This window comes from Castanea sativa, chromosome 5 (assembly GCF_040712315.1).
Source record: "Castanea sativa cultivar Marrone di Chiusa Pesio chromosome 5, ASM4071231v1".
NCBI classification, from domain to species: Eukaryota; Viridiplantae; Streptophyta; class Magnoliopsida; order Fagales; family Fagaceae; genus Castanea; species Castanea sativa.
This window is the reverse complement of record NC_134017.1, coordinates 46,857,996-46,930,084: the sequence shown is the minus strand read 5'-3', so window position 1 is coordinate 46,930,084 and position 72,089 is coordinate 46,857,996. Positions and strand designations below refer to the sequence as shown.

The window sequence follows — 72,089 nt, the reverse complement described above, 5'->3', positions numbered from 1 at the left end:
ACTTCCCAGAACTCACACCAAAAGAACACTTCGAAGCGTTCAGACGTAACCTGTACTTTCTAAGTACCTGAAAAGTGTCGTCTAAATCCTTCACGTGTGCAGATATCGTCTTACTCTTCACTACCATGTCATCCACGTATATCTCAATGGTCTTTCCAAGCTACAATTCAAACATTCTGGTCATCATCCTTTGGTAAGTAGCCCCAGCATTCTTCAATCCGAACGGCATCACTTTATAGTGATAATTCCCTGTTGGAGTAATAAAGGCAGTTTTCTCCTAATCTTCCGCTGCCAGTGGAATTTGGTGATAACCCTAGAAGGCATCCAAAAAGCTCATCCGAGGATGTCCCACGATGGCATCCACTAGCTGGTCGATGCGCGGCATCGGGAATGAGTCCTTTGGGCAGGCTTTGTTTAAATCTGTGAAGGCCACACACACTCGCCATTTCCCACTTTTCTTTTTGACCACAACCGTGTGCGCCAGCCACTTCGGATAGAAAACTTCCTTAATAGCCCCAGCCCTCTTGAGCTTGAGCACCTCTTCCCTAACGGCTTCAGAGTGCTCCCTAGAGGAACGCCGAGGGGGCTGCCTTCTAGGAGGAATAGCAGGATTGACGTTCAAATGATGACAAACGAAGCTTGGGTCAACCCCTGGAGCCTCATAGGGGTCCCAGGCAAAAACATTGACGTTGCTCTTTAGAAACTCCACCAATTAAATCTTCTCCTGGTGTGGTAAACATACCCCAACCTGGAAGAACCTTTCGAGATCATCCGATATCAAAAACTTCTCAAGGTCCTCGCATATGGCCTCCTCTGCTGTCACCACGTCGGGCGCATCTAGAGTCGTTAATTGCTATAAGTTTTTCATAGCCGAGGTCGAGGACTGTGGTTCGTTCTGATGCAGCACTGCGGCCGATATGCATTACCTGGCCATCAATTGGCTGCCGAGGATCTCTTCAATGCACTTCCCCGAAGGGAACTTAACCTTAACGTGCAACGTGGAGGAAACGGCTCCCAAAGCGTGCAACTAGGGCCGGGCAAGGATGGCAGTGTATGGGGAATATGCATCGACCACGATAAAATCCACCTCGACCGTCTCGGAGCCAAATTACACGGGCAACCGAATCTGTCCCTTTGGTATAACGGTTCTCCCTTCAAAACTTATTAACGGTGAGTCGTAAGGGGTGAGGACTTCTAATTTCAATTTTAGCCCCTTAAATAAGTCAGGATACATGATATCTGCGTCGCTGCCTTGATCAATCATTACCCTTCTCACATCATAGTTCCCTATCCTCAAAGTAACCACTAGGGCGTCGTCATGGGGTTGGATGGTCCCAACTTTATCTTCCTTTGAAAATCCCAAGACGGGTACACTTAGCTTCAATCTCTTCGGCTTGGAGCCCCCCTCCTCGACTTAGGAGTCTGAAACGGGCATCACCCTAGTAGGACATGAGCCAATCCTGCCCGACGCAACAAAGATAACGTTGATCATTCCCAAAGGAGGCTGAAACGAGTTATTCGTCTGATTATTCGAGCCAGACTGACTACCCTGACTGCTAGGTTGGTACAAGTGCTGCTTTAACTTTCCTTCGCTAACAAGCTGCTCCAAGTGATTCCAAAGAGTCCGACAGCTCTCGGTAGTATGACCCACGTCTTGATGGTACTGACAAAAGAGATTTTGATTCCTCTTGGCAGGATCCCCCACCATCTTACTGGGCCACTTGAAGTAGGGTTCCTTACGGACCTTCTCGAGTAGCTGGTGCACCGGCTCTCGGAATACAGTATTAACTGTCTGAGGTGCCGCCGAGCCAGACTGACTGGAGTAATCTCTTCTCGGCTTGTTGTTGTGATACCTGTCTGACCTGAAATCCCTTCTCTCCTGTGGGATAACCTTTGCCTTACCCTTCCCCTACTGTTGGTCTTCCTCGACCCTTTTATATTCGTCAATACGGTCCATGAGGCGACGTACACTCCGTACGGGTTTTTTGGTCAAGGACTTCCTCAAGTCATGATCAGTTGGAAGTCCCACCTTAAAAGTATTGATCGCCACCTCATCAAAATCACCATCTATCTCATTAAACATCTCCCAATACCTGTCGGAGTATGCTTTCAACGTCTCGCCCTCCTTCATAGCCATAGACAACAGTGAGTCCAACAGTCGAGGAACTCTACTGCATGTAATAAACCTTGACGCAAACGCTCTGGTCAGTTCCCCGAATGAACTTATAGACCATGATTTGAGACCGTTGAACCACCTCATAGCAACAGGTCCCAAGCTAGAAGGGAAGACTTTGCACATCATGGTCTCATTGTGAGAATGCACAGCCATTCTCTGGTTAAAATGGCTCACATGTTCCACCGGGTCAGTCTGGCCGTTATAAATGGTGAAAATAGGCTGGGTGAACCTTTTGGGGAGCCTCCCATTCTCAATCCTGCGCGAGAATGGCAATTTGGAGAGCTGGTGCAACGCCCGGCTCATGGCATCCTTCCCTAAGCCCCTGGAGGGGAGCTTCCTGCTCCTACGACCCGATAGGCTATCCTCTTCACAAGAGGATGTTCTGCTGGGGGGCGATCATGACCTCGAACTGTAACTACTTCCCTGGGATTTCCCGAAAGAGGTACTGGATGAGGGTGAGGCACGCCTCCGCCTAACGCGACGCAGCTTCTTCTTAAGGTGATTAATCTCCTTCTGCATGGCTTTAGCACCTTCTTCGTGGGCGGTACTGGCCCCTCCACTGTGAGTATGACTTGCTCTAGGATACTCCATATGAACACTACCCTTTCGATCCCTCCAGCGCTCAAGGTGCTCGAAAAGATTCTCAGGTTGCGATCCCTGCGATTCTGCATGGTGTGAGCCTAAGCTTGCCATGGTGTTTGAGTTCTCCCGCCCTAGATTCCCACAGACGGCGCCAATTGTAAGTGCACAATTGCGCCTAGACCCAAAAACACACGTGGGCTCAGGCCCAATGAGCCTTAAACAATGAAATTTGTAGAGTGTGGGCTCGCAATCTAGTTTAGTGATATTCGAAACTTGATGAACGGGCTAAATTATTATAGTGTTTGCAAATAAAAGACAAACAGGAAAAATAAACTTCCTCGGACGTGAACCGAGGAGAAATTATATTATTTGTCTTTTTCTTTTCTCAAAGGCCATAGTTCTTTATATTTTTTCCGTCCCCTTTCTTTGCCCTCTTTCCTCCTTAAATACTTCTTCTTCTTCCCTCTTTGTCCACGTGCCACACAAATCACCCTAACAGCCACCTGTCCCGTCCACCACCCTCTAGAAGTCTTTGAATTATAGCAAGAAGGCTGACTTCTACTATTCAAGGGTCACTCCTCCATTAATGCGGCCAGGGAGGTAGGTGCAAGGTCTTTAATGTGGAGGCAGCAGCCTTTTCCTGAGATATTTCTCTTACACCAAAATGTCTAGAGGGTATTTGGACTCCCTCTGTAACCTACAGTCTTTCCAGAACTCTGCCCTGATCTTTCTAGTGAACCTCCAAGTAGTTACTGGTATGTCCGAGGAGTGACTCTTCCTCGGATGAATCCTTGGGCCCTCGGCTCGTGAGCCAACTCATTGATAAAGAACGAACTAGCGCCCGTTGATAAAGCCCAAGGCCCAAATACCCACTTAGGTTCTTTCACTCCCCACAATATTAGTATTATAAAATTCTTTTATAAAATAGTTTTGTATCTAGGATTATTCGAAAAAGTTTATGCTACTAGACTTTTTTTAAAAAATATTTTTAGGCCACTAGACTTACTTTTATTTGAGAGGAAGAATTTAATGTTTTAGTCCTTTCAAGTTCCAACAATTCCCAATCTCCAACCTAATCTTTCTTGCTCTACTCCTGATTGGCTCACCTAGACTACTGTTTTCTCTCTCAAAGACCACTTTTTGTTTGAGTCTTCTTAGGTGCATGTGAATGCGAATTTGAATGTCTTATGATGACAGCTATGTCGTCATTCCTGACCTAAAGTTCACTGGTTTCTAATTTCCATGATCGGTTGAGAAAGTCATGAAGAATTAGGATGATTTGTTTAGATACCGCTTCTTTTGTTAAAAATTAAAAATTTAATGCTAAAAATACTGTAGGAAAATATTTTTTATTGTTGCAAATTACTATTCACACATTTTTTTATCACTTGGCTGTTCTATAAACAGTGCCATAAGACTAACAAAAAAAAATCACAATGCAGCCACTATGCAAACGCACCTTTTATATATATATATATATATGTGTGTGTGTGTGTGTGTGTGTGTGTATATGCCTTCGACATACATTAACTATTCCTTATAGTAATTTTTTTAAGAAAAATAAAAACTATTAACGAATCAATTAATTATTTTTTCATTTTTCGATTTAACCTTCTACCTAAGCAAATCTTTGAGAGGGAAATGAGTACTGTAATATTTGTTTAATATTCCACCTAAGCAATTGTTGTAATCTATCCGTTCATTTATCCTTTCGCCTAAGCAAATAAATATTATCTAATATCTATATTCAACCGTAAACATTTTTATTTCTTTAATATTTCAATTTTAATAAAAATCTTAGCAACTACTATCACGAGCCATAGAAAGTTTGCCAAATGTGTAAATACCAAATATGTAACTAATGTGTCAGCTGATAAATCTTTAAAATACACGGTGTCCAGTATATGTTATCTCAAGTTTGCAACTAATAATTTTGTTCCATCCAAATCAAAATAGTTTAAAATTTTGTTACGTGTCACATTCCTTGAAAGAAAATAAAATACTTTTCATTTGACTTTGTAAGGTTGAATTTATTCAACTATTTGTTAGCTTTATTCCATGCCAATTTTTCTTGTGATTTAGTAATTAGATACCTTGTATATAGGTAGAAATCATGTAAGAGTTGTGTGTGAGAAAGTGTAAAGAATTCAAGCATGTGTGCATTCAAGAAGCATTCTTGTGACTAGATCTCATGAGTGGCTTGCGACTGGTGACTCGCCAGAATGTCACACGTGTGAAGCATAAAGGAAGTTGAAAGGTCATGACAACTGGAGCACTATAGGACAAAAAGTACAGTCTAGCCAGACAGTTATTTCGCAACTAAAACTCACGACTAGTCCCAGTCGCGAGTCAATTGCTAGAACCCCTTGTTATGCAAAAAATGACTTTTCACATTCCTTCTCATACCCTACTATAAATAACTTTATACCCACGAAATGTAGAAAGCTTCCAGAGAGAATTTTGAGAGAGAAACCCTAGAGAAAAACAAGATTGACTCATCCACAATCTTACACCTTTGAATCTTAAATTCTTCTACTCTCACCCTCTCCATTGACATCCCCTTGAGAGGTTCATTAGCCAAATCCTTATCTCACCAAACCCATATCTGTGAGGAGGTTATTTGCTGTTTGGGAAGCAGTTTAGAGAGGACCAATTCATTTGGTTGATGCATTGGGCTTATTGCGGGATCTGGAAAGCTAAAGAAGACAAGGTTAGGCTTCACCTTGTTGGAGCAAGAAGCCTGGAGGACTTAGGTGCATTGGGTAGATTAGACTTGGAGGGTCTATTGCTATTCGTGTATCCTAACTTTATTCTTTAGTGGATCATTTCACCGCTTGGAGGGCGGCAGAGAGGTTTTTCGCCAAGTTCTTCGGTTTCCTCTTCGATAACACGTGCCGGTGTTATCTTTGTGTTCGCATCTCTCTAAACCTTACTCTTGTCTTTTAATTGCTGTTGTGTTGTGTTTAATTATAGTTTAGAGTTGTTTATTTTATGTGGGTATTGCTTGTACTTATCATTCCACATATCTATTGTTTGAGTATAAGCTTGTGTTGGTTAATTTGATATTAGGGTTCTAAACATTCATTAGTGTTTTGCGCAACAAGTGAACTTTTAGACTCTAATATAATACTACCTAATGATTATCATATATGAATTATAAAGATCATTTTTGTAAGGTCACAATTTGCACCCAAACCAAACAGTAAGAAGGAGATATGCCCAAAAAGCCCAATACAATGAAAATGTTAAACAACAAAAATGATGGGTTAGATCGCAACATCATACACGTTGGATTGTTTATATAACCAAAATTATCCTCAAACTCGAGCCGAGGATGATTTCTATTATCTTTCACTCTTTCAAAGACAGATTACAATTATGGGTGCTAATGTGTACAGTGTTTTCTCCCTTTTGTCTCCGATCCCCTTTTTTGAATGTATTCCTTTGCCTTTTATATCATCCTCCTTCTTCTCCCCATCTTCCACGTATGGATCAAATTGCTGATTTAGATACTTGTCCTATCAACCTATCCCTGAAGTCTTTGGAGGCAGCTGTAAGGTTGAACTTTAATACTCAGGCATCACTTCCCCATTAATGCAGCCAAAGAGGTAGTTGCAGAGCATTCAATGAGGTGGTAACAGCTTTATTTTAGATATTTCACAGCCCTTCTTCTTATCTTGTACATCCACCATGCCTACCCTTACTTATAGGATCTTCTAGAATATTGCATTTGGATGTCAGACAACCCTTTCCTACCGAGGCTTTAAATAGCTGAGGACATACTCTTCCTCGGATCACCTTCTTGGATAACCTTGATCAGATATCACTTCTTTATCTATCAGTATTGCCTCGTGGGTTGATATTCCCACATTCTCTAGCCATTCAGTGTCCTCGGATTGGGCCTTTAGCCCAACACATATTCTTGGGCCCATTGACCCTACAATAGCCCCTCGAGATTCTCATTTCTACCGCCTCAGGAGGAAAAAAGGGTCTCAACACTTGCCACCGTTAACTTGTATTCGCCACACGATTTCCCTGACAGTGATGATGTCCCTTGAACTGCCCATTGCACGTTCCTGACGTTTCGGCATGCGGAGCGTCCCCTAATTAAATGTTGACAGCTTTTTGTCCCCCACGTTTGACGACGCGATGCACATCCAACGGTTGAGGATTGCATAGGAACATAGGCGGGAATTTTCCCGCTTCATAACTCTCGTTGATATAAATATCAACAATTTAAACTATCTTTCTCACTTCAACACTTATACAACTTACCTACCAACTCTTTCGATCTACATGTGCCCTCACAATTACCAAGAATTAGGCCGAGGTGGTTTTGTTCGCCCTAAAGTAGGTCTTCCCGAACTTCCTCACTCATTATCTTTTTACATACTCTTCTCTTTTTTGTGTTTCTTTCTCCTCGGCTCACCTATCCTTTTCTATATTCGTCAATACCTCTAACCCTCTCTTACAAATGGGTAGATTTGCCTCTTTAGTAGATTCTGATGAAAAAATAAAACAATTTAAGGCGCGGTATAGAATTCCACTGGGGGTATCTGTTACATATCGTAAGGAAGGGGAGTGGCATGAGAAAAGTCAAACGGCAGAGGTAGTAATTCCGATGATCGCTTTCATAAAGGGAGGGATGAAAATCTCAATGGGGACGGTTACTAGGGACTACCTTAGGGCCTTTACATTAACTCCTACCCAGTGCGCCTCAAATATGTTTAGAATTTTGGGTTCTGTAGATGCACTAAATGAAAAGATGGGTCTAGGGCTCACCCATCACGACGTGAACTGGATTTACAATCTCCACCACCTAAAAGGGCAAGGGTATTACTTAAAATCTAGGTACCCCGAGGTTAGATTAATCTAATGTCTCCCCGAATCTAACAAAGGGATGAAAAAAGATTTCTTGATCATATCAGGAGATTGGCACAATGGTGTCCCCTGTCCGACAAGGGAAGGGGAACTAGGTGAGACTCTAAGTTTAGATGAATTATTCACAACCACCCTTTCTTTTCTTTTCTTTTTTATTTGGATTTATATAAAAATATTTGCTCAATTTAATCATGTTTTTCTTGACGATTTTGCAGACCCACACGCAGCTATTCGCCACTTCGACCTTGTCAATCATAACAAATTGGACGAAATATTGAAGGCCAAAGTGTTCGTGCACACAGATAACCAACTCCAAGCAGCACATCTGATCCTCGGTTACAATCCTATCTCTAAAGCCTTCCAGGTGCCAAAGTACATGATTAGAGCAAAGGACTCACGCTTACACCGGATAAGTGTTGTTGCCAAGGGCTTTCTTTTACCTACGGGCGCTCCTATTCCTCAAGGAACCATCGTCACACAACCCATACCAGACGGTATTCCCCTGATTCCTCTTCCAACCCAACACACATTCGGTGAAGCAACCTCTCCTCAACCCAGCGTAAAGGAAGAAGAAGAAATTGTTGAAGTTTCAGATTCCTAGGATGAATTTGAAGTCTTCAACCAACCCCCCTCTCCTAAGGATCGAATTGGTGACCTCGGCACATCATCTTCAAGTCATCCACAAGGAGAAACTCACAGCCCTGACACAATTGGAATTCAGTGCAAGCCCAGGCAGAACCTTAGAGACATAATGGAAGCCCAGGTGGGGAATTAAGAGCTCCAGAAGGCAGCTCAGACCAAGCTTCCTTAGACAAAAGATAAAGGCCCAGAGAAATCTTCTTAGCCCAAACTCCCTCCTTCCCCACCTACCCAATCCCAACGTGTTGACCAAGTTGATCATAAGAGAAAAAGGGATCAGTATAAGGGGAAGGACATGATTGAGGGAGGGAAATACCTATTTCCCAAGGATGTGAAGCCCAAAAAGGGAGTTAAATAGGCTTGCACAACACTGACGAGGTCAAAAAAAAAGGACGGTGATCCATGCGCCTGTGCCTGCCCCAATTTGGGCTCCATCAATGACAATGGATAATCATGTGGTTACCACCGACGCTTCCATCAGGGGTTCTGACGCAGGAACAGTTGCCTATATAGCAGATGCGCTAGAACAAGCTCTTTTACTGCCTGAAGACATGCACAAGCTAAGGCAGATGAGGGATCAAAATGTCTTTATGACACTAAAAAAGGAGCTCGCTATGGTAAGAATCCTATTTAATTGTTATTCATTTCATTTCCCTTTTGTACTTAGATTTTTTGCTTTGACGATATCTCTTTGTTCCACCTTGTTATTGTAAATAGGCTGTCCAATCTGCTCATAGGGCTGAAGAGATTGTTATCAGCATTTACAAAGCCCTTAAGGATGAGGAAACAAGGCGCAACCATGCTTAGAAGACCCTTGAGATAAAGGACAAGAAGCTATAAGAGGTCACTGCCCAATTAAGCAAGGAAGAAAATGAGTGGAAGAGTGCTGATGCAACCTTAAATACAACCGACAAACAGGTTGAGACCTAGCGCCTGCAACTTCGCCAGGCCGACGAGGACAATGCTGTAGTGAAGAAACAAATAAAGGTTCTTAAGAAAAGCCTGAAGGATTCTGAGAAAGCTAGGGAGGAAGCCAACAAGGCTAAGGATGAAGCTGAAAAAGCCAAAGTGGAGGCTGAAAAAGCAAAGGACCAAGCTGAGCAAGAAGGGTACGAGGTCGAAGTGGCAGAGACCACAGAAAATCTCAGATCACAGGTCTCGGAGGTATGTAGGCATTACTGCCTCCAAGTGTGGAACTAGGCACTTATGCGAGCTGGGATTGATGCCTTTTCTGCCATTTGGAGGACTGAAAATGTTTACTACCCACCAGCCATCCGGGCCTCTGCTCCATCTACCACCAAGGCTGATGCTACCACCCAGGGAGCAAACACCGAAAAGGATAGCTCTTTTGAAGCCTTCCCCTCCTCTGGACATCAGTCCGAGGAGGTTAAGCAATCTAAAGCCCCCATACAACCTATTGAAGGAACAACAGAAGGGGTGACCCATGATGCTACTCAGCCTCTTAATGTCCCTGAGGAATCTACCAAAGAGAAGGGAGCTACTGAGACACAGGAACTTGTCCTGGCGACCCTTCCCACACCATCAAGGAGGATCCAAAAGGTAAAGGGACTACTTCTGACTCCACTGCTCCTATTCAGCCTCCAAAGGATCCTAAGGGCAATCTGATGATAAAACTAAAGCCATGATTGATCCTTGTCCACTATTCCTTTAAGCTTTATCTTCCTTTTATTTGATGTAATTTTGGCAGTCTGTAAGCAAATTATCTTCTCGAAAGACCTTAAATTAATGAAAATATCAATTGGTTTCTCTTATGTGTTTGACATTTACGTTTTTTCTTTGTATCATCTCTACTTTACTTTATGCCTAATTAATAAGACAATGGCACATGCCTAGATTTATCATCCACATAAATGATAACTCTTTTCTAATGATTCCAGAGCTAATTAATCAACCAAATCTGGCAAAACACTCTTGTAACTGCAAAATAAATGCTTTAAGTGATGCTCATGAACTCCTACAAATTCATCACTTCTTTGGGGGTCCACAAGATACGCGATCAGGATGGTAAAATAGTGCTAAAATCAAATTTAGATATTAGTTGACCCAAGAATAGATCATCCGAGGATCAGACATAATTAAGATTCTAACCAATACTTAATAAAACATCAACATATATAAGGTATGTAGTCCGAGGAGCCAGGCATGACCAAGCTTCAATTTGATACTTAGAACAATGAACAAAAGTGTTAATTTCCCCAAAGTAGATGATCCGAGGACCAGATATAACTAAGGTTCTGTTCAACACTTAATAAAATATCAATTTATACAAAGTATGTGGTTTGAGGAGCCAGACATAACCAAGTTCAGTTTGATACTTAGAAAAATGAACTGAATAGAAAAATGAACTGAAGTATTAATTTCCCTAAAGTAGATGATCCAAAGACCAGACATAACTAAGGTTCTGTTCAACACTTAATAAAATATCAATTTATACAAGGTATGTGGTTCAAGGAGCCAGACATAACCAAATTTCAGTTTGATACTTAGAAAAATAGTAATCAATGTAACACAGTGTCAACAGAAATAAGATGGCAGAAGTGCCTTTCATTAATAATAACACCTTCGTAGGTTATTTACATTCCAGGGACGTAGTACAACATTTTCATCTAGATCTTCAAGATAATATGCCCCTATGCCAGCTACTGAAGTGATACGATAAGGTCCTTCCTAGTTAGGTCCTAATTTTCCCCATGTTGGGTTCTTTGCAGTACCCAAAACCTTCCTCAATACTAAATCTCCAGGTGCAAGTGGCCATACCTTCACATGAGAATCATACCCCTTCTTGAGTTTGTGCTGATAATAAGATAGCTGAACCATGGCATTTTCTCCCCGTTCTTCAACTAGGTCTGATTTTTTTTTTTCTAATAAATTTTCATTACTGCTTGGGATGAAAGAGCTCGTCCTCAATGTCAAAAAACCAGTTTCCAGAGGGATCACAGCCTCGGCTCCATAAGTCATAAAGAATGGTGTTTCTCCAGTGGATCTCCGAGGTGTAGTTCGATATGTCCACAAAACATGTGGCAATTCTTCCACCCATCTTCCCTTAGCATCATCCAGTCTTTTCTTGAGCCCATTAACTATAATTTTATTGACAGCCTCGGCTTGCCCATTCCCTTGTGGATAAGCTGGAGTGGAATATCTATTCGTGATGCCTACATCACAACAATATCTTCTGAAGCCTTACTATCAAATTGTAGGCCGTTATTTGAAATAAGAGTATCAGGGATTCCAAACCTAGTAATAATGTTTTTCAAGACAAATTTTTTCGCATCCATATCCCTAATGTTTAACAATGGCTTAGCTTCAACCCATTTAGTGAAATAATCTGTTCCAACAAGCAACCACCTCTTATTTCCTACTACTTTTGGGAAAGGCCCTACAATGTCCAAGCCCCATTGAGTAAAAGGCCAAGGACTAGATAGGGGGTTAAGGACACCTCCTAGTTGATGGATGTTAGGAGCAAACCTTTGACACTGGTCACACTTTCTTGCATAATCTTGTGTCTCTCTCTCTCTACATATTTGGCCACCAATACCCCTGTGTAAGAGCTCTATAAGACAAAAACCTTCCTCCTGTGTGACTTCCACAAATTCCTTCATGTAACTCTTCCAAAAGTAACTCCGTTGCTTCAAGGTGTATACACAGCAAATGTGGTCCTGAAAAAGAGCGTTTGTACAACTTCTGGTCCTTGAACAGCCAAAACCGAGATGCTTTTCTACGTACTTTATCTGCTTTGGACTTCTCTTCGAGCAAGATATCATTCTTAAGGAATGACACTATAGGATCCATCCAACTAGGTTCGACACTAATTTGATGAATCCAGATGGTGTCACTATTCATCCTAGTGGGTTTACACAGATCTTCAATAAGGATGACTCGGGGTAGGCCTTATGCCGAGGATGTCGCAAGGGTGGCTAGGGAGTCAGCATGGGAATTCCTGCTCCTAGAGATATGTAACAAGGTAAAAGATTCAAATTTTGATTGTAAATACCTAACCTGGGTTAGATACTCTTGCATTTTCGGATCTCTAGCCTCTAACTCTCCTTCTACCTGGCCTACCACCAACCGAGAGTCTGAGAACATTTGCACTGTTTTTCCACCCATCTTTTAAACCATAATCATTCCTACCAATAAAGCTTCATTCTCAGCCTCATTGTTGGTGACCGAGAATCCCAATCTTAAGGACTTCTCAAAAGTAATTCCCTCAGGAGATACCAAAACTAGCCCCACTCCAAAACCTCTTTAATTTGCCGCCCCGTCAACATACACTTTCCATATCAAAGGTTCCTTGCATGAAATCATGCCAACTGATTTTTCATCCATGTCCAACTTCTTAGCATTCTCTTCTAATGAGGGCTCAGCAAATTCCGCCACCAAATCAGCAAGGACTTGGCCCTTCATAAAGGTGCGAGGCATATACTTGATATCAAAAGCCCCCAAAATGGTACCCCATTTGGCAATCCTTCCCGTATAATCAGCACTTCGAAGTATAGACCTAAAAGAAAGTTGAGTTAAAACAACAATTGTATGAGATTGGAAGTAATGGGGAAGCTTACGCGTAGCATGCACCACTGCTAGGATCGCTTTGTCCAACAGTAAATAATGCACCTCGGCCTCATGTAGGGATTTGCTCACGTAATAAACTGGCCTTTGTACACCATTATCAACCCGTATCAGAACCAAACTAATGGCATGATTAGCCACAGCAAGTTATGTGAACAGAACTTCATCTATTTCTGGTCGGGACATAATGGTGGTCACGAAAGATATTCCTTAAGTTGCTGAAAAGCTAAAGCACACTCCTTGGTCTATTCAAATCCTTTCCACTTATTCAACAACTAGAAGAAAGGCCTGCATCTATCTGCGGACCGAGAAATAAACCGGTTAAGAGCAACAGTCATCCCTGTCAACTTCTGAACCTCTTTAAGACTCCGAGGTGGCTGTAAGCTGCTAATTTCCTTGACCTGCACAGGATTAATGTCAATTCCCCAATCAGTTACCATGTAACCCAGAGTTTTACCTGATCCAACACCAAAAGAACACTTAGAAGCATTAAGGCATAACTTGTACTTTCTTAGCGTCTGAAAGGTGTCATTTAGGTCTTCCACATGCATGGAAACCGTTTTACTTTTCACCACCATGTCATCCACATACACTTCAATAGTCTTTCCCAGCTATGGCTCAAACATCCTAGTCATCATCCTTTGATAGGTAGCTCCTGCGTTCTTCAAACCAAAAAGCATTACTTTATAGTGACAATTCCCTGTAGGAGTGACAAAGGTTGTCTTCTCTTGATTATCCAAAGCCAAAGGTATTTGGTGATAACCTTGAAAGGCATCTTAAAAACTCATCCGAGGATGCCCAACAGTGGCATCCACCAGCTGATCTATACGTGGCATTATGAAAGAATCTTTAGGACAAGCCTTGTTCAAATCTGTGAAGTCTACGCATACTCTTTACTTCCCATTCTTCTTTTTTACTACCACCAAATGAGCCAACCATTCAAGATAAAACACCTCCTTGATAGCGCCAGCCTTTTTGAGCTTGACTACCTCTTCTTTGATGACCTCGAAATGCTCTTTAGATGAGCGCCGAGGTGGTTGCTTCCTTGGCACCACGGCCAGATTAACATTTATATGATGACAAATGAAACTCGAATCTACTCCGGGGGCTTCATAAGCATTCCATGTAAATACATCAATGTTATTTTTCAAAAACATAACCAGCTCATCCTTCTCCTGAGGTGGCAACTAAACTCCCACCGGAAAGAATTTTTTAGGGTCATCACCTATAATAACCTCCTCTAACTCCTCTCACGTGGGTTCTTCTACCGTTTCCACCCTAGGCGTGGCTATAGACATTGATTGCTATGAGCCCCCTTCAGCAGAGGCTAAGGACTCCAACCCAGGCTGATGCAAAATTGTAGCCGCTATGTACTGTCTAGCCACAGATTGACTCCCAACTAGTTCCTCGATCTAATCCCTAAATGGAAACTTCACTTTGACATGTAGAGTTGAGGAAACAGCACCTAGATCATAAAGCCAAGGTCTTGCCACAATGGTCGTTTTGGGAGAATAGGCATCCACCACAATGAAGTCCACTTTTACTACCTCTGAGCATGATTGCACAGGTAATCTAATTTGCCCCTTTGGTATGACAGCCTTCCCCTCAAAACTTATCAACGATGAATCATAAGCTTTCAGATCCTCAAGCTTCAAGTTTAGCCCCTTGTATAAGTCAGGGTACATAATATCTGCACCACTACCCTGATCGACCATCACCCTTTTCACGCCGTAGTCCCCTATCCTCAACGTAACCACCAAAGCATCATCATGTGGCTAGATAGTCCCAATCTTGTCTTCTTCTGAGAAACCCAATGTTGGTTGGATACTCGCCCTGGCCCTTTTCGGCTTAGAACTAGAATCCTCGACAAGGGTTCATGCTACGGACATCACCTTGGAAGGACGAGAACTAGTCCTCCCAAGAGTAGTAAAGATAACGTTGATGGTACCCAAAGGAGGTTTTGAAGAAGTGTTGCCCTGATTTACCAAACTTGAATGGTCTCCCTGCCCATTGGGCTGATACAAAAACTGCTTTAACCTTCCCTCCTTAACTAACTGCTCCAAATGATTCCACATGGTCCTACAATCCTCAATGGTATGGCCCCTTTCTCTATGATACTGGCAATGAAGGTTCTGATTACGCCTCTCATGGGGTCCCCTGCCATCTTGTTGGGCCATTTGAAATATGATTCATTCTGGATTTTCTCCAACAGCTGATGCACCGGTTGCCGAAATACAGTATTAACCACTTGAGGAGTGGTAGGACTAGATTGCCCCAGCAAAATCTCTTTGGGGCCTATTGTTGTTGTATCTGTCCAACCTGAAATCCCTCTTCTCCTGAGGGATAACCTTCGCCTTTCCCTTACCTTGTTGCTGTTCCTCCTCGACCCGTTTATATTCGTTAATACGATCCATGAGCTAGCATACACTTCTCACAGGTTTTTTGTTCAAAGACTTTCTTAATTCATGCTCGGCAGGTAGGCCAACCTTGAAAGTCATTATCATTACATCATCAAAATCTCCATCGATCTCATTGAACATCTCTCAGTATTTGTCAAAATATGGTTTCAGGGTTTCCCCTTCTTGCATAGCCATGGAAAATAATGAATCCAAGGGCCGAGGAACCCTACTACATGTAATGAAGCAAGACCCAAACGCCCGGGTGAGTTCCATGAAGGAATCAATAGAACCTGCCCTCAAGCCATTAAACCGCCTCATCGCCACAAGTCCTAAGCTAGAGGGAAAGACTTTGCACATTAAAGTTTCATTCTTAGAATGCACCACCATCCTCCGATTGAAATGACTCACATGCTCCACGGGGTCCGTTCGGCCATTATAAATGGTGAATGTTGGTTGGGTGAATTGCCGAAAGAGCTTCCCTTTCTCCACCCTACGTGTGAAGGGTGACTTGGAAATTTAGTGCAACGCCCTACTCATAGCATCATTTCCCAAGCCTTTGGAGGAAGGCTTCTTGCCCTCACGACCATGAAGGTTATCCTCCTCGTAGGAAAAAGACTCACTAGGAGGAGTTCTTGACCTGGGCCTATAACTACTACCCTAAGTGTCCTCAAAAGAAGGGTCAGAAAAGGAAGGAGTTCGCCTTCGCCTTTCGCGGCGTAACTTCTTCTTTAGGTGGTCAATCTTCAGCTGCATGGCCTTAGCATTTTCCTCATGAGGAATTTTGCTTCCACCTCGTGAATGACTCCTACTAGTGTGCACTATATGCACACTGCCCTCCCGATCTCTTTCTTGCTCAAGATGCAAGAAGTGATCCTCACGCTGGGACCCCATAGACTCTGCATGGTATGGACCTAAGCCTACCATAATGTTAAACTTCCTAAAACACAAGATTCCCACAGACGGCACCAATTGTAAGGTCACAATTTGCACCCAAATCCGATAGTAAGAAGGGAATAGGCCCAAAAAGCCCAATACAATGACATTTGTAAAGAGTGGGCTTGAAATCTAGGTTTTAGTGATGTTAAACAACAAAAATGATGGGCTAGATCACAACATCATACACGTTGGATTGTTTATATAACCGAAATTGTCCTTAGACTTAAGCCGAGGATGATTTATTTTATCTTTAACTCTTTCAAAGATAGATTACAATTATGGGTGCTAATGTGTACAGTGTTTTCTCCCTTTTGTCTCCGATCCCCTTTTCTGAACATATTCCTTTGCCTTTTATATCATCCTCCTTCTTCTCCCCATCTTCCACGTATGGATCAGATTACTGATTTAGATACTTGTCCCATCAACCTATCCCTGAAGTCTTTGGAGGCAGCTGTAAAGTTGAACTCTGATGCTCAGGCATCACTTCCCCATTAATGCGGCCATAGAGGTAGTTGCAGAGCATTCAATGTGGTGGTAATAGCTTTATCTTAAATATTTCACAGCCATTCTTCTTATCTTGTACATCCACCATGCTTACCCTTACTTATAGGATATTCTAGAATATTGCATTTGGACGTCAAACAGCCCTTTCCTACTTCAGCTTTAAATAGCAGAGAACATACTCTTCCTCAGATCACCTTCTTGGATAACCTTGATCAGATTTCACTTCTTTATCTATCAGTATTGTCTTATGGGTTGATATTCCCACATCCTCGGACCATTCAGTGTCCACGAATTGGGCCTTTAGCCCAACACATATTCCTGGACCCATTGACCCTACAATTTTTTTACAAAATCATTTTATATGAATTTATAATGTATTTGCACATTGCAAAGCACATCCACTAATTTTTCTCAAATGAACACCCAATCAACAAAAAAAAAAAAAAAAGAAGAAGAAGAAGAAAGAAGAAATAAGATTCCACCTCACTTTCAATGATGCCTGATGGGGCACTATCTATTAAATTATACATATGGATATACAGTAAATCCAAAGTTGATGTATGTTTTTATTTTTATTTTTTAATGCTTTATCTAGATGTTTAGCTTGTGATGTTGATAAGTGATGAGCATTGATAATAGATTAATTTTGCATATTTATATCATTGTTAAAAAGCATTATCATACTTATTTTGAGGTAATTCATGCATTTTATATTTGATTTTGGAATAATGGTGAATAATCAATTTTGTGCTTAATTGAATCTTATTGCGTGAATTTATCTTTTGTAGGAGAATGAAATTAAATAAGTGGATTTGTGCAAAGAAGAATGCTAATAGACTTTAAATTTACAAGGGTCATGATGAAATTAAAGAAGGTCAACCCAATTAAATTTAAGTCCAATTGGAGCAGGGAATCAAAGGAAATTTGCATCAAATCCAAGTCCAATTCGGATTGAGATTCCAGCCTACACATCAATTAGTATTGTTGGCATAACTTTCGGCTCAGATGTCCAATAGAGATGATTCAAGTTGAACTGGAAAGTTAACTTAAAGGGCTACAAGTTGGTTTGGGTGTTTCATGTATATGGTTCATAATACTCTAATCAAAATTGCCATTTTAATTAGTAAATTGTGCAAAAGATTTTAAAAAGAAAAGGTTGAGTAGATAGGATAGCATTGCTGAAAGTAAATTAGGCATCAATCCATTTGATCTTTGTAAAACTCATTATTTAATTGCAAGTTAGCAACACAGTAATTGGTTCTTGACTTTATAATTGCTATATTCTAGAAGTCGTGTACTTCTTTTAAGATTGACTTAGGATTTAACACCTAACGACCCCATTCACTACTCAATACTCAATAGTCAATACTCATCATCTTCAAATTAATTTTTTTTTTTTTTTTCGGATCAATTCTTCAAATTAATTAGTAATAAAAGAAAGAAAGAAAAAAAAAAAAAAAAAAAAAAAACCCTACAAAGCAGTATTATTAATATTATATTAATTGTCTGTGGAAGATGGCAAACTACGTACGTGTCTCACGGTTGAGCAAAGGCAAAGTTAGGTCATTTCCATTATACTTATACTTATGTAGTACCTATTTGCGTCAAACCCTTGCTTTCAATGCCAACGGGTGTGTGTGTGTGTCTATATATATATATATATATATATATATATATTCTAATAATCATGTAACTCGAACACTTTTCATTTCAAGCACTTTGTGTATGAAAATAATATATCAATTAATTTATAAGACTATTAACAAGAAAAAAAACACTTGAATTATAAGAGTTTATTGCTAGAGTTTATTTATAGTAACACATTACTAGTTTACAAATAAGTCAGATATTGAAGGTAATGATTATGATACATTCGTTATTGTACTACACGTTATCATTTTAAATACAAAAATTTCACATGAACTTGTGGACATTGTATGTATTGAGTGTCCAATCATAAATGTGTGGAAGTCCATTGTTATCTTAAAGTTGGCTAGAAAATGAAAGAAAGTCTAGAGAGACACATAATAATCAGATATTTTGTAAACAACTAGTAAGTTGCCCGTGCGATGCACAGATAATTTTATGATATTTTATGTAAAACACTTTTGAATAATGTTGTACATAAATTATAAAGAAAAAGTAAAATAAATTAGAGTAAAAAAACATATACATTTTGAGACATTAAAAATTGGTGTAGTAGCTTCATTGCATATTTGTAGCCTTCTTAAGGTAAGATTATTTTTTTTTTAAAATCATGAAACCAAAAGAAAAAATGCAAAAGAGTAATGGGACCATGAAATAAACTAATTTGTGTTGTATTTACATATTTCATACTATGAAATAAAAGTATACCCAACTCTCTGACTATCTTTCACTCATCGATAGTGCGACATTAAGACATGGTGTAAGCAAGTGTGTATGCATGTGTCTTATAGATGATTTAAAATCAAATCATGGTAGAATATGACTTTACATTGCGCACCTAATATTCTCTTTACTTATATACCCAAAACAAAGACTAACTAACCAAATTACCTAACCTAAATCATATTTAAGCCCCTAATTTAAAAAGAAAAAAAGATTACTCGCAGGGGTTTCGGTGTCTTGATGGTGGTGGGAGGTCAGTATAACGGAGGTAGTGACCCCTCAAATTTCTCTTTCTCTCTCTTTCAAATGTTTTGTTAGTCTCAAGTCTTTTAATTTGGTAATATATAGTGAAATAGTGCATTTTATTTAACAATTCACAACATTTTTGTGTCTCTTTGTCTCTCTTTAGAGTCTTATTTCGTTAGCTATTATTATTAGCCCGCCCTTATTTATTTATTTATTGTTTTTGAAACACTAAAACAGTGGGTATGCTAAAAGACATGAAGAATAGTGAAAGGTGTGGTATAAGCTTAGGCAATTAATGAGATATTAATGAGATAACAATAAAATTAGATAATGTGAACTTTTGGGTAACAATAAAAAAAAATTAATGAAATAGGTAAAAAAAAGGCTAAATGCAAAATTAGAGTGCCAATTGGCAGGACCCCAGGCATTCTTGCATGAGGTCTCTAAGAGAAAGACATTTTGTAACAACATTTATTCTACAATATTCCTCCAAATTTTTTTTTTTTACTCATTCCTTGAATCGAATATTTATAATGGTTATGTGTGCGCAATTTATAACTGTTATTTCACTACATATTTATAGCCTTCTCAAGGTGAGATTAATTTTTCACCCTAAAAAAAAAAAGGTAAGATTAAGTTTTTTTAAAATCATGAAACAAAAAATAAATGCAAAAGACTAACAGGAGCGTGAAAATCAAATAATTTGTGTTGTGTTCAAATATTTAATACTATGAAATAAAAGTATGTCCAACTCTCTCACTGTCTTCCACTCATTGATAGTGAAACATTAAAACATGGTGTGGGCAAGTGTGTATGCACGTGTCTTATAAATGATTTTAAACCATGGTAGAATATGGCCTTACATTGCGTACCAAATATTCTCTCTACTTATATACCCAAAACAAAAACTATCCAACCAAATTACCTAAACCTAAATCATATTTAATCTCCTAATTTAAAAAGAAAAAAAAAATACCTGTTCAAGTTTAAGGTCTCGATGGTGGTGGGAGACCAATATGATGGAGGCGACGTCCCCTCAGATTTGTCTTTCTCTCTCTTTCAAATGTTTTGTCAGTCTCAGGTCTTTTATAGTGAAACAATGCGTTTTGATTTTATAGAGAAACAATGCATTTTATTTAACAATCTACAACATTTTTATGTCTCTCTATCTCTCTCTAAGGCCTTATCTGGTTAGTTATTACTATTAGTCCTTAATTATTATTATTTTTACTTTTTTTAAAATATTAAAATGGTGGGGATCCTAAAAGACATGAGAAATAGAGAAATATGTGATGTAAACTTAGGCAATTAATGAGAGACTAATGAGATAATAGTAAAATGAATTAATGTAAACTTTTGGGTAATAGTAAAAAAGAAAAACTTAATGAAAGAGGTAAAAAAAATGCTAAATGCAAAATTAGAGGGTTACTTGGTAAGACCTCACGCACTCCCACATGAGATCTCTTTTATATATATATATATATATATATATATATATATATATATATATATATATATATATTCATGATTATTCCTTTATAATTTCTAATCACTAATCAACATGAGTCTCAAAAAATTTTGTGATATGACTTTATCATACGTACAAAATAAGAATAGTTTTTTTTATCTTTATTTTTAAAAGAAAGGATATTGCTACTATGTTCATCCTTATAAGAATTTAAGCATAGATAGAATTTTCATTATTTTTGACAACTTTTCTTTGATTTCTTTATAATTTATATATTGTGTTAGTTTTAATGAATTTTTTCTCAAGCTTTCAGAGGATGGACTTTAGATAAGATGTTCAACTTTTATATGCCAAGCATTGATTATAAGTCTTGTACATGGAACAAATAGAGATAAGAAATTAAGAATATGATCCATTTTGGTTGGCCTTAGCTTGATTTGTCTAGACATCAATTTTCCTTGATTATTACTTCTATACAAAATTCCAGAAACATTAAATTGGAATAGGTCCCTTACTAACCTAACAAATTGGAATTGGATGAAATTTCTTCCCATTCACGCTAAACGTTGTGTACACTCCAAATTTTTTCTGCATCTCATAATGATACGTTGTTGATAGGTATCATCCAAGTCCAACATGATTGAGAGTTGTAATTGAGACTAAGACCCAGAAACTTTACTATTCAATACTTTGCGAGAAAAATTAAACACTCATTTGATGTAACAAGAAACTATGAAATTTGACATTGTATACACTGGGATTTGTTATTGATGTTATGAAATTACTGTAGGTACTAAAAACTCTAGTTTGATTAGTTGGCAATTCATGTTCTTTAATCGTGAAAAGTCTACAATGGAAAACTTTTGTGTTCCTACAACAAATGTTTTGGAGAGAAAATTGTTAGCCCCCTCATCCCATTGGGACCCTTCTATTTATACAAAGGAAAAATGGTCCAATATTCCTAAGTGTGACTTAGTTACATGGAATTTTTGTGCAAATGTGCCTAAATTTCTTTTAAAAATTTAGTTATAATTTTAAACTCTAATTTGGTAATTTTTATATGATTTCATGTGTTTTTAAATAATCTAGATGCTATTTCAGTTTGTGCAAATTATAGAACATAGAATTGGTAATTTAGCAACATAGGCATAGGAGAAGGCATGTAGTTGTTTAGGAAGAGTAGGCATTTAGTTATAAGGGAAGAGAAGTAGGCATAAACATAAGAAAATCTTAGGATGGAGGAATAAGGAAAACAAAGAGTTTTTGATGATTAACACCCCTCTATTTTATCCATTAGTCTTATTTATTACTAATTAAAATCTGTTGAGTTATTAAATAACTGATGTGACATCTAATAAGTGTAATAAATTAAAAATGATGTATTTTATTTCAAAAAAAAATTAATTTTCTTTTCAAATAGAGTGTCACTTGGCAAAACTTCGTGCTCTCCTACATGAGGTCTCTGCTTATATATATATTTACTCATTCCTTGAATTGAATAATTATAATGGTTATGTGTGTGCAATTTATAAATGTTGTTTCACTGCATATTTATAGCCTTCTCAATGTAAGATTAATTTTTCACCCTAAAAAAAGGTAAGATTAAGTTTTTTTAAAATCATGAAACAAAAAATAAATGCAAAAGAGTAACAGGAGCGTGAAAATCAAATAATTTGTGTTGTGTTCACATATTTAATACTATGAAATAAAAGTATGTCCAACTCTCTCACTATCTTCCACTCATTGATAGTGAAACATTAAAACATGGTGTGGGCAAGTGTGTATGCACGTGTCTTATAGATAATTTCAAACCATGGTAGAATATGGTTTCACATTGCGTATCAAATATTCTCTCTACTTATATACTCAAAACAAAAACTATCCAACCAAATTATCCAAACCTAAATCATATTTAATCTCCTAATTTAAAAAAAAAAAAATACCCGTACAGGTTTAAGGTCTTGATGGTGGTGGAAGGCCAATATGACAGAAGCGACGTCCCCTCAAATTTGTCTTTCTCTCTCTTTCAAATATTTTGTCAGTCTCAGGTCTTTTGTAGTGAAACAATGTGTTTTGATTTTATAGTGAAACAATGCATTTTATTTAACAATCCACAACATTTTTATGTCTCTCTATCTCTCTCCAAGGCCTTATCTGGTAAGTTATTACCATTAGTCCTTAACTATTATTTTTTTACTTATTTTAAAAAATATTAAAACGGTAGGGATGCTAAAAGACATGAGAAAGAGAGAAATGTATGATGTAAGCTTAGGAAATTAATAAGGGACTAATGAGATAACAGTAAAATAAGTTAATGTAAACTTTTGGGTAATAGTAAAAAACACTTAATGAAAGAGGTTAAAAAAAATGCTAAATGCAAAATAAGAGCGTTATTTGGCAAGTCCTCACGCACTCCCACATGAGATCTCTACTTATATATATATATATTCATGATTATTCCTTTATAATTTCTAATCACTAATCAACATGAGTCTCAAAAAACTTTGTGATAGGACTTTATCATACGTACAAAATAAGTATAGATTTTTTTTTATCTTTATTTTTTTTAAAAAGGATATTGCTATTGTGTTCATCCTTATAAAAATTTAAGCATAGATTAAATTTTCATTATTTTTGACAATTTTTCTTTGAGTCCTTTATAATTTATATATTGTGTTAGTTTAAATGAATTTTTTCTCAAGTTTTCAGATGATGGACTTTAGATAAGATGTTCAACTTTTATACGCCAAGCATTGACTATAAGTCTTGTATATGGAACAAATAGAGATAATAAATTAAGAATATGGTCCATTTTGGTCGGCCTTAGCTTGATTTGTCTAGACATCAATTTTCTCTCTTGCTAAAAGTCCGACTTATTTTAGGTGGAAGTTTCCTTGATTATTACTTATATACAAAATTCCAGAAACATTAAATTGGAATAAGTCCCTTACTAACCTAACCAATTGGAATTGGATGAAATTTCTTCCCATTCACACTAAATGTTGTGTACACTCCAAATTTTTTCTTCATCTCATAATGATACGTTGTTGATAGGTATCATCCAAGTCCAACATGATTGAGAGTTGTAATTGAGACTAAGACCCAGAAGCTTTACTATTCAATACTTTGCAAGAAAAATTAAACACTCATTTGATGTAACAAGAGACTATGAAATTTGACATTGTATACACTGGGATTTGTTCTTGATATTGTGAAATTATTGTAGGTACTAAAAACTCTAGTTTGATTAGTTGGCAATTCATGTTCTTTAATCATGAAAAGTCTACAATGGAAAACTTTTGTGTTCCTACAACAAATATTTTGGAGAGAAAATTGTTAGCTCCCTCATCCCATTGGGACCCTTCTATTTATACATAGGAAAAATGGTCCAATATTCCTAAGTGTGACTTAGTTACATGGAATTTTTGTGCAAATGTGCCTAAATTTCTTTTAAAAATTTAGTTATAATTTTAAACTCTAATTTGGTGATTTTTATATGATTTCATGTGTTTTTAAATAATCTAAATGCTATTTCAGTTTGTGCAAATTATAGAACATAGAATTGGTAATTTAGCAACATAGGCTTAGGAGAAGGCATGTAGTGGTTTAGGAAGAGTAGGCATTTAGTTATAAGAGAAGAGAAGTAGGCATAAACATAAGAAAACCTTAGGATGGAGGAATAAGGAAAACAAAGAGTTTTTGATGATTAACACCCCTCTATCTTATCCATTAGTCTTATTTATTACTAATTAAAATCTGTTGAGTTATTAAATAACTGATGTGGCATCTAATAAGTGTAATAAATTAAAAATGATGTATTTTATTTCAAAAAAAAATTTAATTATCTTTTCAAATAGAGTGCCACTTGGCAAAACTTCGTGCTTTTCCACATGAGGTCTCTGCTTTTATATGTATAATATTGATTAGTCAGAGCCCCAAATCGGACTGGTAGCTAGAAGGTTATCCTATCATGTGGACCTTAATGGCTTGATTCGTAATCTTTGTTTGTTTGCAATTATTTGAGCCAGTGCCGTCATGGTTTTAACACACTTTTGGACTTTGTGTCTGGTTTTTTTGCTGAATTGTGGACTGTCTGTTTTGAATACGCGTTTACAAGGATAATTTTCTTTAGAAGGTCGGAAACCATATTCCAACATCACGACAACTATAACTCACATCATGGAGCTGGTATTTTGTGCGCCGAACAAATGGAATGCGCTTCTCATAGGCGTTTGAACCCGTGGATGTAAGGAGTGCAGCTTTCACAAATATGTGGCCTACATTCTTGTGAGAGCTGCGCTTCATATGCTTGACGCATATGATCATTTTCCCACGTCATGAGTCATTAGGTACTTAAACTTATGCAGATCAGTGCCAGGTGTGGTTAGAGCTCGATTTCTAAGAATTGTATAATATGCATATCAAGTTATCCACAAAGTTTTTTTTTAACAAATATATAACAAGATAATTAACGAATGTCATTATCTAAGTTTATTCATGATAATGGAGAAAATATTATATGTGGCTTACTCAAACTAAATTGTTGAGGATATATAGTCAACTCCAAAATTTTGAGATTAAAGCATTCTTGTTGTTGTAAATCCCTTATTAATTTGTTAAACGTGTGACTTTCTGTGCCTGCGAGCAAGGGTAGAACCATGAATTTTTGTTTGGGAGGCTGAGATTAAAATTTCATATTAGTTTCTAATTCAAGAAAAACTCAAAGTACCATATTCTTGCATGCATACATTCAAATATATGTAGGCATGTATTTCTCAGTGCATTAGTTTTTTTAGTAATAAATTTTTAATTCCAATATAAGTCATAACTTGTATATATATAGAAGTTACATGTCTAATGAATTATTTCATATGAAAACTTTATCTAAACTCTATTAAGTATACAAAATTTTTCTAATTTGCTATAGACGTGTAACAAATATTCAAGAATTTTTTTTCCAAGTATCAAATTCAAAGACAAACTTGAGTAGAAGCCAATATGGAATTCAAAATAGTGAATAAAACCTATCAATTGGTTAAAATAAATTAAAGGAAAGGAAAAAAAAAAACGTAAACCATAAGATGAGTAAATAGAAATTAAAAATGAGAGAGAGTTTTGTGCCTCTCAAAAGAATATTATGGTGACCGACCTGTTAATCATGTTAGAGAACACTATGCTACTAATATCATCTTTATTCTAGTCTCTTTTAAAGGGCATTGGTAGCCAAAGGTAGATATCAAAGAGAGCTTAAGCTAATGTGAGAAGAGTAGAGCACCACGTGATGATGATTTGAGATTTTTTTTAGTGGCTAGAAAGGAAAATGAAGCTGTAAAAAGTTGTAGAAAGGTGATGAAGTTTCTAAAGAAAGCTATTGCTAAAAAACCAAAACATACCAAAGCTATTACTGACCTGTTGGAACTTGGGGATGGAGAAAGTTTTAAAAACGTGAGTCTAATTGGGAAGGAGACATGGGCAAGTCACGGGTGAGGGAGTCCAATTTTTTGGTTGGAGCCCAGGTCTTCAAAACTAAGTTTGTGTCTCACATTTTGCCTATTAAAAATCTTGTTTTAAAAATATTTTAGAGGGATCATGCCCTCCCCCCCCCCCCCCCCTACTATCTACTTAGTTCTGTCCCTGCCTGCGAGATACTTTCTCCATATATGTCCTAGACATAAATTAGCAACAAACCAGAATGAAACTCAGAAAGAAATACATTGTGAACTGTCATTAATTTTGTTTTATTTTGACAACAAACACAAGATACTGAACTAATATGATGGAAAGTTGAAGTCTTCTTTTTGGTGGAAATGGGAGGAAATTGGTTAAGAATTAGTATCAACCTCCTTTTGAATCATGCATTAATTATTGCGACAGCGCCGACAAGCTACAACAGATTGCTGTTAACTTTCCTTTTCTATTCCCTATTTCATAAAGATATGTTCCTCCTATAAACTGAAAATCCTGTACTATTGTGAATGTTCTATTTTATGTTTTACAATTACAACTTAATACATGATTTATTGTAATTAATGGAGTATAAAGTAGAACACTGACAACACAGTTTATTTTTCTATTCTAGGCGTTTTACTTTCCTTCTTCTTCTTCCATTTTTTTTGGGGGGCCTATTCTTTATTCCCTCATATTTAATGATTCAAACTAGAGGCTTTTCTTTTTCAGACTGCATTTTTCCCATGTCAACTTCATGAACACTGGTGTCGCTTCCTTTGTACTTGTACCACTTTGCACATATTATAAAGTAACCCAAATTTGCGACCTCTATTGCAGCAATCAAGTAATAGAAGTAATCCAATCTCCCCTTGTTAAGATCTTCAGGCAACCATTGCCCAGTTGCAGCTCCAGAAGTAGTCCTGTGAATCACTGTCACCAAGAAACTAGTGAAGTAACTGGACAAAGCTAAACCAACAAATAAGAAAGACCCGCCAATGCTTCTCATGTTTTCTGGGAATTGCTTGTAGTAGAATTCAACTTCACCAACGACAGTAAATGCTTCAGAAAGTCCTAATAGTGATAGCTGCGGTATCAACCACATGCCAGAAAGGGAAGAGATTGCACCTCTTCTTGGGTCTATACCTACTGGTTTAGTTATAGCCAAAGTTCTCCTCCTTTCTTCAACAAGTGCTGACACAAGCATGGTGATAATAGCAAGAGCTATGCCAACACCCATCTTTTGCAGGACTGTGATGCCACCTTCTTTGCCTGTGAACCTTCTTAGTGTTGGGCATATGATACGGTCATAAACAGGTATCCAGATAGTGAGGGCAAGCATGGTGAAGATAATGTAGGAGGCAGCAGGGATGGTGAAATTGGTATTGCCAAGGCGTCTATCAAATTGGAGGGCTTGGAATACTCCGTATGTTTTTTGTTGGACTATGACAACATCGTATATACTGGCTGCAACCCATATGGGAATCACTCTCATCAAGCATTTTACTTGTTCCACTTGCTGCATACTGCAAAGTCTCCATGGATTGGCTGCTGATCCGTCAGATTTCACTTGGTCCTCGGGGGTTATGATTGCAGCTTTGTCTAGAAACCTGAGAAAATCATTTCTTAATTTGGTCAGTTATAGGCTAATGGCATATCTCTTGCATAGTTTTTCAGAACCGGACCGTTCATTAAACTATAAAAAGAAGAGGTTCAAAATTTTTGAGGTCGAACCGAGCTTGGACTGAAGTCGAACCGTGATAATATCATAATTATTTTAATAATTATTTTAAATATAAATAAAAACATTAAATTAATAAAAATAAAAAAATTAACTAAAATAGTCTAATTTAATATAGAGATCTATCTATCAAATATTTTTTATATCATAACTTTTACAAGACAAATAAGAAATGTCAGGTCCTAAGCAAATATAAATAGAGTATATCTTTATTTATTTACATATTAATTAGTAAAACTTGTGATAATAGTAATAATAATGATAATAATAATAATATAATTATTATTATTATATAAGAATGAGAAGGACACTTACCTCAAATAAAATAAAATATTTAAATTATCTAACAATTTAAAAAATAAAAAAATAATTTAAAAATTTATAATTATAAGTATATCTATTTCCAAAAAAAAAACTTTAAATATTATAGCAATAATATTTCACGTAACTTTTGCTACAACTCGTTATAGATAAGTTATGAGTAGTGAAAAAACCTGTAGATGTATATGAGTTTATATTTTTATCACTCACAACTAATGACAAAAATAGTTAAAAATGTTGTAATATTAGCATTATTCTAAATATAAATTTGTTGCAATACCATGGCAATCTGCCAATACACGTACATTATGTCACATCATGTTGGGCTCAAAAGCCAAAGCTAAAAAGAAGTAATGGAGAGCTTTCACGTGGAGAGCTCATCTTTTATTCAAAAATTAAAAGCTTTCAATATTTTCGATGCTGGTGTCAGTGTAGTCACGTGAAGAGCTTAAGAAACTTCAAAAACAAATACAAAACAAAGAAAGAGAAAGTGAGAAACTAGACCACATACATAAGAAAGTTTAGCAAAAAAGAAAAAAAAGAAAAAGAGAGAGAGACGGACAGAGAAGAAGAAGAAAAGAAAGAAAGAAGAAGAAGTAGAAGCAGCAATTGCTTCATGGCGCCACCCCTGCTTTGTCGTTGTCGTCTTCTTCCTTTTCTCATTCTTCTCTGTTTTCTTTCCGTACAAATGAGTTTCAGATCTGAAAAAATGAAACCGTGCGAACCGCAAAAACCGGCCACAATTCATAGAACCATACGGTCCAGCCATGATTCGAGCAGTTTTATGCTTTTTTTGCATTGAGAAGTTCTTAGTTCTAATAGAACCACAATAGTGAAAGGTTCACGGTTAACCAGGTCAGACTGTACGGTCCGGTCCAGGTCTAAGAACCATGATCTCATGGGCCGTGTCAACTAAATAAAAAAGAAATTTTACTAAAGTGTGTCTTAAGAGCACGCAATAGTATACTATTTTTTTTAAAAGTTTTATTGAAAATTGAAAAAGTTTTGACAATTTTTTTCAATTATTGATAAAAGTTTTCTAAAAACGGACCTAATAAAAAAGAGTTCATGTGTAATAGGACTTTGTTGGGTGTGTCCCTAAGGTAGAATAGTCTTAACACACAAAACACGAGTACCACATGCCTCTATCTCTCTCTTTCTCTTTCCTTTTTGAAATACGGTCTCTCTCCTCTCTTCTTTTTTTTTTTTTTTTCTTATAAAGTAATCAAAATTTAAAATGGAAATAAAGAAATCAGCATCTGCCCTTGATAGAATATGAAGTGGAACACTCAGAGTGGGAATGATGATTTTTGATACACGTGATATATAATCAATTTTTAAGGTGAGACTAATAAAAAATGGCAAGAGGCATAGAGTTTTAAGGAATAAAATTTACTTTAGTAGATGAGCAGTTTCTGTTACCTGAATTGATTAGTGGAAGGAAGCTTGGAGTTGATGGTACTTGTGGGAATATGGTTAAAGAGGGAGAGCCATGGTTGCTCTGGTAACTTCAATTGCCTCTTCTTGACTGCGGCCACTACAACCTGCACTATGCTTGCCAAAGGACTACCCTCGGGTTTTAGAATCACATAAATTCGTGTACCAAGAAAGAAGAGTACACATGATAAGAGCATCAGGAAAGTAGGAATCGCCAACCCCCAGGCCCAGCTTACATTGGATTGCACGTATACAATGAATGTTAAAGATACCATCATGGCAAAAGTGTAGGTGAAGTAGTACCAATTGAAGAAGCTGCTGATTCCCCTCTTTCCAGATTCAGTGTTGGGATTGAATTGGTCAGCACCAAAGGCTAAGTTACACGGTCTAATGCCACCAGCCCCAACAACAAGTAGTCCCAGGCTGCTTAATAGAAAAGCCATTTGCCATGGTGTTGGTCCAGGGCAATTCCCTATCTCTTTTGTTCCACAGTGGGGAGGATGCAGTTTGGCAATCGCTGCTGTTAGACACAGTAGAAGCATCCCCTTTAAAGAAGAAGGAAAAAAAAAAAATTAGAGATGCAAGGTATCAAACGGACACGGTCATAAATGAAAAGTTTACATTGGATATTTCTCTATTTGAATTGCTTCGATTTCAAGGTTCATATTAGATATTACAATTATAAAAGTGTATTTACTACCACGTCAAAATTTTAAATAACGTGTAAGTTTGTACATTATTAAATCCTGGAAACATGGTTTAGTGAAGTGAAGCTATTATGACTTGGATCCAGTTGGAGGTCCAATATGTATTGAATGGTTTATCAAATGGGAAAATTGAATTCAGTACTCTGATGCTCAACTTAGTTTGGCATCGGTTTTGTTATGGTTGTTTTCAATTCCTTAAAGGAGCATCAGAGTACTGAAAGATTGTGAATATATAATAGTGCTATAGCAGTACCAAAAAAGAGGCGACTGAGGCAAAACCCAATGTGTTGTAACGACCAAAGTAAGTATCACAGAGGTAAGCTCCAAGTAAGGTAGCAAAGTTGGTGGTACCACTGAAGATGTTGATAAGAAGTGTAGCAGTGATACTGGTCATGTTGAACACGGTAGTGAGATAGACCAATAGGTTTGTTGAGGTGCCAATGGTCCCTAGCTTCTCAAAAGTCTCATTGCCTGCATTTTTGGTCATCAAACATAAGAAAAAAAAAAAAAGTACTTATGTTTTAGAATTATGCTCTGTCCCTCTCTCTCTCTCTCTCTCCTTTTCTTACCTATAACAAATGGCATCGCTTTAATTCCTCTGTAGTTTAACTGGGGCTCTTCTGTTGTAGCGGCCTTGTCATTCTTCTCCATATCTCCCTGCTCCATCCTTTTGCTGGTTTTATTATATGTTTGTTTGTTGCATAGAAAATGCTTACTATAATGAGGATATTTGTAGCTGAGAGGATAGACATTGAATTTTCACAATGCTTTTCAATTGTTTAAGTTCCTCCTCAATGGAGAGTCATTTCTTTCACTTTCGGTATTACTTGTCAGAAATTGAGAGTCTTGGAATTATTGCTGTATTTCAGAGTTGTCAATCTTGACCACAATAATATTAGTGCAGATGCATACTGACGATGCACTCCTAGCCACTTTGTCAGCTTTTGCATTTTGATCCTGTGGGATTTGAACAAATTTTACCTGATTAAACCTGCCAATCACATACAAAATATTTCCAATGTGTTCTCGGCCAAATTTCTTTTATAAAAACGAGTTTAAAAAAAATAAAATGAAAGTAAGGTAATAGCAATAACAGAAAATTAAGGCCACTCTAAGTACCCAACAACCTTAATGAAATCACAAATAATTTTTTGAGTTCATGCGTAGAGCGTAAAGCAGCTAAAATTTATGCTGTTTGATGTAGAATTTCAACTTTTAATGTTGGCCACTCTTATTAAAAACCATTTCATATGTTGATGTAAATTCCAATTAACAATCATAAATTTTATCAATAGGGAAAAAAAATATTGCCCCCCTTATACTTTATTGAAGTCATTTTAAATTAAGAATTTTAAATTCAAAATCTTTCTTTTTAATGCCTTGTTGAGATAGACGAAGCCTTTATACTTATTTGTTATCAGTGTAGTAAACAATAATGAGTTTATACAAAATAGAAATAGAGAGCGAAAAATTAAAGAAACAATCACACAATAAAAAGATAAAGATTTCCGTGGTTCAATCTTAGGCCAAAGTTCATGGGCCATGTTTAAGACAAAGTTTTGCTAAGAAAATAGGGTGATTATAAAAGTGGCATAAAAGCACTCTCACAACACCAAAACTCTAAGTATACTTAGCACAACACAAGAAGTCCTACTTGTCTAAAGCTTGTGTGTAGTTTACTATAGGTAAACTCTAGATAAAAATATGACTCAGGGTCCGTTTGGATATCACTTATTTTATTGAAAACTGATAACACTGTAACAAAATAATTTTTAAATGTGTAAATAGTATCGTGAGACCCATTTTTAATATTTTTTTCTTAAATAAAGAGATTGTGGGTCTCATGAACAGTACATAAATAATGCATAATGTCCCCTAAACAATGTAATCCACATGCATACACTGGCTTTTCATCCATATCCAAAAGCTGCTTCAATGTCTTTTTTTTTTTCTTTTTCTTTTTTTTCAATGAGTTGGCCTCCTCAAGGAAATTGATTGCCCCCCCCACGGCATGGCCCCACCTGTCCATGTCCCTTTCCAACTTCAAAGTGCTTTCCCAAACACATAGCCATTAGCAAATTAATACTTTTTGTTTTTTGTTTTTATATATATTTTTTTACTAGCTTCTTTTTCATTTTCTAGTAAATTTCCCTTTCCCAGTACTTTACTTCAGCCATGAACCACTCAATTCTAAAAGACTCTCAATTTGGTGTAATTTTTAGTCTCACACTTCATTGACTTCCATCCATTTGGTGGGTCTCATAGTCACGTTATTATTCAATTACTTTCTTTTTCTTAATAAGGAGTTTTCTTACTTGAAGTTAAGGGAAAATAGGCCAAAGCCACCTCCCCAACAAAACTTTACTTGAAAACAAAAAGTTTTTACGCCCAAACTGCCATATGAAAAGTTTATAAACTACCCACCCCACAAAAACTCTCTTTGAAGTCTCTAAATACGCATAAGAAAGCGGGCAAACTGGAATTTATTAGAGCGATCCTACTTTAGATTTAGAAAGATAAATCTTCTTCCATCCCACTTAACTTCATTCCACCTTCTCAAGAATTGTTTCCTAAATTACTTTAGATTTAAATCTTTCACCCAACGGAAGTCCCAAGTATCTCATAGGCAGACAAGAGTCACAAGAACCTTGCATACCGACTAGAGCCTTTTCAAATTTCCTCAAATTGGCCAATTAAACAAACAAAAATAATTCATTAAGCTCCATCATCTTACCTCTTCCTCTTCCTCTTATTCGTCTTCTTCTGCGTAGGATCAATCACATTATCACCATCAAGGAGAAGAAGACTCCCGATACAAGTTGCCACCTTAAACTCATACGGAAAATTCCGATTCTTAACCCTATAGCATATTTTTCTTTTTTATGTCATACCAAATAAGACTCGTATGACCGCCTACTTGGTGCTCCTCCAACAGAACCTTCTTGCCATTGGTGGAAAACTCTATAGTCCTGAAATACTCAAAACTCCAGACACAGTACATTCTTCTCAATTTTAAAAATCTGAGTCCAAGAACTCTCTACCCCATATTTTTTCATCAAATAAACATCACAATACGTGTAATCATGAACAATACAACAGAGGAGTCCTCCCAACACATCCAAATGCGTAGACAGATTGTTATCTGGTAGAACCGGTGTCCCGTAGAGCCGGAGTTTCTCAGTGGCGAGATCGAAAGCAAGAAGCGACTTCCGATCAGCAGCTAACCAATACACATCTCCATTCAAAGCCACCAAATTCCCTTTTGATGTCTGCCAAATTGCCCCTTCCAACACACCAACATATGAATACCTCTTGAGGCATACAGAACCCACTGCAACCCAAAGAGAAAAGGCACAAGAGACCTACAAACTCTAGTGATATTGCAGTGTAAAAGTATTAAAATAGGTGATGAACTGATTCTTTGTTCTTCTTGCACATGCAGCACCAGTAGGGGCTTAAAGCCTCCAAATATTCTTTCAAGGAAAGAAATGGGCATCTCCAGTATATCCCTCAACCACTTTAATATGTTTCTAAAGATAAGACTCCATTGGGATTGTCATCAAAATTGTCATATTTGGATGGTTATCCCCCATTGCTTGATGTGGTGCATTTGGAGGAAAAAAAATAGCAGGAGTTTTGAAGACACCGAAAGTTCTTTGCCTAATCTTAAGTTGTTCTTTTTTACAACATTATGGGATTGGTTAACAACCACGAGGAGCCTTTCTTTATATTTCTATTGTTCATTTGTTAGATTTATGCAATTTTTGTAACTGCTTGTCTACCCCTAGTATATTTCATGTATACTTGGGTGACTCTTTTTTTCTTATTTATATAATCTTCTTATTAAAAAAAGACTTAACTCCATTGGGGACATGTTCTTCCCTCGTCAATCACAGTCCATTCCATTCAATACCATATTTTCCAACAACTACTTTCCTTCAAAGAGCATATTTCTCTTTGGCATAATGCCAAAGCCACTTGCCCAATAAAACCTTACTTCAAGACTGTTCTTACACCTCGAACTGCCATATAAATAGGTTTATAAACTACCCACCCCACAAAAAGTCTCTTTGAAGTATCTCAATACAAATAACAATGGAAACATGAATAGGAAAAAGAGACAAGAAATAAGTGGCAAACTGGAGAGCATTCTTTTTATTAGAGTGAACCTACTGCCCTTAGAAAGATAAATCTTCTTCCATCCCACTAAACATCGTTCCACCTTCTCAAGGCTTGTATCTCAAGTTACTTTAGGTTTAAATCTAGCACCCAATGGAAGTCCCAAGTATCTCATAGGCAGACAAGATACCTTGTGTCTTAGGATTTGAGCAAATTTTTCCATCTCTAAAATAGTACCAACTGGAACCTATTCAAATTTCCTCTAATTGATTTTTTTTTTAACCTAGAAAGGACTTCTAAACATAGTAGTACACATTTTTAGTCATGAATTAATTTCCACAAAAAATAAATGTATGATCCACAAATAAAAGATGGGAGACCACAATGGATTATTAAGTGTGTTTCCTACCATAAAACCAGCAAGATACTTCCCCTCTATTTTTATGCCCAAAAACCTTCTTAGTGCCTCCATTACCATCACAGATAGTCAATGATAAAGGGTTTCCTTACCATAAGCCCCACGAGCTCTTAAAAACCCCGCTAAGGCTACCAATCATAAGAATAAAAAATCTTTCTATGAAAATACGAAAACAAATCTAAGTCCTTTATTTTTGCCTAAACCTTCAATAAATAGATCAAAAACTTTCAATTAATGTGATCGCAGCCCTTCTCCACATCCAATTTACATAGGGCACCAAAAACACCCGATTTAATCTACTATTAAGGCACTCATTTGCAATAAGGATTGAGTCAAGAATCTGCTTCCCCTTAATAAAATCATTTTGTGAATGTAAAAGGAGCTCAATTGCAAGGATTGGCCCCTTTAACTGATAATCATCATGTTCGTTGTGGTGGAATTGAGCTCTATTGCTTCCTTAATTGCTTCAACCCCTCTTTCCGCCTCATACGTTCTTCATTACTAGGTACATTCTGTGTTAATTATAACTTTGTCCCCCTTCTCAATCTTTTTTCCATTTTCTGTTCGCAAGAGACCAATTAGAGACTCCAGCAACCACCTAGCACTTATTTTCCCCATGAAAACTAAGCGTAAGAAGTCCTTCTCTTCTTTATAACCATAGCTTGAGTGTTAGACCCACTTCTTTACAAAAACTATAAACAATTCCGATTCAGTGCAGAAGAAAATTGACCCTAGCATTCATTTAGATCTCTAGAGAAGAGATACCTGGGGCAAACTTTTTGTTGTTTTTCTTGGTATCACAACTTTAGTGGAAGGACAAACTCCAAATACTCAGGAAACATTCTAGCAGATTAGACCTTTTCTTAGTGATGATAAGGATATTCTATGATTTATTTATCTTATGTACCAAAATCATATCCTTTTATATAACATTTCCAAATTAATTCACTACTATACATGTGAAACCATTTTCTTAATACTATACTTTTTCAAAATAAAAATAAAAATTATAATACTATAAAAGGAATGAGATCAAATTAATTACTCTCCTAGCCACTCCATCCTTTTTTTTTTTTTTAGAAAAAAATTTTCATTCAATTATAATAATGAAGCATCATGATACAAGGTTGCCAAGACAGGTGGAGGAGAATCCTCCAACCAAAATAAATCCTTATCTAAATTTCTAGCATATTGGGCAAGAACATGTGCCAATATATTCCCTCCCTTCCTAATCTGATTAGGCCTAGCCCAATTTAACCCATGTATCAAATGACGAATATCATCCACCACATAGCCAAGAATGGAATGGTTGGGCAGAGATGAAAAAATGGCTTGTATTGTATTGACGTTATCACCTTCAATTATCAAGCTTGTAAACCTAGCATCCACGGCAAACTCCAAGGATCTTCTGCAATCCAACAGTTCCACTTCTTCACTGTTTTCTGCACTCGGTCCAACAACAAACATTGCTGCCATAACCTCCCCCTTGTCGTTACGAATTATAACTCCTATCCCTATTCTTTCTAGCCCCAAAAACACTACAGCATCAAAGTTAAGTTTGTATACATCAGGCGGTGGAGGTCGCCACACTTCAAAACTGATTTGCTCGGTCCGAGATACTGTCAACTGCGCCTGGGCTTGCTGAAATTCCTGAATGAACTCCTTTGCTCACTTGTTAAGGCATTTAGGATCCTTCAATTTTCCCCCATGCACCACACAATTTCTCTGGTTCCATATAATCCATGCCTACACCCAAAACAGCTCCAACTCCTCAACCGATAATCTGTCCACTAGAAACTCCATCAATTGAAGTGTGTCACGAAAAACAGAACACCCTTTCTGCAATTTTGAAATACTGTCAGCCCATATGTCTTGCACCACAACACACACCCACAATGCATGAGTTGTTGTCTCCGACTCTCTATACACAATTGACATTTATCCTTAATTGTAATCCTCTAGGATGACAGATTGTAGTATGTGGGCAATATATCATGGCAAGCTCTCTACCCAAATACTTTAACTTTATTTGGAATTTTAAGCTTCCACAAAACCGGCCAGATGCTTTTCCCAACAATACCACTTGAAGCCTTGACCCTATCTCCATGAAATGGAGTCCATCTTGCAAGCTTATAGGCAGATTTGACAGAAAACTTACCATTCTTGTTGTGCAGCCAAATAATAGAACCTCGTACTGTTAGCTTCTAAGACCTTTAAGTTTAAATGTATTAGAATATTAATTTGTAATGCTGGCAAACCATGATCAAAATGTTTTAGTCTTGTTTAGACTGTTCAAAGTATGTGTCTTATATGTAAAGTTGGAATCGAGTTGCTGCAAAATTTACTATGCAATTCTGCTTTACTCGACCGATCGAAAGTCGTGCAGATTATTTTTCTGCAGAATTTTCCAACTTAGCCCAAGCCTGTTTTATGTGTATGGTTTTATGTTTTTTCCTAGGTATAAAAGAGAAAACCCTAACCACATTTTTAGTGTAGTTGATGCTGTGTGTGTGAATCTTCTGTGAGATCTAGAGGTGTATGCCTTCACACATACTTAGGGTTATCAAGGATCAAGACTATGTCAAGAACTTGATAATCAATTCAGTTGCAAATTCAAGAGCTTAAAGATATACAAGCGAAAGTATTTGTGCTTGCTGGGAATCCAAGAAAGAAGTAGTCCATGAATTCGGAGCTGTCACGTGGTCGTGGTAGTAAGTTTCCTGGTCGTGGTAGTAAGTTTCCTACTCGAGGTAGTAATAGGATGTTAGTGGTCTAAGTCGCTATTATGTAAACTTCAATTCTTTCATAGTGGATTCAGTTTTACCTTAAGAATAGCTAGGTTAAATTTCCCCAAGTTTTTTACCGGTTTGGTTTTCCTAGGTCATCATATCATTGTGTTCTTTATATTTTTGCTGCTTTGCATGATATGATATATTGGTTTTAACCTAGGTCTGCTTAATTTAACTCAACTAATCACTTGGCTAAATAACTAGGTTAATCTAGTTGTTTTAAGGGGTCTAAAAACGTACAAGTGGTATCAGAGCAAGTAGCTCTTTTTGTTAAAGATCTTTTGATTTTTGAGCTGATTCTTAACCCCGGTTGTCATGGAACACGGACACTCTTTTGTTATTCCTCCTCACTTTGATGGGAATAATTATACTTATTGGAAAGTCAAGATGAAAGCTTTCCTGAAATCCATTGATGAGAAAGTCTGGAACTCCGTTGAATATAGATGGAAAAAGCCCACTACTCATATGAGTGAGTGACAAACTTCTCAGAAAGAAGCAGTCGCCTTCAATAACAAAGCCATGAATGCTATCTTTAATGATGTTTCTATGGAGAAATTTAAGAGAATCTCTAATGTTGAGGTTGCTCATACTGCTTGGAATATCCTCTAGCCTGTGCATGAAGGCACAAGGGTGGTTAAAATTAATAAGTTGCAGCAATTAACTACTAGATTTGAAAGCATTAGGAGATCCGATGATGAATCTTTTGATAAATTCTATGCTAAACTTAATGATATTGTTAATTCTGCATATAATCTGGGTGAAATCTATGATCAACCTAAAATTGTTAGGAAACTACTTAGATCTTTGACTGAGGACTTTAGACACAAAGTGACTGCCATCACTGAAAACAAGGATGTGGACTCCATCCATGTTGATGAACTTATAGGATCTCTTCAGTCCTATGAGTTGGACCTACCTAAGACTAGCAAATCCAAATTAATGGCTCGTAAGTTTGTTGATGATGTTGATGTGAGTGGATTTGATGATGAGCTCTCTACTACAAAGATTGCATATCTTACCAAGAACTTTAGAAACTTTCTTAAGAACAACAACAAAAAGGCAAGAGGTAAAAACACTGCTAAACCTAGAAATTTAGGAGGAATGATCCCACTAAGGTTAATAACACTGAAAAATCTAGAAAAAAAGTAGGTCAACCTTCTAATAATTTTACGGGACAACAATGTTTTAGGTGTCAAGTTAGTGATGATGAAGTTTCTGATGATGAGTCTAAGTGTGATGAGAATGGAAATTTCATTGCTTTCACTGCTATTGCTGTAGTTGATGAAAGTATTGTTGTTGAGGAGAACCTTTTTGATGAGGAACTCTCTAAGGATGCAGATTTACAATAAGCCTACAATAAGGTTTGCAAAATTTCTGCAAAGGATGTTTTGAATGTTGATCTAGGCTTAAAGAAAATTGCATCTATTGAGCTTGATAAAAAGAATTTTCTTGTGAAACTATTTGATGCTAATGAATTGTTGAATACTATGAAGACTGAGAACATGCTTTTACTTGATAAAGTTAAGAATTTGGAACATGATTTATCTGTTGCTAGAAAACAAACTAATAGATCTGCTAGTTCCAAACTTGATTATATGCTGAGTGTTCAAAAGTCTCCTTCAGACAAAACTGGGTTAGGTTTTGTAGAAAGCATCTCTGTTTCTAAAACACACTCCACAAATTGTGTTCCTTCTTCTGAACCCCCTGTGTGTGAGGTTGTTAAACTTGTAAAAGTCATACCTCCTAGAAAGATTAAGGTTGATCTTCAAGAGTCTAAACCTAAGACTTCTAATCCTTCTAAGGGCAAGTTGCATGATAGACCTGCATGGTTTTGTCATTTTTGTGGAAAAATTGGGCGCATTTGTCCAAATTGTTTTAAGTTGCAAGCTGCTAAGCGAGCAAATAAACCAAAAGTACATGTGCCTCAAACACAAGATCCTATGGTACTTATTGGTGAGTTAGTAAATGCTTTAAACTTTTATTCCATTTCTGGAGTTAGAAATCGTTCTAATGTAAACAAGAACTCCAATGCTCAAGGTACATCTAAAAAGCTTTGGATGCAAAAGGCTTAATCTAAGTGAGTCTTTCTAACATGGTCCTTGTGTTTCATTGCTCTACTCTTTGTGACCAATTTTTTGGTATTTATTGTTTTGTTTTCTTTGTTTTTCTAGGATTTGCATTGCATAATATTCATGTATTTCATTCTAGGTTTTTTTGTTATTTTCGTCAAAAATATTTATAAAAAAAAAGGAAGCAAAATGTGTTTTGCATTGTTTTTTCTTGGATTTGAAATCAAGGTTGGCCATATTATCTTTACATAACATGTTTATGTACCTTATTTAGCTTTGATGAGCTTATTTTATTGCACTTTACTGGTTTAAGCTTTGTAGTGCATGTTGTGTGGGAAGATGTTTATAGTTTTTGACAACATGTTCTTGATCTTGAAATCACATGCTTTTGATTGTCAAACTTGATCTTAATGAGAAAGGCATAAATAATCAACTCATCATTGTTTACTAGCCAATCATGAACACCTTAGTACATATCGTAAGATTTTGTGCTCAAGAAAGTGTAGCACATGCACAAAAAAAACATAAGGTGTAGCCTCGGTTTAAATGCTAAAATTGGTGTGTACATTATTGGATTATAATAATTTATATCAATTAAAATTGGTGTGTACATTATCCCAGCTAATTCTTAATAAGTTTTTTATCAAATAAAATTGGTGTGTACATTATGAGGCAAATCAAGAAACTTACATGATTGCAAGCTTTTATTCTAGGAGATGTGAGAGTTATATGATGTAACTCTCTGAGGGATAATCTCTTTTAAGTGTATGTGATGGATTTTATAGAATTTGTGCTTAATTACTATTCACATATCACCTCACATGTATCTCAAGCTTTGCTAGTTACACACACTACACAAGTTACTCTTTGCTAAACTTTGTACATATTATTGTGTGTGATTTAATGTTAGCCATCCAAGATTAAAACTTCCTTGAGTTTAAATGCAAAATGTGTTTTGAAGTTTGAGATTTTAAGGTGAATTGAGTTAAAATCTTAATTTTTGGGAAATCTGGGCTTAAATCTTGTGTTTTTGAAAAACATTTCATCTCATTCTCATGCATTTTATTCATAAAATTCTTTGCTTTAAGGAGTTTCTACATAAAAATGCTTTGTTTTTCAAAAATTTGGTTTTTTCCAAAATTTCGATCGATCGAATCTGCTTCTCAACCGATCGAAATTGTGATTAAAACTTTGGTCAACCACTGTTTGTTTCGATCAATGCTCAATCATTGTTGGATCAATCGAAGGTTTTTTCGATCAATCGAACCTAACTTTCGACCAATCGAAAATTGTGTAGAGAGTTTTTAAAATCATGAGTTTTCTCACGTGCTCAAGCACTTATCAAACTCTTTCTCTCTCTATCCAATCTGTCCAAGCTCCCACTCAAGATTTTTGTCGTTTTCCTCCGATTCTTTTGCAAGGTTTTTGTCTTCTTTGGCCAGTAAGACCTTTTTACCCTTCTTTTGTTATTTATTTTCATTTTTTTTCATGCATTAAATCATGCATTTAGGAGGGTATTTCGAACCTAAGATTTTTTGGGTTTTATGTTGATTCAAGCTTTTTTATGAGAAATTGATCACGGGGTTTTTATTATGGGATGTTATAAACATGATTTTTGTGAATTAATTTGATCAATTTGATGGTTTGTGAAAAATTAGAAAATCTAGGGCTTGAAATTACCTAAATTGGGGATTTTTTTTCAATTAAGTTTAATTTGATGAAATTGGCTTATTGGATTGATTAATTTGATCGTTTTAATGTGTTCTCTATCTTGTTTAATGATCAATTGGTCAATTTCTTGAAAATTGTACAAGTAATTTTTTTATAATTATTGGGGTTTTTCATATAAATTCTATGCTCAAGCCAATTGTGATTTTAAAGTTATATTGAACTTATTCTTACTACATTAGGGCATGCATCATTTGCTTACACTATTCATGCATCATATAGATTGTTATTTTATATAGTGTTTTGTGATAACTTGCAGTCTACTCTTGGTTTTTTCTTATTTTCTTTTTTGGTTCTTTTCTGTGTATCTTGTCTTTTCCTTAGCATCATGCCTAAGAAAACTAGAGCCAACAAGAAATCCTCCTCTTCTTCTGCTCCATCCTTTGAGAGTGAGAGATTCTTGAGTGAGAAACACCAAGAGATCCTTGAGACACTTAACCTTAAGAGGAACATTTGGGCTGAGAGAAAGGTTCTTTTAGATGAGCTTGATCTCGAGATTAGGAGGAACTTTAAGCGTAGGGGTTGGTTACCTTTGTTAGATATTTCTCACCCCCTTCCGGCTACCTTGATCAGAGAGTTCTATTTGAACCTCTCTGTCCACTCCTATGATGCTGACACTCTTGTGAGGAGTTAAATTCGTGTGATGAGTACACCATTACCCCTTCGGTAGTGGCTGCTGCTCTTGGAGTGCCTCTTGTTCAGCATCCTATCTACCCTTATGATGAGTCTCCTCCCCTAGACGACATCATGTCTTACATTATGCTTTTAGTCATGAAGTTATTTCCACAAAAAATAAATGTATGATCTGCAAATAAAAGATGGGAGACCTTCAAAGTATTATTAAGACAACTGGCTGGATCACTGCCTCACAGTCTAGTTCATGGCGGACTTTAACAAACATTTTGTCCTTGTTTTATAAGTTTCTTTATTTGGCGAGTTTGGCAATGAGGAGTTGCAGAGAGTGAGTTTGGTTTGAGGAGGAGGTCTCTTGAATGTTTTTTATTTGGGTGTTTTAATTGTTTTTAAAAATTAGAATAAATTCTTTAACTTAAAATCTACCTTTTTAATCCAGCTCATTTTTTTTAGCTGATGTTGTAACTCTAGCAATATACTCTTTTAATAATTGAATATATTTGTTCAAAGAGGTGCATTAGAATAGGATTCACTTTACCATTTTTAGAGCTTCCATCAGTTCCATGCAAGTCTTACAATGGGTTTCTATTTATATTGAAACCTTCTATAGTTGATTATCCATTGCTCATTGAATAGACCAAAAAATTGTACTCGCTTCTACTTCCTCTACACTACAATTTGGTATTGGTTTAATCCACTTGTATTGTATGACTCCCAATACAATTTTGTAAGCCCACTTTATCCCAGTATTGTATGGATCTATCTATCTCTATTCCTCTCCAAATTGGTAAGGGATTTTGGATATATCCTCCTTAAGCCAGTTGTCTCTACCTTTAAATTTGGTTCTTAATAAGTTTACACAAAAGCTATGGCGATTTGTGGCAACTTTCCAAGCTACGTTTGCAAGTAGAGACAAATTGAAGACTTTGAATATATGAAAGCCAAATCCTCCATGAATTTTTTTTTTGGTTGACAGAGCCTTTCCTGAGATTTCCAAGTAAGATACTCAATTCGGCCATTGGGCTCCCACTAAAAATTTTTGCTTCCCACATCAATGCTATTACACACTTTTTGTTGGAAGCTTGAAAGTTGACAGTGTAGATTAGAATGCTTTGGGCTACAAAGTTTATATGCGCACATCTCCCAGCCCACAATTATCTTAAAAGTTGACATATATTGTAGATTGGAATGCTGACTTGCTGAGTTTATATCTACGCTCTGTTTGTTTCAGCATAAACGTTTTTTGGAAAATAGTTCATTTTTCAAAGAGCATTTTCTAGAAAACTATATCATTTTCTAGTGTTTGGTAACGACCTTGAAAATGAGCTTGATGATGTTTTCTGGTGTTTGGTATGCAAATTTTTATTTTTATTTTTATTTTTTATATTTCTTGTATAATTTAAAACATGTGTATTATGTAAACCAACTAATATAATCAATATAAGTAATAAAAAAAACCAAGAATGAATTTGGTTTTCATACTAAAATTTTGACAATAGATACAATCAAAATTAGCTGTCAAATCTTCATGATCTCTACCACTCATCTTGCTCAAATATATGGACAGAAACATCCACACACACACACATACATACATATATAAATATATATCAACCATTTGTCTATATACATAAAATTGACAAGGAAATACATCTTTAATAAGTATAAATAACAATAACTTTTAATTGTCTACTCTTTTTGCTGGTATACTAATTGTCTACTATGGTCAACTACAAGTCTTTAATATTACTCAAAATTATGTATTCATACAATGTATCTACATAATATATCATCACTATATAGTATCTGCATAATTTATCTATCAACAAAAAAGATTATGCTATGTAAAAGCAATTTAGAGCCATATAGGCACTGTGTTTAAAATTTTCGTCTCTTACTTCATTCATTTATTCTTTTTTTTTATTTTTTATTTTTTTATTTTTTTAGCACTTTTATGTGCAAAAAAAACTTCTACCTAGAATCCATCAAACCAAAAATTTCTTAGAGAAAAAATAAAATCAAGTAAAGAATTGAGATTTTGGTAGAGAGGAATGAAATAATTATCGCTGCAAATATGTTCTCTTTTGCAAGTTGGTAGAGAGGAATGAAATAATTATTGAGCAATGAGGGAAAAAAATCTACTCAAAGAACTATGTTATAAAGGGGAAGAGAAATATGGAGTGAGAGTGAGGGAGAGAGATCTATGGAAGAGGAGAGACCAAAGTTAGTGACAGTGAGGGTGTGAGGAAAGAAAAGAAAAGAGAAGAGAGAAAGAGTGAGAGAGCGTATTGTGAGAGAGAGATTGTTTTCCAAAAAAAAATTTTGGAAAACAACCTATAAAAAACAAGCTTTATTTTTATTAAGATTTTTCATTGACTAAAGATAGTTTTCCGTTGACCAATTTTTTTTTGTACTACCAAACACTGAAAAATGTGAAAAACTATTTTTACAGAAAGTTTTCCAGCAAAACAAACAAATCGCTAATAATCAATTGGCTAGATTACTCACAACACATCATCAAATACCTCCCCAATGTTGGCAACACACTAAACTTGGCCCTGCAAAATAAAAATAAATCACCAACATGCATTAGAGGGCTTATATTGGGGGGCATTCAATTGGTATTTTTACTTCTTTAATTGCTGTAATTTTTAGCTAACTCTACTCTACTCCCTTCCACTTTCTCTCTCTCCCCCTCAATCCAAACTAGCCATAAGCCTAGAGAGAACCTCTTGACATAAGATCGGAAGGTCCATTGATAAGCAATGTGTAGAACGCAGATGAAATTCATTTAAGGAGTTTGGAATTTTTTTGCAAGAATACTTAGAAACAGTCACAGGAAAAGGACAATCAATTCGGATGTAAGATTTTTGAAGACCAGCTTTAATTTCCACCATCCCAGCATATGAATTTCTCTTCTTTCTAAAAATATGAATAAGCTCTAGAACAATTATGGTATTTTTGGCAATCTGATTATTAGGTACAAAAGCCGACTGTTGGGGTCTAATGAGTTTCTGCAATAATTTTCTTATTCTATTAAGAATAATATTTGTTATGGACTTGTGACCACATTGCACAAACTAATTCCTCTAAAATGGACGATGGAGCTTGGATTGATAATTTCAAAATTATAACAATAAATTTTTAATTATAATTTTCATAGCAGTGACTTGATCTCCAACTATGTGTCAATAATGTTTGAAGAATAGCCTCAGTTTATCATTAGGACTGGGGAATTTGAGAGAATTAATTTCAATGATGGCTGACTTAAGGCCCGTTTGGTTTAGAGGTATCTCAGTTTTCAAAACTCATAACTCAAACTTAAAACTCATAACTCTCTACTCAAACCTCACTTTCACTCAAAAATTACAAAACACCTGTTTGGACTCATAACTCAACTACATATCTCTACAACTTTTTGCTAAAACCCTGGATCCCTTCCACTAATACTGCCTAGTGTTGTTACTGTTGCTACTCGCGTCTCTCCATCTCTATCTCTCTATCTTCTCCCTCCCTTCAACCCACAACCACTCACTGGCGCCATCAACCACTACCAATCCACCACCACTAACCCAGCCACTAGTCACCATCAACTACTACAAACCAATCCACCACCATAAACCCAGCAACCATCAACAAAACCCATTCATTAACAAAACCCAGCAACCATCAACAAAACGCATTTATCAACCATCGGAAAAATCAAAATTCATTCATCAAAATAAAAATAAAACCCATCAACAAAACCCATCAACCATCAACATAACCCATTCATCAATTATCGACAAAATCAAAACCCATTCATCAAAATAAAAATAAATCCTAGCACTGGCGACAAAATCAAAACCCAACACTGGCGATCATGGTCTTGGTGTTTCGAGGCTCCCGCTTTGATGGTGGTGGCGGAACTGGGCTGAACCAGAGAAAGGAAGAAAGAAAGAACCAGACAAAGATCCAGAGAAAGGAAGGAAGAAAGAAAAAACAGAGAGAAACAGGAGAAAGAACGAAAAAAGAAAAAAGTGGGAGAAGAAAGAGAGAGGATAAAGTAAGAGAGAGAGGTAATGCCCTCAACACATATGGGCCCCACAAAGGTAAAAAAATTTACAATCCTGCCACTGAGTTTTGTAACTCAAAAACTAAAAACACCAATTTGGTGTTTTCGATTTTCATCACTCTCACTCAAAATTTTTTAGTTTGAGTCATGAAAACAAGATTAGGAAATCAAGCCAAACAAAAAAAAATTGTGTGGATCCCATGTTTTTTGATAACTCAGTTATGAGTTTTGGATCATATCACTTAAAACACCTCTAAACCAAACAGGCCCTTATCCTCCTTTTATCAAAAAAAAAAAAAAACTTTTCCTCCCGATTGATACATGGCTGAAGGATAGTATCAAGATTAATTTTATGTGAAGGATATATATTGGGGACATATAAGTTAAAGAACTTGAGAGTTAAATAGGTTTCAATGTCATGCTTAGAAGTCAGTTACCCGAGTTATTTTTTATGGCCATTATCCGATTCTTTTTCCTTTGGATGATAGTGAAGAAAGTGGAAAAACTTTATAGTTTTACTATGAAGCACGGGTGCGTTTCGGGATTCGGGTGCGGGTGCGGGAGCGGGTGCGGGACTCGGCAATTTTTGAAAAAGTAGGGTGCGGGTGCGGCGGAGTGCGGCGATTAAAAAATTATTAAAAATATTTTTATTTATATTTTTAATATATTGCTAAACATACTTTTTTCACATTATATAAATATATACCAAATTTAAGAACAATGGTAAATAATAACTAGAATACAGAGAATAGGAGAGAGCCTAGCTGAAGAATGAAGGTAGAGAGTGGGAGAGAGGCTCAAGAAAAATGAAGAGGGAGAGGGTTGGGTCTTAGTTTTTTTCCAAACGGTGCGTTTGCACCTCTTTTTTTTTTTTTTTTCCAGCCATAAGCACTTGTTGTTGTTGTTTTTTTTTTTTTTTTTTGAATTTCGGCCGGTATCGGCCGATTTCGGCAGATTTCGGCCAGTATCGGCCGATTTCGCCGGTATCTGCCGATTTCGGCCGGACCGATTTCACCCGATTCGGGCCGAATCGGCCCAATTTCGTGCGCGTCGGCCCGAATCGGCGCCTTATCGGCGCGAATCGCGCCGAAAAAAATAGTTTTTTATTGCCGGACGCGACACGGACGCGCAGGCAGCGGCGTCGCCTGCGCGTCGCCACGTCCGACGCGGGTGCGGCGGCCCAAACGCCGCACCCGTGCTTCATAGTAGTTTTATAACCTCTTAGAGACAGAGTTCCCTTGATTTTTTGTTTTCCTAATAGCACATTCCACAATAACCGTTTCTGAAGCTCAATCGGTAGGTTATATTTGAAGAGAGCATTTTACTCCAACTGATCCCTCCTTTCCATATTGTCACTCCTGCTTGTTCTGATCCAAATGGCTTCATACCAAAAAGGTATTGGAGAAAAGGTTTCATGCACATTGGTATTTTACAGTAGAGGGAAGGGATCAAATTTAATGGTAGTGAAGTATGTATATAATATCAGCCTTAGAAACAAGTGTCTAATCCTCATTACAGACACCTTTGTCCTTTTCCAACCTCTCCCTTATGCAACCCTTCCCCTATCTATTATTTGGCCCAGTATACTTTTTTTTTTTTTTTTGAGAAGCATTTGGCCGAGTATACTTAGTTCCTCTGGAATGCAAATCAATAGCACCACACCAAACATAACATCTCGCAGCCCATTGTAAGTAAGTCCAAATCTTCTGTCCTACTTTTCCTGCTTTACTTTATACTCCACCAATAAAAACTTACCACGTGTTCACCTAAATAATTAAATACTATCATTATTGACTTATTAATGCTACTATTATTAATTAATAGTAGTATTTAATTAATTAGGTGAACATGTGACAAGTTTTTATTGGTGGAGTATAAAATGGAACAAGAAAAGTGAGACAGAAGATTTGAACTCATTGTAAGAAGGGCTTGCCTCAACATTGCCTTATTTCTTTTCCTTTTAAGTAGAGTTAAATCTCCAAGATAGAACCAAGGGCCGTCAAAACAAGACACTAGTATATATATAATTTTTTTTATTTTAAAAAATGTTGTATTATTGAGTGGATAAAAAAAACTTTAATACAAATAACTTAAGTATTTAACCACTTTTTAAATAGAGAAAAAAAAATACAAGAACCAATCTGCCCATATCAGTTTCTTCACACACCAAAAAAAAAAAAAAACCATTACATTTTTTCAAGAAATAAAAAACGAAAATTTCTAATTTCCTTTGCAATTTCCACCAAATAATATTAATATAATACTATTACCATACATTGTAGTAGTAAACAAATTTTATCTATATATAGGCTAAAAAATAAGGATATTTTTTTCCTTTCTCTTTTTTCATCTTCCAATGATAGATAGGATATAGCTATTCAAATGACATTCAAATATTAGAAATTGAAAACGTATATTTGATACTAATTTGTTTTTTTTTTTTTTTGGTGAAAGAAGATAAGGAAAAGTATGCGATTCTCAATAAACAAATAAATAAATAAGGAAAGGAATTTTGTTGTCATTTTATTGATAGTTGTCACTAAACGTTTGAATTTTGCATTAACTAACTTAAAAAAAATTAAATTTTTATTAAATTTCAATTTCAATTTAAAAATAAGAAAGAGGGTAGTGAACCATATTGTGCCGTGAATATGTTAACAAAATATATGCAATAGAAGGAAAATAAGGAAAACAAAAGGAAAAACTTTTAAATGTACCTATAAAGACTCTAACCTATCAATACGTAGAAGTTGTAGAACCATTGACAATTATAATTTTTTTTTTTTTAAGCCCAATTATAATTCTATATAGGAGGCAAAAGTGAAATAGACTCAACAGTATGATTTATTCATACCCCTAAATTTCTATTGTGTCTTTGATATAAGGAAAAGTAAAACAAATATTATTTCCTTTTATAAGATTTCTAAATTAATGATAAGAATATCCTATGATTTATTTCTCTTATGTACCAAAATCATATCCTTCTATATAATATTTTTAAATTAATTCACAACTATACATGTGAAACCATTTTCGTAAGATTATACTTTCTTAAAACAAAAATAAAAATTTATAATACTATAAAATAAAGGAATGAGATCAAATTAATTACTCTCCTAGCCACTCCATCATTAATCCATATTGTGATCGGGCTACAATGCTCTTTGAATTTATCAGGAGATGAAAGCTATACACTAGGTACTGATGTAGAAGAGGTTGTGATTCTGTGAATGCTAAAAAAAAATTTAAAAATGAAACCTTATATTTTTAGTGCTCAAGCTAAAATAATTTTCCATAAATTTTAAAACATGCATTTGACTTTCACTTGTATGGAAAGTACTAGATTAATGTTATTTTCTCACAAAATTTTCTTAAAATTTTATAAGGGAATACGTTATATAAGGATGTATTATATCAATATTCTTATTAATTACTAATTGCTTTTCTTTGTGCATGTCTACTTTCCTATAAGATGCATATTGAAGTAATTTGCAAGATTATGCCAATCATTTCTATTTTGGTTTCTTAATTTATTTGATCATTTGTACATATTTAGACAGTTTAAATTTGTTTTTTTGACCTTTAATTAGAATTTTTGTTTATAGCCTAGAGATTCAAAAAATAATTAAACATGTATTTGACACTTAAGTAATAGACTAATATTATTCTCAAAAAAAAAAAAGTAATAGAATAATATCTTTTCAAAAAAAAAAAAGTAAGAGACTATAGAAGCAATTGGATATCAGGTAATAAATAAGATTTGATTTAAATTAGAAAAATATAAAACTAATGACTAATGTCAATGTAAAATAAATGGTTAATCAATATTTTAAGAAAATGGTTAAAATTAATATATATATATATATATATATATATATATATATATATATATATATATATATATATAATGTCAATTTAAGATTCTATCACTAGAAGAAAAGAAAAAAAAAAAGAACCAAAAAACCAAGTTCGAGTAGGGTATGGATATCCATGGATAAAAATCTGAGTAACAATTGGGTATGAGTACTAATTGGGTATTGAAATTGGATATTTATGGATAAAATATTCAGGTTAGGTTTGGGTATATCACTGGAAGAAAAAAAAAAGTAATAGACTAATATTATTCTAAAAAAAAAAAAAGTAATAAACTAATATCTTTTCAAAAAAAGAGTAAGAGACTAGTAGCAATTGGATATCAGGTAATAAATAAGATTTGATTTAAATTAGAAAAATATAAAACTAATGACTAATGTCAATGTAAAATAAATGGTTAATCAATATTTTAAGAAAATGGTTAAAATTAATATATATATATATATATATATATATATATATATATATATATAGATATAAAAATGTCAATTTAAGATTCTATCACTAGAAGAAAAGAAAAAAATAGAACCAAAAAACCAAGTTCGAGTAGGGTATGGATATCCATGGATAAAAATCTAAGTAACAATTGGGTATGGGTACTAATTGGGTATTGAAATTGGATATCTATGGATAAAATATTCAGGTTAGGTTTGGGTATATCATTGGAAGAAGAAAAAAAAAAAAAAAAGAACCAAAAAACCAAGTTCAAGTAAGGTATGTATATCCATGGATAAAAATCTGAGGAACAGTTAGGTATGAGTACTAATTGGGTATTGAAATTGGATATCCATGAATAAAATATTCAAGTTAGGTTTGGGTATACTTGACCCAAACCTAATCCATAGTTATCCCTAATTAGGGGTTGAGTCACCACTAATGCAACAAAAGGACGTGACCTATGATAATGATAGAATGACTCGAATAATCCACTTTATAACAAATAATTTTTTTAAAAAAATCCACAATATTATTATCCTAATTTCTAAACACTTTAATAGTATTTCAGTACAATATTATGAACAATCTTGGGAAATAAATTATCCTTCCTTATTATCCTTTGGGATTGAAGAACTGAGATTTCATTTTTGGGTGTATTCTTTTGTTTTTATGTTCACGATATTCTTAGATTTGAATTCATATTTCTTTTGGTTTTTAGAATTAGTTGAATGTATATTGATTGTTGTGGAAGAATTTGTATACAAATCGGGAATAGAAATTCTTTGAGCTATGTTCATCGTTCTTCGAGTTAGCATTTTAATTTTAGTTTTCCCTTTTCTTTGTTAGCATTTTTGTGTTCTAGGTTTTATTTTTGTGTTCTTGGGATTAAATTTTATAAGTTTGTGTTTTTGTATGTTCATGTTCAAGATGAACCCAGGTATAAATTAATGTGTTTTTTGGTTTTTAATTGTGCTTAATAAATTAATTTTGGGGTAATTACACTTAGAAATGGCAACAAGTCAGGTTTCTTTATCCTTGAACCTGTCCCACCACACGCCACATGTAACTTGAACCCGCCCTATTAACTAAACAAGCTTTTTTTTACCCCTATATCCACCCCTATGGGCCTCGCGAGCTCCGCCCCACCATTCTCCTTCAGGGACCAATCTAAAGGCCCTAAATTGTGGACCAATCAAGACATTTCTATATATATATATAAAAACAAAACAGAACATATCAAACAACCCAAGTATTCTTTGCCATCACAAACTTGAGTGTTTCCTTTTTTTCATTGAAATTTAGTAGTTGCAAATGAAGAGGAGATGACTTTATTACAAGAACTATATTACACAAACCCAAAAACATAAATATTCAATTGGTTTAGATATGGAAATGAGCCCTATAAAAAAAAAAAAAAAAAGTGGAGAATGAATCCATGACTGTGAGAGTGAGTTGCCGTGAGCAACAGAGGAGGAGTTGGCGTTGATGGCGTCGTGACGAGGTGGAGATGCAGGGTTGAGAGAGTGAGAGTGAGGCCGTGAGGGACTAAGGGTGGGTCAGTGAGAGTAAGAGCTTAGGGCGGTGGTGGCTGAGAGAGTGAGAGTGAGGACATGAGGGACTGAGGGTGGGTCGGTGAGGGTGAAAGCTCGAGGGAGGGTGGTGGTTGAGAGAGTGAAAGTGAGAGTGATTAGGGTTTTGGATATAGTTAGAGGTATATATATATATACTTACGTATTTTAGTAATTTAAATTTATATGGGTTTGGGGTGGGTCCACATAACACCTGCATTCGACCTAAACCTGCTACAGGTTGAATTAATTAAACCGAAATTTGCCTGTAATGTTTCACGAGTCAAGTAAAACCCACCCTATTATGGTCAGTCGGGTACCTGCAGGTCACGTAAATTTTGTCATCCCTAATTACACTATCCTTCCTTGAAGTTTTAGAAAATTACACTTCACCCCAAACTTGAAGGGAAAAAATATTTTCTCCCCTTGACATCTAAGTTACCAAATTTTGTTAAATTAATATTAGAAATTTTATGTACTACGAAGATACTTGCTCTTTACTTAAGGGTAGGTTTCCAAGTTTATCATACTTCATAATTAAAATTCATTATTTTAAATTTTTAATTAAAATGTATTTTAAAATAATAAGTGTGAATTTTTCTTATTATTATTATTTTCAATGTATTATGTAGATATTTGTCATTACAAGTGTTTTGGTGCTTGATAAATTTTGTATTTTTATTCTAAATTTATAATTTATTTTTTTTACTAACCATGATTAAACTTTAGTAAAATGATTCTTCTAAAAATTTAAAATATTTTATTATAAAATTTCTCCAAACCTTAACGGAGGAAAATATTTTTTCTGGTTGAGTCATTTTTCCAAATCTCAAATAGAGGAATATAAAAATTATCCCATTAATTTTTAAATAAGATGCTGAGCGGATGCGAATCGTTTCATTTCATTTTAGAGATTGATTTGAATTTTGAATCGAGGGGGAAACGGGTTCCGTTATCTCATTTCACCGCTCGCAAGGGTCGAATTAGTCAATTTACATGACCCACATCAAGTACTACTTAAACTCTTTCAAATCATTTGTTTCTGCAATGCAAACACCTTCCCTGCACAATTACCAACAACTTCGCCTTTCCCTCTACCTTTAATCAAACCTTTCAACTCCCTCCTTTACATTTATAGCCACCATTCAATCCATTTCCAATGATGTCGAATTTACTGCAAGAGCTAATCGCCGAGATACTAATCCGATTACCAGTGAAGTCTGTGGTACGCTTCCTCTGTGTGTCTAAGGAATGGTACGCCCTAATCACCAGTTCATATTTCATCAAAATGCACCTCAAGTTCTCCATTGAGACCAACAGAGACCGCACCCTCATCCTCAACGAAGAGGACTTCGCTCCTGCTTCACATTATTTCTCCGCCGTTCAATTCTCATCCAAACACAATCGGTTCGGCAAGACCGTTGAAATCTACCAGCCGCTACTAAACTGGGTCGTCTCGGACTATTGCGACGGCTTGGTTTGCCTTCACAAGGGGCACGAAAAGCAAGACGTCGCTATTTGGAATCCATTGGTGAGGAAGTACAGGAGATTTCCTTTTGAACCAATTGAGGAGCCCTCTGGTTTGTCGGATGTTAGGTTTTCCCATTTAGCATTCGGGTACGATCCGCATAACGATGATTATAAGGTGCTGAGAGTTATAGAGTTTTACATGGAAGATATGATTGGGATGGAGTTTGAAGTGAAGGTGTGTAGTATGAGATCACCCACTTGGAAAAAAATTGATGAACAATGGCCCAACATGGTGATATGTTGCTGGAAGTCGGTGGCTTTGAATGGAGATGTGTATTGGTTAGTGGCTGATCGAGATGGGCAGCATCGGATGTCACTTCTCGCTTTCAATCTCGCCACTGAGAAATTCAGGCTCTATGGGACGCCGGTTCCGCTAGAAAACTATCTGTCTACGTTTTTGGATGTGTTGGGAGGACTCCTCTGCTGTATTGTTCATGATTACACGTTTTGTGATGTTTATTTGATGAAAAAATATGGGGTGGAGAGTTCTTGGACTCGGATTTTTAAAATTGAGAAAAATGTACTGTGTCGGGACTTTGAGTATTTCAGGACTCTAATGTTTTCCACCAATGGCAAGAAGGTTCTGTTGGAGGAGCACCCAGAATGCGGCCGTACGAATCTTATTTGGTACGACATAGAAAAGAAAAGATGCTACAGGGTTAAGAATCGGAGTTTTCCATATGTGTTTAAGGTGGCAATTTGTATCGGGAGTCTTCTTCTCCTTGATGGTGATAATTTGATTGATCCTACGCAGAAAGAGAATAAGAGGAAGAGGAAGAGGTAAAACAATGGAGCTTAATGAATTATATTTTTGTTTGTTTAATTGGCTGTCTTGGTCTTGGTTTGCATAACTGTCTTGAAGCAGTGGGTGTTTAGAGTAAGACTTGATAACTTGTTTGAGTTTTATGAATTTGATTTTATAGGCTCTTTCTATTGTTCAATATAGATCTTTGATCATGTAATTTTTAGGAGAACTTTGTGTACACATCACATCTATTTTAATAAAATTTTAGTTACTTGTAAAAGAAAAAAGGGGACTAGATTTCTAACACGTGTTTTTTTTTTTTTTTAATTTGCCAGGAATTGAAGTCCATCAGAATCTGTTGGGAAAAGCATTAAAATGCAAAAAGGATAAAGAGGCGATTGTGGAATCGACTTTATCTTCCAAAAGTAATATTTAATTATTGATTTTGTGGTGTTGACTAGCTATATCAAAAGCTGGATTATGGTATATTTAGCTATTTTTTCTCATCTTGTCAATCTTTTTGAAACTTATGAATGTCTAATATGATAAAGCTTGTTCTTGGAAGATTATAGTTGATCGGTTATATCTCATATCCTGATTAGGTCTTATTATGCCTAGATTCTTTAGTGGAAATACTATGACTCATCAATTTTTGTGGTAGTTATAAGCAACCTTAGTGTCTCATGATATACAAGAGTAGTTTGATTAAGGAATTAAGTACTAACTGTATGTAGGAAACAATTTTTAGGCTATCACTATTTTTGGGAATGAGATTGTAGCTTTTTCCTTGAGATTCATGATTGGTTTGCTTTCTTGAAATCCTAATGTATTTACAGTTTGTTTAAGTCCTTCAAATGTCTGTTTGTTGCGCTCTCTCTACAAGGGATCACATTCCAAATTTCTCCATTTTGATGCCTGCCAAATTGCCCCTTCCAACAAATCAATTACCTTGTAAGGCATGCATAACCCACTGCACCCCAAAGAGACCAACAACCTCTGGCAATATTACAGTGTAAAGTATTAACTAAGGTGATCAACTGATTCTCTGTTCTTCTTGCACATGCAGCACCAGTTTACTACCACACTTTCCTACTTAAATTATTCAGTAGGGATTTAAACCCTCCAAATACTCTTCCAAGGAAAGAAATGGGCATCTCCAGTATTTCTCTCAACCCCTTCTAATATGCTTCCAAAGACGTACTCCATAGGGGACACATCTCTCCCTCAAACACCATCCATTCCATTCAATACCATATTTGTCATCCACTACCTTCCTTCAAAGCGCATATTTCTCTTTGGCATAATGCCAAAGCTGCTTGCCCAACAAAACTTTACTTGAAAACAAAAAGCTTTTTACGCCCAAATTGCCATATGGAAAGTTTCTAAACTACCCACCCCACAAAAACTCTCTTTGAAGTTTCTAAATACAAAATAAATACGCATAACAATGCCAACTTGAAAGAGACAAGAAGCAGGCAAACTGGAAAGTGTTCATTTTATTTGAGTGAGCCTACCACCCTTAGAGAGATAAATCTTCTTCCATCCCACTTAACTTCATTCCACCTTCTCAAGAATTGTTTCCTAAATTACTTTAGATTTAAATCTTTCACCCAACGGAAGTCCCAAGTATCTCATAGGCAGACGAGTCACAAGAACCCTGCATCTTAGGATTTGAGCCAATTCTTCCACCTCTGAAAGACTACCAACTGGAGCCTTTTCAAATTTCCTCAAATTGATTTTTTTACCTAGATACATCTTCTAAACATAGCAGTGCACACTTTTTGTCATGAAGTTATTTCCACGAAAAATAAATGTATGATCCACAGATAAAAGATGGGAGACGTTCAAAGTATTATTAAGGGTGTTTCCTACCAAAAAACCAGCAAGACAACTGGCTGGATCACTGCCTCACAGTCTTGTTCATGGCGGACTTTAACAAGCATTTTTTCCTTGTTTTATAAGTTTCTTTGATTGGCGGGTTTGGCAATGAGGAGTTGCAGAGAGTGAGTTTGGTTTGAGGAGGAGGTCTCTTGAAATATGTTTTTTATTTGGGTATTTTAATTGTTTTAAAAAATTAGAATAAATTCTTTAACTTAAAATCTGCCTTTTTAATGCAGCTCATTTTTTTTAGCTGATGTTGTATTTCTTGCATTATACTCTTTTAATAATTGAATAAATTTGTTCAAAGAGGTGCATTAGAGTAGGATTCACTTTACCATTTTTAGAGCTTCCATCTGTTCCATGCAAGTCTTATTAGAATTCTATCAAACCCTTCTATAGTTGATTATCCATTGCTCATTGAATAGACCAAAAAATTGTACTCGCATCTACTACCTCTACACTACAATTTGGTATTGGTTTAATCCACTTGATTGTATGACTCCCTATACAATTTCGTAACCCCACTTCATCCCAGTATTGTATGGATCTAACTATCTCTATTCCTCTCCAAGTGGGTAAGGATTTTTGGACTTATCCCCCTTAAGCCAGTTGTCTCTAACTTTAAATTTGGTTCTTAATAACTTCACACATAAGCTACAGTGATTTGTGGCAACTTTCCAAGCTACCTTTGCAAGCAGAGACAAATTGAATACTTTGCACATATGAAAGCAAAAAATCCTCCATGAATTTTTGTTTGGTTGACAGAGCCTTTCCTGAGATTTCCAAGTAAGATACTCATTTGGCCATTCGGCTCCCACTAAAATTTTTTGTTGCCACATCAATGCTATTACACACTTTTTGTTGAAAGCTTGAAAGTTCAGTGTAGATTAGAATGCATTGGGCTACAAAGTTTATATGCGTACATCAATTGACTAGATTACTCACAAGTCATCAAATACCTCTCCAATGTTGACAACACACTAAACTTGGCCCTGCAAAATAAAAATAAATCGCCAACATACGTTAGAGGATTATTTTTTGGGCGGGGTATTCGATTGGTTTTAATTCCTCTAATTGCTGTAATTTTTGGCCAATACTATTTTACTCCCTTTCACTTCCTCTCAATCCAAATTGGTCATAAGCCTAGAGAGAACCTCTTGACATAAGATTAGAAGGTCCATTGATAAGCAATGTGTAGAACATAGAAAAAATTCAAAGGAGTTCAGAATTTTTTTTTTTTTTTTTGCAAGAATACTCTGAAACAGTCATAGGAAAATGACAATCAATTTGGTTTGAAGACCAACTTTAATTTCCACCATCCCAACATTTGAATTTCTCTTCTTTCTAAAACTATTAATAAGCTCTAGATCAATTATGGTATTTTTGGCAATCCGTCTATTAGGTACAAAAGCCGACTGTTGGGGTCTAATGAGTTTATGCAATAATGGTCTATTAACAATAATATTTGTTATGGTTTATCAAAAAAAAAATTGTTATGGACTTGTGACCACATTGCACAAACTAATTCCTCTCTAAAATGGACGACGGAGCTTGGATTGATAGTTTCAAAATTATAACAATAAATGTTTAATTAATTTTCATAGCAGTGACTTGATCTCCAACCGTGTGCCAATAATGTTTGAAGAATAGCCTCAGCATATCGTTATGACTGGGAAATTTGAGAGAGATAATTTCAATGATGGCTGACTTAACTTCCTTAGGATTGGTTAACTCCAAATCAAATAGTTTTCCTCCTGAGTCATACATGGCTGAAGGATATTATCAAGATTTTATCTGAAGCATAATTAAAGTGGACTATATAACTTAAAGAACGTGAGATTTGAATAGGTTTCAATGTCATGCTTAGAAATCAGTCACCTGAGAAATTTTTTATGGCCACTATCCGATTCTTATTCCTTCGGATAACAATGAATAAGTGGAAAAACTTTGTAGTTTTATAACCCCTCAGAGCCATAGTTCCCTTGATTTTTGTTTACACAATAGCACGTTCCACAACAACCGTTTCTGAAGCTCAATTTGTAGGTCATCTTTGAAGAGAGCATTTTGCTCCAAATGATCCCTACTTTGCATATCCTCAAATCGACTGTAGTAAACTATTGATTCCATGGTTGCAATGGAGAAAACAATCTTTATTCCATATCTTCACTCCCACTTGTTCTGATCCAAATGGCTTCATACCAAAAAGGTATTGGAGAAAAAGTTTCATTCATATTGGTATTTAATAGTAGAGGGAAGGGATCAGATTTCATGGTAGTGGAGTATACCAGCCTTAGAAACGAGACTAGTCCTCATTTCAGACACATTTGTCCAACCTCTCCCTTATGCAGCCCTCCCCCTACCTATTATTTGACCAAGTATTCTTACTTCCTCTGAAGTGCAAATCAATAGCACCACACTCAAACATAACATCTCGCAGCCCATTGTAAGAAAGGCTTGTCTCAACATTGCCTCATTACTTTTCCTTTTTGAGTTAGAGTTAAATCTCCAAGATAGAACCAAGGGCCGTCAAAACAAGAACACTAGATTTCTCAACTGCTTTCAGACTTTCTTTTTGTATGACACATATGGAGAGCCATAAAAGTCAACCAGAAGCTAAGGCTTATCATGCACATCTGAGTTAACTAACATACCAATTAGGTTACTCTCACGTGTAAAAATGTTGACTTTCAGACCCAACCTCTATAGAGCACAAAGACCATCTGCCAGCTTATTACCTTCAGATTCTACACAAAATTTGCCTTCGAATTTAATAGCCCTCCTAAATTCTTCCATTCAATTCTTGAGCCTTAGTCTCACAATTAAAATTAAAAAATAAAAAATAAAAAAAATAAAAAATAAAGGCTAGTGAAACCTCAACAAGCCCAAAGGGCTCTCATTGTCGAGGCATATTGGTTAATTCCTCGATAGTTCTAGTTTAGGATCTTCAAGGTAAGGTCGGGATAGGTAACTAGACAATAAAACGGGTTTTGTGGGGCACACCTAAAAATGTATTGTATGTGCAAGCTAGATGAATTTCAGAAGAAAGATGTTCTTTATGAGAAATATGAGAATTTTTGAAAGCCTCTTGGAGGGAAGAAAAAAAAACACAAGCATGCTGTGAGTGATAGAGATTTTGATTAAGAGAACGAGTTGTACTTAGAGAGAGAGAGAAAGGAAATAACGGTAGGAAGAGGATGCAACACTAAGAAAATAGAGGGAGGACCTTGGGGACGTAATTTCTAAGGGGAAACTCACACTTGGCTAGGACCTTTTCTTTTTTTTTTTGGAGAAGCAGGCTAAAAAGCCAATTTATTTAATTGCTAAAAATCAGATACATAAAACTTATATATGTTTAGAGAAACAGACTTCATTCAAACTAGTCCGTTTGGATAGAACTTATTGCTAAAAACTGAAAACTGAAAACACTGTACAAAAATAATTTTTTAATGTGTAAAAATTACTGTTTATCCCAAAAAGTACTGTTCATTGGCCTAAAATCACTGTTCATGGCCAATGAACAGTGACATATGCGCGTGGAAAAAAAAACGGGCTAGACGTAGACGTGTTGTGCTATCCAAACGCATTCTAAAACAAAAAAGGAAAATCTCACTCTCTTAGCTGGAGCATGTGCTAATTAAAGTGTTGTCTTGCCAACGACCAGACATGTAAGAGAGAAAGAATAGTTCTAAAGAGAACCAACTGAAGACATGATGTCTCGAATCAAGTGACCACAAGATGAATGATGGAAGCACTGATTTTTGATAGTCGAGGTAACCAATTTCACAGGAATTCTATGATTATAACAAATTTCATACTTATTTTCACAATAATGTTATGTGATAGACTGCCTATCACTCTCACACAGACCCACTACTTTTTTCCATCACTTTGGATTAGTCATATAGGTTGAAAAAATTGGTGTGAAATCAAATGTGGTCCTAGAATTTCTTTTCAAAAGTTTTAGGTGCACTTTAGGAAGAAAGAAACTGTGTGACCAATAAAAGGCAACATCGTTTAAAATGGAATTGTAAGCTGGTCAAAACTCAAACATGCTTCTTTATCAAAAATACTTTAATTTAAAAAATAAGGCAAATGGTGATTAAAGAAACTATTTGATTTCATAATGTACATATATATCTTTTCTTCCAAAGCAATAGAATTTTAAAATAACTAGTAAAATTTCTTTAAGATAAATATTTTTATTTTATTAATATTATTGATAAATTTTTATTTATTTTTTTATCATTCTCCAATTAAATGATATATAAAGATAATGCTAGTCAATGTTTTTAATAGGAACATGATAAAATAATCTATTCAATTTTATTCATTTGTAAAAGTTCTATTGGTATTTCGCGAGACAATCCATATTTTGATGTCAAGGCCATCTCAATATAGTTAGGGGCTTAAAGTGACAATTTTATGTGAAGCTTTTGTATTTAAATATATTTAAATTAATACTAAAGAAATCAATATTAATTTGATGAATTAAAAAAATAATTTTATGAATTAATACTAATCAAACTAATTAAAGTTAATTTCATATAAAGAATGAAATATCATGGTTCAAGAATAAAAATTTTGTGGGGGGTAAAAAGATCCTGATGGGAACATGGGCCTTTTGGGCCGTGTTAAGGAGGGCCGACCTGACCCTGGGTTTAGAAGTTGTTAATACTATGGATCAGCCCATGCGCCGAGGATCCGAGGACCCAGCCGAGGGTGAACTTACCCTCGGATGAGCACCAAAGAACTCGGGATTTCATAGTAAAGGTTAGGGGATGGCACAGTTAAGGCCAATGGTTAAAGGGGGAAACCCTAGAATGCCCCAGAAGCACCGGTGTTGAAGAAATGTCAAAGATAAAGGCTGCTACCTCCACATTAAAGACCCTGCACCTACCACCCTGGCCGCATTAATGGGGAGGTGACACTTGAACAGTGGAAGGGAAACTTCTAGTTACCGTTCAAAGGCACTAAGAAAAGAAATATCTAGGCTAAGGGAGGAGTTGGGGCAACACGTGTATAAAGTATTAAAAAGAAGAGTATTTAAGGGAGGACTTAGAACAAGGGGATGGACTTTCGTAACCTAAAAAAGAAAAAAGACAAAGAGAGAGATAATATAAGAGCATTTTCGGCTTACGTCCGAGGAGGCCCAATTACAATATTCCTTGTTGTTTTCAATTACTTGCAATCTTTAGTTTGTCATTTAATCCTCACCAACTTCTAACCTGGGTTTCACGCCCACACTCTACAAATTATTATTGTTTAAGGCTCATTGGGCCTGAGCCCATAACTGTTCTTGGGTCCAGTGCAATGTGCACTTACAATTGGCGCCGTCTGTGGGAAATCTAGTCTGGAAGTAGTAGGGATATTATGGCAGGCTTAGGCTCTCACCATGCAGAGTCACAGGGATCACAACCGGAAGATCATTTCGAACGTCTTGAACATCGTAGAGATCGTGAGGGAAGCGTCCATATCTTTTGAATACCCGGGCGCTAGCCATACTCATGGAGGTAGCACTACCCAAGATGAGGGTTCTAAATCCATGCGAAGGAAATCACTCGTTTGAAGAGGAAGTTACGCCGTGCTAAACGTAAGGTTTCCCCGTCCTCATCTAGTTCTTCCTCAGAGAAGGATTGGGGACATGGCTACAGTTCAAGGTCATATTCCCCCACCAGTGCAACATCCTCTGGTGAGGAGAACGACCAGCCAATCCGCAAGACGTAGAAGCTTCGTCCTAGGGGCTTAGGCAACGATACCATGAGTAGGGCGTTGCACCAACTCCTCTAAATCTCCGTTTTCACGTAGGATTGAGAGGGAGGCTTCCAGGAGGTTCACCCGGCCCACGTTTACCATCTATAATGGCCGGATCGATCCGGTGGAGCACGTGAGTCACTTCAACCAAAGGATGGCAGGAGACACTCACACACGAGACTTTGATGTGTAAAGTCTTCCCTCCTCCACTTGGGACCCGTGGCTAGCGAGATGGTTCAACGGTCTCAAATCGGGGTCCGTAGGCTCGTTTGGGGAACTAACTAGAGCCTTTGCCTCGCGGTTCATCACGTGTAGCAGAGTCCCTCGGCCATTGGACTCGTTGCTATCCATGGTCATGAAGGAAGTGGAGACACTGAAAGCATACTCCGACAGATACTTGGAGAGGTTTAATGAAATAGACGGCGACTTTGATGAGGTGGCGCTTAATACCTTTAAGGTGGGCCTCCCTGATCACGACCTACGAAAATCTTTGACGAAAAAGCCCGTCCGCGGCGTACGCCGTCTTATGGATCGTATTGATGAATATAAAAGGGTAGAGAGAAGACCAGGAGGAGGGAAAAGGGAAGGAGAAGGTTATCCGCAGAGAGAAGGGATTTCGGGTCGGACAGATATCACAACAACAAGCCGAGGAGGGATTACATCGGACAATCCGGCTTGGCAGCACAGTGTAAATGCGTGTTCGAGAACCAAGTGCATCGCTATTAGAAAAAGTTCGCAAGGAGCCTTTCTTCGGATGGCCCGGCAAGATGTGGCGGGACCCCCAAAGAAGAAATCAAAACCTTTTCTGTCGGTACCATCAAGATGTGGGCCACACTACCGAGAACCTGTCGGACCCGTGGGAACCATCTTGCGGTCTCGTCGGTGAGGGAAAGTTGAAGCATTTGTGTCAAACCCGGGTCAGTCAACAAGTTGGTTCAAACAACCCGTAGGAACAAGTTCATCTCGGCCGGCATTGGGAACAATTAACGTTATCTTCGCCGCACAGCGGGGCCGGCTCGAAGGTCCCACTAGGGTCATGGCGGTTTCCCATCAGCAGTGCCGAGGATGTGGGTGGTAGGCCGAAGAAATTAAAGAGCACTTTAACTGCCGTTGGGTTTCTCCGAGGAGGATAAAATAGGGACTATCCAGCCCCATGACGATGCTCTTGTGGTTACCCTCAGAATAGGGAATTATGACGTGAAGAGGGTGATGATAGATCAGGGCAGCAGTGCAGATATCATGTACCCTGATCTATTTAAGGGGTTAAGGTTGGAGTTGGAAGATTTAACTCCTTATGACTCACCTCTTATTAGCTTTGAAGGGAGAGCCGTTGTGCCAAAAGGACAGATCCGTTTACCCATACAATCCGGCACAGAAACGGTTGAAGTAGATTTCATTGTGGTTGACGCGTACTCTCCATATACAGCCATCCTCGCTAGGCCATGGCTGCACGCTCTGGGAGCCGTCTCCTCTACCTTGCACGTTAAGGTTAAATTCCCCTCGGGGGAACATGTTGAGGAAATCCTCGGCAGCCAGGTAGTGGCCAGGCAATGCATATCGGCTGCAGTACTTCGTCGGTCGAAGTCGAGTTATCAACCTTGCCCATCCGAGGAGTCATAGCAATTAACGGCTCGGAGGCACCCGGAGCGATGACGAGAAGATGAGGTCGTTTGCGAGGAGTTAGAGAAGTTTGTGATAGCAGATGATCCAGAGAGGTTCTTCCAAGTTGGCATACTTTTGCCATACCAAGAGAAGATGGAGTTGTTGGAATTCCTGAAGGACAATGTAGATGTCTTTGCGTGGGACCCTTATGAGGCTCCAGGCGTAGATCCGAGCTTTATTTGTCATCGTTTAAACGTCAATCCGGCCATCGTTCCGAGGAGGCAACCACCTCGGCGATCTTCCCGAGAGCATTCTCGAGGGCCGTGAAGGAAGAGGTTCTTAAACTCAAAAGGGCGGGGGCTATCAAAAGAAGTTTTCTACCCTGAATGGTTGGCTCATACCGTTGTCGTTAAGAAGAAAAACGGCAAGTGGAGAGTATGTGTGGACTTTACGATCCGAACAAGGCCTGTCCTAAAGATTCTTTCCCAATGCCACGGATTGATCAACCGGTAGATGCCACCGTCGTGACATCCTCGGATGAGTTTCTTGGACGCCTTTCGAGGGGTTACCACCAAATTCCCTTGGCGTTAGAGGATCGTATAAAGATCGCTTTCATTACTCCAACGGGAACTATCATTATAAGGTCATGCCATTTTGGGTTAAAAAATGCCGGGGCTACTTATCAAAGAATGATGACCCGAATGTTTGAACAAAGAATCGGGGAAAAACATAGAAGTATACGTGGATGATATGGTGGTAAAGAGTAAGACGGTACCTTCGCACATGACAAGATTTGGCCGACACCTTCCAAATGCGAGGAAGTATAAGTTGCGCCTCAACGCCTCCAAGTGTTCTTTTGGCGTGGGGTTGGAAAGTTCTTAGGATATATGATCACTCATAGGGGCATAGAAGTGAACCCAAGTGCGAGGTTAAGGCTATTCGAATTTGCGGCCGCCTCGGAACCCAAAGGAAATTCGCAACCCGAATGATTCTTTGCGTTGAACGATTTATTTCTCGGTCGGTTGACCGGTGCCGTCCTTTCTTTCAGCTTGCCGAACAAGTGGAAAGGGTTTCAATGGACCGAGGATTGTGAGTCGGCTTTCCAAGCTTAACAATATCTATCTCGGCCACCCATTTTATCTCGCCCGAGGTGGACGAGGTGTTATTCGCTTATCCTGCCGTGGCTATTCATGCGGTGAGTCTAGTCCTTATAAGGAATGAAAATGGAGTGCAGAGGCCGATCTACTATGTTAGTAAGTCCTTGAATGAAGCCGAGGTGCGCTATTTGCCCTTGGAAAAGGCACTTCGGCCGTAGTCCACGCCACGCGCAAACTTCCTCATTATTTCCAATCTCATACCGCGTGGTTGTTTGACCCAAATACGCCGCTCAAGGCCGTATTGCGTAGTGCCGATTATTCTGCAGGAGTGGCAAAATGGGGAACCATTTTGGGAGCCTTTGATGTTAAGTACAAGCCTCGCACCTCGGTGAAAGGTCGGGTCCTCGGCGATTGGTGCGAGTTCTTTGAACCATTGTTAGAAGAAACTTCAAAGGAGCACATGGGTGAAAAATCGGTTGGTGTGATCGTTGCCGTATCGCCCTCGGCTTGGAAAGTTTATGTGGATGGGGCTGCCTAATCATAAAGGGTCTGCGTTGGACTTGTTCTAATGTCCCCGAAGGAATTGTCTTTGAAAAATTTCTGAGATTGGCTTTCTCGGCTACTAATAATGAGGCCGAGTAGTACGGCGTCTTGGTAGGCATGCAAATGGTACATAAGATGGGTGGCAAGGAAATCCATGTGTTCTCGGACTCTCAATTAGTGGTCGGCCAAGTCACGGGGACCATGGAGGCTAGAACCCCGAATGCAAGAATATTTGGCCCAGGTTAAACGTCGGCAAATTTGAATTCGACTCATTTGCCTTAGCTCATGTCTCTAGGAGTTGAAACACTCATGCAGATTCTTTGGCTACATTGGCCACATCCTCGGCTCAAGGTTTACCAAGGGTGATTCTCGTTGAGGATCCTAGAACCTTCTCTTATAGCCGCTAATGCACCTCGCATCCATCTAATAAGGCTGGTCCTAGTTGGATGGATTCGATCATATCTTTCCTCAAAAATGACATCCTTCCCGAAGACAAGTTGAAAAGAAAAGGTACGTCGAAAGGCGCCGCGTTTCTCGGTTGTCCGAGGACCAGAGAACACAAACGATCCTTTTCGGGACCGTATTTGTTGTGTACACCCCGAATCAACGAGAATCATTCTTGGAGGAATTGCATGAGAATTTGTGGAAGCCACACTGGAGGAAGGTCCTTAGCCCATAGAGCCACGACTCGGGGTTATTGGTGGCCCAATATGCAGAGGGAGGCTCAGGACTATGCCAGAAAATGTGATCGGTGTCGAGGTTCGCCCCTAATATCCACCAACCTGAGGTTCTTAACCCCTCTCCACTTGGCCTTTCGCGCAACGGGGGCTTGGACATTGTAGGGCCCTTTCCGAGAGCTGCTGGAAACAAAAGATGGTTGCTCGTGGGAACAGACTACTTTACTAAGTGGGTCGAGGCCGAGCCTTTGGCCAATATCCGAGATATTGATTCCAAGAAATTCATCTGGAAAAATATTGTTACTAGATTCGGTATACCACATACACTGCGTCTCGGACAATGGCGTTCAATTCGATAGCAAAGCCTTTAGGCAATATTGTGGTGAGATGGGTATTATAAATAGATACTCTACTCCAGCTTATCCTCGAGGAAATGGGCAGGCCGAGGCCGTTAACAAGGTCATAGTCAACGGGCTCAAGAAGAGGTTGGACGATGCGAAAGGCAGATGGGTGGAAGAGCTCCCTCATGTCCCTACCTGGACGTATCGGACCACACCCGTAGGTCCACTCGGAGAAACTCCATTCTCTATGACTTATGGAGCCGAGGCGGTGATACCACTTTGGAATCCGGTTTTCCTACTCTAAAGACAAGTTCTTTTAGTCCGAGAGAAAAACGAGGGACTTCTAGAGAAAGATCTTGATCTACTTAGGAACGGCGTGAGGCGCTATGGTCCAATTGGCTTATTATCGGCGAAGCTAAAACGAGGGTATGATGCCCACGTGAAGCTAAGGCCACTTACTGGTGATCTTGTATTAAGGAAAGTTGTAGGCACTTCTAAGAACCCGGCATGGGGTAAGCTAGGACCTAACCTGGAAGGCCCTGATCGCATTGTTTCAATAGCAGGCATAGGGTCGTATAGGCTAGCGACTCTGATGAACGAGTTGTACCACGTCCATGGAATGTAAATAATCTTAGAAGGTATTATTATTAATCAAATAAGCTTTTGTCAATTAATATTTCAAAGTTATGGCTAGCTCTCGTATTTGAAGTTACAATTTTTAAGAATCAAACGAAACTTGGTTAAGTGCAGTCCTCGGACCACAAACCTTGTGGAAATTGATGTCTTGTCATTTGTTAAACAGAACCTTAGTTATGCCGGGTCTTCGACCTCCTACTTTGGGAAAATTAACATTTGAAGTTACAATTTTTAAGAATCAAACGAAACTTGGCTAAGTGCGGTCCTCGGACCACCAACCTTGTGGAAATTGATGTCTTGTCATTTGTTAAAACGAGAACCTTAGTTATGCCGGGTCTTCGGACCTCCTACATTCGGAAAATTAACATTTGAAGTTACAATTTTTAAGAATCAAAGCGTATCTTGGTTAAGTGCAGTCCTCGGACCACAAACCTTGTGGAAATTGATGTCTTGTCATTTGTTAAACAGAACCTTAGTTATGCCGGGTCTTCGGACCTCCTACTTTGGGAAAATTAACATTTGAAGTTACAATTTTTAAGAATCAAACGAAACTTGGTTAAGTGCAGTCCTCGGACCACCGCCTTGTGGAAATTGATGTCTTGTCATTTGTTAAACGGGAACCTTAGTTATGCCTGTCTTCGGACCTCCTACTTTGGGAAAATTAACATTTGAAGTTACAATTTTTAAGAATCAAAACGAAACTTGGTTAAATACAGTCCTCAGACCACAAACCTTGTGGAAATTGATGTCTTGTCATTTGTTAAAAGAACCTTAGTTATGCCGGGTCTTCGGACTCCTACTTTGGGAAAATTAACATTTGAAGTTACAATTTTTAAGAATAAAACAGAAACTTGGTTAAGTGCAGTCCTCGGACCAGCCAAATTTGTGGAAATTGATGTCTTGTCATTTGTTAAATGTAACCTTAGTTATGCCGGGTCTTCGGACCTCCTCCTTTGGGAAAATTAACATTTGAAGTTACAATTTTTGAGAATCAAACGGAAACTTGGTTAAGTGCAGTCCTCGGACCACAAACCTTGTGGAAATTGGTGCCTTACCATTTACAGTTACAATTTTGAAGAATCAAACTAAAGATTGCTTAAGATTTATCTTCGGACTATGACTTTGTTTAAACTTAACTTTTACTTGTGTCTGGACGTTAATACGTTACTGTTTATTAAACTCGGATCTTAAGTTTCATATCTCCAAGTGTTAAGCAATTTTGTGTAAGGAATGGTCCTCGAATCTTACATCCTACAGAAACAGTGTTATGCATTGTGAAGGCTTAATCATTATATGAAGTCCTCTTTCCTTTTTTAATCGAGGTATTATTCGAATGAATTAACCATGTCACCTTGTATTAAATCTCTAATAATATACGCATGATTATGTGAAAGTTATGACTATGCAATCCTTGGAGTTATATTTTGATGCTCTGAGAAACTTCTGATATGACTTAATGGGAAAACTTTTGTAATAAGCACATAAAGAATAAAGAAAAAACGGCAACACAATCCAAGTGAAAAGCAAACGAAATTGTTCTTCATTAATCAAGTTGAATATACATTACAATATATAATTCAAAAACAAAAAATGAATGGAAAAAGAGAAGCCCTAAGCTAAGTCCTAAGCTGTTGGAGGAGGATCTTGCTGAGAGGTACTAGTGCCCTCGGTCTTTCTCAACTCCAGCTCAAAAGGAGTCATAACCTGCTTTCCTTTATCCGCTGTCTTTGTTGGAAGGACGTTGGGTTCCACTATCTGGTTCAAGTCCTTCTCTACATCTACTCCTCCTTCCTTTTCTTTATTGGAACCAAAAGGTTCGTAGGATCGATGTCCTGCGTGGGACCATCGGAGGTAGGACGGGAAGAGTTGTCTCGGGGGTAGGCAGTAAGCTAGGAGCCTCTTCAATCTCCTGTATTTCTAGGGAAGCCAAACGTTCTCGGACTTCCTCAAATCCGAAGACCGGGGAACTCCCGGCTACGTTTAAAGCTTCCCCCCATACTTTTTGACAAAGATTCGCGGCATAAAGCCGCGAATTCCTCTGTCACCGTTCCTCGGTGGTCGCTACCCCTTTGTCAAAACTTGCCTGCTTGGCAACTTGAAAGAGAGTTGGAAAGGAGCCTGGCTTCTTCCTTCATCGAGCCAGCTTGTTTCTTCCGATCCGAGCATCTCCCTTCGAGCTTGGGAGAGCTCTTCATTTCTTTCCTTAAGGAGTTTGCCGTCCTTCTATCCGGGTCTTCATGGTCTTCAAGTTTGACTCGACCCCATTCTTCTCTCTCCTCGGCTCTGCTACCTCCAAGGTCAGCTTCTCGTTCTCGGCAAGGGCTGTACCTAAGGTCTTCTCAGCCTCCACCTCCTAACTTCGAGCTCGGCCGGCTACTTTCCGAGCGTCTTCAATAAACTTTTCAGCTACAAAGACCTCCTGAATAGCCTGTGAAAAAGCATGATGGAGTTAGGAATAACAAAAACTAATTTACTTATAAATATTGTTGAAGGGAGAAACACTTACCAGCGCTAAGTCTCTTTTTAGAGAGAGGAATAGTTGTGGTTGGCCCATCTTTTCCAAGGTCTCCATGTCCTTGGGCGGAAGAGGGCGTTCTAGGACCTCGGCCAGGTGGTGGGCGTGGCCTTGTTTGAATCGCCCTTATACCGGAGCGCGGCAGAGATAGGAGCGCCGTCCAGCGCCTTAGATCGGGGGACAGGGTGGCCGGTGCTCGGTGCACTACGCCTCATCCTTGATTTCCCCAAGTTCGCCCGAACGTGCTCTACCCTTGCACTTGTCCGCTTCGCCGCGGGGCGGTGGGAGTGGTTGGCGTGGTTTCTTGGGGTCTTTAGTGATCGCCCCGTCATTATCCCCCTTCCTCTTCTTCTTGGGATCCTCGGCTGGCAGTTTTGGCTCAGCTAGAGGAGGAGGAGGAGGTAAGGCCTGGGAACTTGGACGTCCCCGTTTTCTTCTTCTGCAACTTTGGCAGCCCCGTTAGTGAGAAGATCCTCCATTCGTCCCATGTTTTCTATAGATTCGTCCCTCGGGAAGGGCAACTACAAACCCCGCAATTCCGCAGGCCCTCGGTGCCTTCTTCCTCCTCGTCGGAAAGTACCCACAACCGGTTTCCGCGAGGTCTTTCGGTGTCTTCGAGATGGAATTGGTCTATCTCGTCGTCAAGTGTGTGTGAAGAAGACACCGTTCTTCCGGAACGACGCCGCTCGTGAGTGCACGGCGAGTGGGACCGCCGTTATCGGCCGGTCGTACAAAATGGTGTTAGGAGCGTCCGGGAGGTCACGGTCGTCCAAAAAATGGGGCCGAGCTACGTTTATCCTCTTTCTTCTTCGGTCGCCTGCAATTATGGCGCTATCTATCTCTTGGAAGTCTTTGGAAAGAGGGGTGTACCCGAGAATAAGGTGAGCAGCCCGGAGTTGTAGGTCTTCACTAACGAACATCTCGGAGCGAAGTACTCGGTTTGGGATCTGCGACGTTACAGTGACTCAGACGAGGACGCACGTGTTGCTTATCTGCAAAAAAGACATCAATACAAACAAACTTGGTCAGATTTACGTAAATGTTTAACAAATTTAAGCAAGTATGAATACGCTTTTGTGTGTGTGCTAGGAGAAGTGGTGTTGTGGGGAGGTTAATCCTACGGCGTCGCACCTGGATCTCCCCACTCAACTTGGGGCAAGGAAGCCGTCGTGCCGGTTCCGGACACGATCAAGTAGTCGTCCTTCATGCCTTTGTTTGATTTGGGCGAAGCATGTGAGATTAGCCTAACGGTGCTGGACCGAGATTTAATGTAATAACCTACATTAGAAAGTTTGTGGGACTCATATAGCAACACGACATCGTGCCATGTGAGGTTTAAACCCATCTGCTCGTTTAAAGCATCTACACTGCCTAGAACTCTAAAAACGTTTGGGAGGCATTGATCGGGACACAACCGGTGGTTGAAGGTACTCCCTAGTTACGGGTTTCATTGGAATGGTCATCCCACCCTCTAGAAAGGCTATCATAGGAATGATAACCTCTCCCTCTTTCCTAGAACCACCCACGGCCGTCGCCAGGTATTTTAGTCCTACATCGCTAGGAATACGGTACTTGGCTCTAAAGCCTTCCATACCAGCGGTATCAACTAGACACTTTAATTTTCCCATTACGGAGGAACGATAGACCAAACTCTAAAGGGGAGGGTGTCTTTACGAAGACAGCCGAGGACCGTATCCGAGGAGAAAAGGTTAAGAATAGAGAGAGAGCAAGAACTTACAAAGTTGAAGGTACAGTTTCCACGATTTTCTTTGTTAAAGAATAATTGTTGTTGTTTTGATGGGATTGATCCCCGAAGATTTAAATGAAGGCGCAGGTTCCCGAAGCGTCACGACGTGCGAAAAGGCGGCCTCGAAATTATATTTGTCCCGCCTAAAATTTCGTGGAGTGACGAGGGCCGTTGGATGTCCATCTCACCGTTGAACGTGAGGGACAAAATGTAACTGCGCATAATAAATACGCGCGGTGTTCAAAATAAAACCGCCAAATGGCATACTCCGGGACGCGAAACGATTTCCACACGTGGCATTACTCGCAGGAGTAGGAGCGAGGTTCTCGTCGGATCAAAACCTTATTTTTCTCCTCGGACGTTGAAAATTAGAGTTTTGAGGGGCTATTGTGGGGGGTAAAAAGATCCTGATGGGAACACGGGCCTTTTGGGCCGTGTTAAGGAGGCCGACTGACCACAGGTTTAGAAGTTGTTAATACTATGGATCAGCCCATGCGCCGAGGATCCAGGACCTCGAGGTGAACTTACCCTCGGATGAGCACCAAGAATCCCTGGATTTCATAGTAAAGGTTAGGGATGGCACGGTTAAGGCCAATGGTTAAAGGGGAAACCCTAGAATGCCCCAGAAGCACCGGTGTTGAAGAAAAGTCAAAGATAAAGGCTGCTACCTCCACATTAAAGACCCTGCACCCTACCACGGCCGCATTAATGGGGAGGTGACACTTGAACAGTGGAAGGGAAACTTGGGCACCTTGTTCAAAGGCACTAAGAAAAGAAATATTTAGGCTAAGGGAGGAGTTGGAGCAACACGTGTATAAAGTATTAAAAAGAAGAGTATTTAAGGGAGTACTTAGAACAGACAAGGGGATGGACTTTCTGTAACCTAAAAAAGAAAAAAG

The 72,089-nt window shown here is 37.5% G+C and overlaps 2 protein-coding genes across 2 annotated transcripts; one reads left to right on the top strand and one right to left on the bottom strand.

The window, feature by feature from the left end:
• Positions 1-26,754: 26,754 nt before the first annotated feature.
• LOC142633813 (protein NRT1/ PTR FAMILY 2.11-like) lies at positions 26,755-31,186 on the bottom strand. Its single transcript, XM_075808062.1, has 4 exons — positions 31,006-31,186; positions 30,690-30,907; positions 29,715-30,274; positions 26,755-27,840 (listed from the first exon to the last, which is right to left on the bottom strand). The coding sequence occupies exons 1-4, from the start codon at positions 31,100-31,102 to the stop codon at positions 26,937-26,939; spliced, it is 1,779 nt and encodes a 592-aa protein (XP_075664177.1). The 5' UTR covers positions 31,103-31,186; the 3' UTR covers positions 26,755-26,936.
• A 21,996-nt stretch (positions 31,187-53,182) lies between these two features.
• LOC142634419 (F-box protein CPR1-like) lies at positions 53,183-54,962 on the top strand. The gene is made up of 2 exons (XM_075808710.1): positions 53,183-54,435; positions 54,736-54,962. The coding sequence occupies exons 1-2, from the start codon at positions 53,285-53,287 to the stop codon at positions 54,740-54,742; spliced, it is 1,158 nt and encodes a 385-aa protein (XP_075664825.1). The 5' UTR covers positions 53,183-53,284; the 3' UTR covers positions 54,743-54,962.
• The last annotated feature ends 17,127 nt before the right edge of the window (positions 54,963-72,089 follow it).

Coding starts and splice junctions, on each gene's coding strand:
- LOC142633813 (XM_075808062.1), bottom strand. CDS start 31,102: ATGGAGCAGGGAGATATGGAGAAGAATGACAAGGCCGCTACAACAGAA. Junction 30,275..30,689: donor CCTCAGTCGCCTCTTTTTTG/GTACTGCTATAG, acceptor TCTTCTTTAAAG/GGGATGCTTCTACTGTGTCT. Junction 27,841..29,714: donor CCTTCCACTAATCAATTCAG/GTAACAGAAACT, acceptor TGATTTTCTCAG/GTTTCTAGACAAAGCTGCAA.
- LOC142634419 (XM_075808710.1), top strand. CDS start 53,285: ATGATGTCGAATTTACTGCAAGAGCTAATCGCCGAGATACTAATCCGA.